At 47.3% G+C, this 71,608-nt stretch overlaps 1 protein-coding gene across 1 annotated transcript; it reads left to right on the forward strand.

The window, feature by feature from the left end:
• Positions 1 to 8,666: 8,666 nt before the first annotated feature.
• On the forward strand, positions 8,667 to 54,484 carry WSCD1 (WSC domain containing 1). The gene is made up of 9 exons (XM_003799029.3): positions 8,667 to 8,757; positions 18,912 to 19,619; positions 25,465 to 25,579; positions 27,216 to 27,400; positions 29,897 to 30,018; positions 42,275 to 42,434; positions 43,420 to 43,584; positions 51,639 to 51,839; positions 53,836 to 54,484. The coding sequence occupies exons 2-9, from the start codon at positions 19,193 to 19,195 to the stop codon at positions 54,186 to 54,188; spliced, it is 1,728 nt and encodes a 575-aa protein (XP_003799077.1). The 5' UTR covers positions 8,667 to 8,757; positions 18,912 to 19,192; the 3' UTR covers positions 54,189 to 54,484.
• Positions 54,485 to 71,608: the final 17,124 nt, after the last annotated feature.

The raw sequence follows: 71,608 nt of genomic DNA on the forward strand, positions 1-71,608 counted from the left end.
GCACTAGACTGTTTATTGCAGCTCAATTTACAATCGCCAAGATGTGGAAACAGCCTAAATGCCCACCAACCCAGGAATGGATTAACAAGCTGTGGTATATGTGCACCATGGAATACTATTCAGCCATTAAAAAAATGGAGACTTTACAGCCTTTGCATTAACCTGGACTGAAGTGGAACTAATTATTCTTAGTAAAGCATCACAAGAATGGAGAAGCATGAATCCTATGTATTCAATTTTGATATGAGGACAATTAATGACATGGTGGGGCTAGGGGAAGGGAGAGCAGAAAGAGATAGAAGGAGGGAGGGGTGGGGGAAAGGAAGAGCAGAGAGAGGGAAGGAGGGAGGGGGTGGGGTCTTGGTGTGTGACACACCTTTTGGGGGCAAGACACTATCTTAAGAGGGACTTTACCTAACAAATGCAATCAGTGTAAGCTAGTTTCTTGTACCCTCAATAAACTCCCAACAATTAAAAAAAAAAAAAAAGATACAAGTGAGAGAAGAGGAGTCTATGAGTCAGATAAAGAGACCTGAGAGATAGAGGAGATGGGGGAAACACAGGAGATTGGAGCCTTGGGGGCTGCAAGGTGAGGGAACTGTGCCAGCAGAGGGTAGGCCAGGTGGGGATGGAGAAGGAGCCCTGGACTTGACAGTCACGAGGGTGTTGCTGACAGCTGGGGCCAGGGGACTCTCTCAGGCAAATGGTGTGGGTCAGAGGCAGAGTGTGATAGAAAACACAAGGTTAGTGGAGGTGGCCTGAGCATGCCTGGATGCTGAGGAGATGGGAGAGGTGAGGTGGTGACCTAGACAAATGTGCTGGGGAAGGGTCCCTTTGGTAGGGACTCAAGGAGGAGCAGGGGAAAGGAAGGAGAGAGACAGACATGGCTGGGCAGATGAGATGAATGGTAGGTCCATCAGGGGAGGGAAAGGAATGGTTCAGGCTCTCAAGTAGAGGGAAGGATTCTTCTCGAGAGAGGCAAGGACACAGGAGGGATGAAGGCACCTCAAGACCTTTTCCATAAAACCAGAGACTTGGAAGTTCAGTCTTCTCACAGAGGCAGGTTAGAGGGTGGTAGGAAAGACAGGGAGCAGGGATTGGAATGGAGCATGGAGGCACCTGGTCTGTGATGCACTGATGTATGAACATATTCCAGGCAGAATTCAGTATAGAGCCAGGCCTATCAAATTGGATGAAGATAGTGGGCATCAGGAAGGGTGTGCTCAGGGCAGACTTTTGACATCCAACTGAGGAGCCCAGGACATTCTGGAAGGACCAGATTCTCAGTACTATTTGAAGGGCACAGATAGGTGAGCTGAAGGGTGGGGCTCTTCCTCCTGCCACCCCTTTGAGTTTGGTGATCTCCCTATATATTCTGCTCACTCCTGTGGTATAGGCCCCAAGGTGCACAAGAAGAATACCAGTTTTTTGCTCTGGACATGGGAAGGGTGGGTTTCATGGGGCTGGCAACAACAGGTCAAGCATTTATTCAAGAGCCTGGTGTGGATCTTTAACACCATCTCACACACAGCCTAAAGTGGCCCCCAGTGAGCCCATTCTAGTGGAATCCCCATCCTCTCTGAGGGTAGGTGGAGCCTGTGGCTTGGTTTTTACTAATGGAATAGGACAAATATGCTGGTAGGATTTTATGTTGTGTAAGATTCTGTCTTACATTGAAGATTCTGTCTTAGCCTATTGGAGTGAGAGATTCTCTTGCAACCTTGATGAATCAAACCATCATGCTATATGGAACTGTGAGTGACCTCTATGAACTTAAGAACTGAAGGCAGCCAACAGGTGGTAAGAAAACAGGGCTATTAGACATACCGATGTAAGGAAATGAATGCTGCAAAAATTCGGAAGAACTTGGAAGATGATTCGTTGCCAGTTGAGCTTTCAGATGAGAACACAGCCCTTAGACAACTTCATTGCAGCCTGATGAGAACCTGAACAGAACATCCAGAACTCCAATGTACAGAGACTATGAAGATACAGAGACTGTAAAGCAATAAGTGCATATTGTTTAAGCCAGTAAGTTTGTGGTAATTTCTTATGCAGCATTAGGAAATCAGTATGACTACCCATCCATGTCTCATCCACTCTACATTTACCTCCCCAACCACCTACCATCCACACATCTACCTACTCAGCTATCAACCTAAATAGGCATTAATAGAATCAACAAATATTTGTTGAGACTTTGCTATATGCCAGACCCTCTCCTGGGTGCTGGGGGCAATGGCAGTGAACAAGAAGACAAACAAGCTCCCTGCTCTCATTGAGCATAGAATCTACATATGCATGCCTTTCCACTCACCTGTCTCTGCCCATCTCCTCTAAGCCCATCTGCATACCCCAGCCCCATCACCCATTTCTCATTTATCCACTGGTTTTCACACCCATCCCCTCAGAAGGTAAAAGACTCAAAATACAGAAGCCTGATTTTCTAAGTGTTGCACTCTCTTCGTCGGCAGAAATTTGTTAGGAATTCACTGATTCTAGGATGGCTATTATGGGCTCCCACCTTGGAGGGAAAGGACCACATAAAAGCACTTAAATGAGCATATTTTTCTCCCTACACAAACAGACCTTATTTCTCTGGCATCTGTCCAGAGGTAAGGCTCCTCCTGGGTACAGCAGCTCCAGGTGCCACAGAAGACCTGGGCTACTTCTTTCTTTGTAGTCTTCTTCCATAGAGGGTTGACGTGTCAGCTCATGGTTCCAAGATGGCACAGAGAAGAGCGATACAGATGACTTTCAGGTGCCACAGATGACTTTTAGTTCTAAGTCCTTTTTCTAAACTTTCTAAACTTTCTAAAAAGGAGAGGGCAGGGAAAAGGATTGGAAAGGACTCACTCAAAATTCTCTCTCTTTAAAATATTTCTAAACAAAGGACTGGGGAAAGGATTCCATGAAGCATTTTTTTTTTTTTGTATCCAATGATATCAGTGTGCTGTTTTCTGTGAGGCTGAGGTAAGGGGGGCAGGTGGCTAGATGCTTAAGTGGATGAATGTGTCCACGTGAGGTGAAGCGGCAGGGCTGGAGGTGGAGGCCAGGGAGGAGCAGCTCTTCCTCTCTGGTGACCTTTACTGTGCTTCCATTCCTCTGGGATTGAGGAGGGGCACAGAATGAATGAGCAGACCCTGCAGACCAGGTGTGCCACTGGGAATTTGTCAACTGTGCATTGGGAACCCGACATCACATTTTCTTCAGAATTTCATTTCAGCCAGCAACCATCTGCCAGCCCCAATTCTGTTAGAGAGTTTCTTCCATGGCAGCCTCTCCGTCTTTCTGCCTTTCCCCTGGGCACTGACCAGCTCTCCCTGACTCCAGCTTGGTTAATAAGCCTCAAGCCCCAAGACAGCATCAGTGGTCATGTGACACCACCAGCTTCAAAAAGTCCTCTAGTTTGTGATGTCTGATTGTTTGGAATGAGCCCACTGGGTGCTCTACCTGCCTAGAACCAGTCAAGACTGTCAAGGATACAAAAAGCAAGGCAGGAATGAGAAATCGCAAATCCACAGAGGCTGGGAAGACATGATGAGCCAATGCAATGTGGTACTTGGGATCAGATCTGGGAACAGAAAGAGGACATTAATGAGAAAACTGACATCCAAATAAAGTCTGAAGTTTAGTTAATAGTAGTGTGCCAATATCAGTCCTTGCCTTCATTTTGATGAAAGGACCATAATAATCTGAGATGCTAACAATGGGGAAAAATAGTGAGGGATACATGAGAACTCTGCTGTTTCCAACATGTCTATAAATGTAAGATTATTCCACAATAAGAAGCTTGCTAAAGTGGACCCATCTCTTATCAATGCTGTTGTAAGTGTGAGGTGTTCCAGTAGCTTAATGTAGAAGACTACTTGCAAGTTTAAGGCCTTTGATGAGTGACTTACAGAGAAATTCATAAAAACAGGACAAAGATGGGATGTTTCCTCTGCTAAGTACATGTATCTGCCCAGTGGTTCACACCAGCTAGGCAGGAGGAGGAAATCAAGGGCCACTTTGGCCATCTCCTTGTGCCAGGACTTCCTTGCCACCCCAGCACCCTTAGACATCAGATCCCACAGGCTCTTGCATCTGGTCCCACAGATTTCTATACCCGGTGGGCCTTTACTCTATCCCAGTTGCTGCTTCTGTAAAGAGAGTTGGATGGGCTCAGGCAATTATAACCCAAATCCAACAACTTTTATAATAGCACCTGCCATGTCGGACCCCACACCAGAGCTGGCTAGAGCTGTGCCAAGAACTATGCACCAGAAATGAAACACTAACCCCACTTTGCTGATGAAAAACTACATCTTGGGGGAAATCATGTAATTTTCCCACTCCAAAAAGCAGAACTGGTCTCAAAGCACACTTGAATCCCCTGACTGCCTTAAAGAAAGGCCTTCCATAGCAACTAGAAAACTTGCCCATTTTACAGAGGGGCAAACTCAGAGAGGTGAGTTTTAGGTCTGGCCAGAAAAAGAACTCAGGCTTTCTTACTGTGCTCTCTCTGCCACCTCTGAAATTCTGAAACTTTCTGGGCACCTATGCCAATGCCTAGGAAGTCCAGCTTCTCCCAGACCAGACCAGTGCCTGGGGAGGCTTCTCTCTTCCCAGACAGGTACAGATTCCCTGCCTTCCACCTCCTAGCCCCCACGTCTGCAGGCACAGCTCAGCAGGGGGTACAATTACCATCTGTGTCACTGGCATCTTTACAGAGGCATATTTAAGTCGCTGCAGCACTCACAGGAGAAAGCAAGCAAATACACAGCACAGCAAAGTACTGAACCCAGCGTCAGGTCTGACTGCACAGAGTGGCCAGGAAATAGTTCATAGCACTATGCAAAAAATAAAATGCAAAGAAAAAGAGAGAGAAAAAAAACCCAAAAAAACCCTGCCTCTCTCCTTTTGGGATGTTGCCAAAGGTTTTCTCAGTCTCTGAGTGATGCTTCCTCAGATGATGCAATGCTCCAGAGGAGGGAAAGGCAACCTTCACTGGCTGCTCTGGGACGGTCGCTCCTGTGTCACTCTGTGGGCCAGGGTTTGGGGGGAGTGGCAGCCAAGCACTGCATGGGTAAAGGAAGAGAATGCTCAGATGGGTGTTGATGGGGTACCTGATTCCTCATCCCACCCCAGGCCCCTGATAGGGGGATGCAGTGAAATTAGCCATCCACACTGTCCTTCTGGGGCTCCCCAGTGGGCCAGAATCCCACAAACTAGATACAGCAAGAACAGTCTGTGAGCAGAGCAAGAGGGAGCAGTCTCTTAAATTCTTGGGAAGAAACATGGACAACCATTGGGAACCTGCTTGGGTTCATAAAAAATATGTCATGCTAGACACATTGCATTTTACAAAACCAATTATTTATTTAATAAATATTTAGTGAGCATGTCTATGTGCCCAGAATTAAGCTTGGCACTAAGGACATAGTTCCGAATGAGACAGAAAGTTCCCTGGCTATGTCAGGGCTTAAATTATTCTGAGGGCTGTGAGGTTTGGAGAGGAGAAGGCAGAAAAAAAAACTGGTAGATACACAAGGAGCAGATGGGCCAATGAGTTTTAAAACTGGGAACTGGACATCAAGGCAGACGTGTGTTGGCTGGGATGTCAGGGCAGACTCTCTGGGGAGGTGGCATTTGGGGGAAGAGAAAGCACCACAAGCCCGGTGGGTCAGACCAACATTGCACGTGTGGCATTTCCAGATTTTAGCAAAGCCCTGGGGAAAAGCCCTTCATGTAACGTTTACTAGAATGTGTTAAGCACTTACTATGTGGCAATCCCTCATTTATGCACTTGACAGGTGTTTCATTCAATGCTTACAATAATGGGTGCATTTTCTCTAATTTGCAGATGGAGATGTTGAGGCTCAGAGAGAGAGTGTGACTTTGCTCAAGGTAAGAGAGAGATACGGAGTTTGCACTCCTGTTCCTTCAAGTCCCGCCTGGGTTTGTCATCCCTTTCCTGACTATTTGGGCTGCTTTTGTCAATACAACCATGTGGGATTTGACCATTTGTAACTTGTGGAGACTTTTCCCAAAGGGTAAAGATGACCAGGGGATCACTCTGTGAAGGGAGGTCCTTATGGTCTTGGCTCAGGCTTAGTCCCTCGCCCTGCCTTGTCCCCTGGTGTCAATGATGTGAATGAGGGATCAGTGGCCGGTCTCCTTCCGGCCTTTCTCTAACCACTCCTGACACTGTACCAGCTGTACTAAGTTAGTGGTAATCTTGGCAACACACTGTGTATTTCATATTTCCTTGCCTTTACAAAGGATGCCTCCTCCATCCTTGTCTGGAATGGCTCCTGCCTGCACTTAGTGACTGAGATGATGTCTACTTCTCCCCCAGGAGCCAGTTTACCTGCCATCTTCTGCATGAAGACATCCCTGAATTCCTCCAAAGTGGTGCTGTGAGCCATTTGGTTTTCAATGCACCACGTATCTATATGGCACACACAGCTAGTTGCCTTCCCAACAGCCATCGTGCTGCTTGGTCTTTGCTATCAGAAGAACAATTTTGATTAAGCAGTAATGTACTCAGAGAAGACTAGCCTTTCCCCAGAGAATGAATCATAATTAGCCAAACTCATTCCCCTTAGCCAGGTATTGGCTTAGTGATATGTATGGAGTCCAGTTCTAGCCAAAGGGACCTGGAAGGAAGAGGATCTGGGAAAGTTTTTCTTCCCCAGTTAAAAGGGAAACTCACTGGGCATTGTCATTTGGGGGAATTCAGAAATAGCTGAATTGCTGCAATAGCCATCTTTCAGTCAGGAATGGGAAGATCAGGGAGTGGCAGAGAGGTCACCTCAGACCCTGACATCTTAGAGTTACTGAATTATCTAATCTTGGATCTGCCCATCCCCAGGCTAATTGCTGTCTGGGATCATAAGCCCTTTTGTTGACACCCCTTTTACTCTGGTGCGTCTTACTTGAGGCTGCAAGCATCCTGATTGATATAGCAAAGTTGTTCCTGTGTAGTAAGTTTTCACTCTGGGTCTGTTTTCTTGCCCAGTTCTTCACACTGGAAGCCCCTTGAGAGGACTGATTTTTTTTATCAAAGAGTCTGCAGTGTTCAACACAAAATCTAACACACAATGGGTGCCTTGCTCAGTGAATAAATGAAAGGATGGCAGGAAGGGAAGGAGGGAGGGAAAGAGGGAGGGAAAGGAAAGGATAAGCCAGCAGATGGCATGAAGTTAGGAGGTAATGTAAATACTTTGGATCCAATAATTGAGGTCTGCAAAGAGAGGAGCAGATGGAGTCAAGAGCCAAACACACAGAGATGGGATTAAAGTGAGATCAGACTGGTCTGATTCTTAGTCCCAGACCTGCTAGAGAGGCAGGGGGAAGTACATTACTCAGCAGTAACTGGGCATATGCCAGCACCATTGTGGGAACAATTGCTTTTGGGATATGCACAGGGATGTTGTACAAATAACTAGTGAATGGTCCTGGCCATGTGGAGAGAAGAGCTGTGGGGCAGGGAGCTGCACTGTTGGTGCATTAGGCCCCGTCTGGGGAGCTGCCTCATATCCTCTTATGTGTCATCACTGCTAGAGAGGAGGGCTTTACCCCATGCTGAAATACTCCTGACAATTTTGACATCCAAGATGTATTTCTCAAGTCCTTCTTAAATATTTCCTGGGGTCCTTCATGCACCTTCTTTCTCAACCTCTCTCCCTAGACTCAGCAGGTGTCTTCCCACACAGAGGCCATGTGGTGCTCCCCTGGGGGGGTGGGGGGTTGCAGAGCAGGTGCACCGTGGCATTGGATGGATGTAGATGGCACAGATACCCAGCAGTCTTTTCTTCTCTTTCCTTGGGGCACCTCTCCTTCCCTGGTGGCAGCCACCTCAACTCCTCAGCTTGAGTTCTCTGTCCCAAGGGGCTGCTGCTCTAGGTGGCCAGTGCTCCTGAGTGGCAACTGCAGGGCAGTGCCTGCCCCCTGGAGGAGCTGAGCTGGACTTCCCCTGGGATATGCTGACTGTGAGCCTTGGAGATTGTCCTCCTTTGGGTATTGTCTGTCAGACAGGCACATGAAGGCACCCACAGACTGGCCATGAGTTTCAACAATCCGTATAAGACGGCCAAGGCTGGCTTCATGAACATGAGAACAGGATTCTATGCTCAGAAGGGCCGTACACTTAGTCTAATGTCCTTCCCTCATCTCTTGAAATTCTTGATAAGTTTTGAACAAGGGGCCCACAATTTTATTTGGGACCCTTGGAATTATGTAGCCAGTCCTAGAGAAGGCTTTGAAAACCAAAAAGCATTATAAAACTACACAGTAGACTACTACTGTTGAAAATAATACAAATATTCACATTCTGGAAAGGATATGTACATGGAGGGGGCTTTTCTGGAAGGCTGGAAGGCTGGGGCAGCATGGAGTCTGCCTCTTACTCTCCCGGCCCCTCCAGGGCTCCAGTGTGCTAAACCGTCATTCTTGTGTCTGGACGCTATTCTAATTCTGCATGTGCTCTGACAGGCTGTGCAAACTTCAGCAAGTCCCTCCCCCGGGGACTCTGGGCCCCACTTAAGGGACCTACCTAAAGCCCAGACCAGCTTGATCCCCATGCAAATTCTTTTCCTGCCACTCTCACCTGTTGAAAGGCAGCTCCTCCGAGCCTGACCAACCAGCTCTGCCCCTAGTGGGAGTTGGAGGCATAAACTGCCTTTCAGGAAGACCGGGTTAGAGACACTGCCACCTGCTCCTGCCGCCTCTGCTGTCCTCGGCCTCCAGGAGCATCTTAGCAGCCAGCTCTCGGTGAGAACAGGGCCCCACTGACGCACCTGGCAGGCCAGGGCATATGCTGTGACTTGGGAGCTTCTGAGGAGCAGGGGTAGGGCTCCTCAGAGGGGGAAATCCGTAGGTTTGGAATCAGCCTTTATTTAAACAAGGGGGTTGTGTATAGAACTGTGACTGCTCAGCGAATGTCCACCTCAGTGTGTGTGTGTGTGAGAGAGAGAGAGAGAGAGAGAGTGTGTGGGTCAGTGCAAAGTATACTTCTCCATAGAATGTATCTGCTAGTGGACTCTGGTGTGGGGCATGCCTTCTATGCGCGACTATATCAAGGCGTGGGGCTGTCACTGTGAGCCGGTGTGGAGATGTGCCCAAAGCTGGTAGCACAGCCCTGAGTCTGCAAGCATGGGCGATGCTGTCAGTGCATTTGTCTGAGTAGGACTGTCTCAGATAGTGTGAATGTGCGTGTTCCAGCACGTGCTTGCTTCCAAGTGTGTTCCTGCCTCAAGGTGTGATCGTCAGTATCCAGATCTACGTGGGACAGTGATCCCGTGTGTGTCTGTGTATTTGTATCCGAGTGCTACAGAGTGGCTGTGTGTGTGTGTGCACCTGTCACAATAGCCCAGTTTGTTACTGGGTGAGTGGGGCAGAGCCCAGTGCGTATGTTAGTGTGTCTGTGAAATTCAGTGTGTATCTGTATCAGGCAATGTGTGTCTGTCACTCTGTGTCTGCATCGGAGTGAGCGTGGCAGCGGGCTCTTCGGTGTGGCAGTGCCCAGTGTGTCCGTGTCGGCGGGGGGGGGCGGTGCGCCATGGTGCGCGTAAGAGGTGTACGACAGACAGCGAGGCTCCCAGTGGCTGTGTGTGTGCATACCAGAATGGGTGGCAGAGTCTTTGCGTGACAGTGGCGCGTGGCCTGCCCGGCTCGCGTGTCTCCCGGGCCGGGGCAGGGTGTGGGCCCCCGCCCGCGAAGCCGCGACCCCTCCCCTGGGCGGCCGGCGGCGCGCGCAGGCGCCTTTAGGACCCGGCGGCGGCCGGCCGTTGTACCCGGGCCGAGCGAGTGAGCATGTGCAGAGCCGGTTGCCCGCTCGACCGCTCGCCGCCCGCTCCCCGCCGCCAGCCACCCCACGCCCGCCGCCCGCCGCCCGCCGCCAGCTCCGCACCCGCGCGTTCCGCCGCCGCGGCTCAGCACGCTCGTCCTCAGCCCGATAAGCCCGGCGGCGGCGCCCTGTTCCCGGGAGCGTCTGTCCGCTCGCCGCGGGTGGCCGGGGGAGTGCGGGCGCCTGGGGCGCCGGGGCTCGGGGCACTGCGGGGCTGCGGGCTCGGCGTCCCGGGGAGGCGCACGTGTGGCCGGTGGCGCGGGCAACCCAGCCAGCGGCGATCACGGGGTGAGTGGTGTCTCCCGGGTGTCCCAGCCGGGACCCCCGCGCGGACTGCGAGCAAGGTTTCCCCCCGCCGCGGGCGAACAAGTTTGTGTAGACGCTTCTGGGCGTGCGGCGGGGCTGCACCTGCTCAGGCTTCGGGCGGGCTAGCGGAGGGCGCCTAGTGAGGGGGGCTGCGGCCACTCCGCCGGGGACCGGGAGTGTGAGCGTGTGCGGGTGCGGTGAGCGCCTCGGCACTGGCGGGATGGGGCGGGGGTGCGCAAGGCAGTTGCGGAAGCCGCGTCCTCCTCCGGGAGTGCTGAGAGACCGTCCGTCTCTTGAGAGGATGCCGCGGTCGGGGCCCTGAGAGGGGGCGAGGGGCAGGATTTGGGGTGCGCACAGCCTCCCTCCGAGGCGGAGACGTTTACCCAGAAGCAGCTCCCTCTCGTTCCGCTACCAAGCTAGGCTTCCGGTCAGCGGAGGGTTTCCTCCAGGCTCTTGGTGAACTTGAACAGAGGCAGAGGCAGAAGCAAAAGCGAAAGGGATGTATTTTGTCCAGAAAATTACCCCGAGTAGAGTTTCGCATCTTGCCAGGTGTGGACGGACACTCAAGACTGGAATCTTCTAATTGCGTGTTTCTTTCATACTGAGAAGCGTCCCTGGCTGTGTCGTTTTCTTGAGCATCGGTGCAAGCCAGGTTTTAGCTCACCCTTGCAGGGGTGGCTTGGGAAGGAGCATCTCTGCCCCTCCTGCTGAGTAGTACGAAGGGGGATACAGAGGTTCCAGCCCCACAGCTCTGTGCTCAGATGCAGCTACTGCCCACCCTCACCCTTTCCCTGGCTGCTCCCAAGACGGACAGACTCCACTATACTTTCTAACATGAGATGCCATCATCCCTCTTGTTGCTTCAGGTTGTGGCGGCACCTGCGTTAACCTATTTTGGGATGCCCTGGTTAGGATCAGGAGTGGGGTCCTTTCTTTTCCTTTGAATTGCCTGGGTTGTCTCACAGCAAGGTGTAGGAAGTGAGCACTAGCAGGAGTGGAAAACTTAGAGGAGGCAGAAAGCTGCCTTGCCCTGCTCTGTCTGCAGGACCCCCTACTTGATGCTGCAGGTGCTGGGAGGGGTCCTAAGGGAGGTGTCCTCAGCTATGGGAGAAGGAGGTTTATTAGCATGTTCCCACAAACACTTAACTTGGCCCTCAGACTCTCCTCGGAGAAGATGCCTCTTGCAGGTGGGCTGCTGGAGCCCAGGTGTCCATGAGGAGAGGGAACTCTCCTGGGCACAGTGGCTGGAGGATTCTCGGTGGGCAGCTGGGCTGGTGAGCTGAGTGGGCAGCTCATCTTCCCCGCCAGAAGTCCTCTGGCCTTCACCTGCAGCTGCATCCTCCAGGCCTCAGCAGGAGGACCATTTCTGCAACCTTCTTTGGGAGTGAGCAGATCTCTCTCTTCAGTGGGTATAGGAGCCCTATATGGTGATGACCTGTGGCTTGTAGATATCTGGTTGGAAGTGAAGAGAAGCTGGATCAGGCAGAATGCTGGACTCCTGTCCCTCCGTCTGTCTCCCTGACCAGGCAGAAGTGAATATTCTGGGCCACCAGGTGGTCTGCTGCTAAGGCTTGAGCCTCTAGGCTGGTCAGTGCAGCTGGAGCACTGGGGAGTGAGTCGCAGAGATGGTTCCTGTGGAGGCAGCTCAGAGCCTCTGAATCCAGAATTTCCAGGCCCTGTTAGAATGGTATCTGAGCAGGGCCTCTCGAAAAAGGTACATTTCTCTATATAGATGCTTCTGGCTTGTACTCCCATCTGGCTCAGATCCCAGTCAGCCTTGGTGGGATGAGTTCCCTGACTCTCCCTCTAGACGCACAGTGAGGTCAAGACCAGGAGCTCTGGGGAAGCTCAGTGTTTAGACCTTCAAGGTCTTTATCCTTAAGATGCAAGTGATAATCATAATACCAGCAGAGGCAGGGCTGGGTCCTAACACCTGGGACCAAGCTGGGCTGGAGGCTCACCTTGCTCATTGAGGGAATGAGTGAGTCAACGTGGCCTACCATGCCTTCTCCCTGGGCCTTATGGCCTTGCCTTCACACTGCTTCCTTTAATCTCTCTTCACTGTGGCTTGGATAATAACTTCATTGACCTAGGTCTGAAAAATTAATGGCAGTGTGCCACTTTGGAGAACATGGTTAGGGAGGAACTCTACATACATGCTGCCTCCTTGTGAGGATATGAGAAGTGGATAGAAGAACGGGCTGGATTAATTTTGTAATACAGTGTACCTTCTGGTAGATGTTAAGTCCCCTGCTGTCCACTCTTACTTCCCTTCCTTTGCTACTGGAAGCCTATGGGGATTTGAGCTCCCTCCCAGAGGAGGCTCCCTTGGCATGGGAGAGCTGTGAGTGTTCTGAGGACAGGAATGCACAGGGCATCTCAGGTCCTCTTCTGTAGCTTGAGTGTCCTGTCCCACAAGCAAGTTTCAAGCTAGGGACAGTCAGGTCTGACTTTTGTTAGGTACTGTACTCACTTGTCTAGCTGTGTCCAAGTCACTCTGGGGTTTGAACACTTGTTTATCTGCCAGACTCTGAGATAGGACCAAGACAAGAAACAGGTGAACAGATGAACAAAATAGAGTTCTATAAAAGAGGCAGCCTAGAGATAAGCTGGAAAAAGTTGTGATTGGCTTTCAATCATACTCAGAGGGGCCTGCAAGCCATCTCTTGGCTCCAAAATGCTTCAGGCTATCAGTGCTCAACTCCAAGGCCACCTGTTCCACGAAGCCACCCTGATCCCTGGAACAGAGTTGCTCCCTGGCACTAGACAGAGAGGCTGAACTCCAGATTATCCAACTGAAAGGAGAAAATGCAGCCCTCCCCTTCCATGGTGGTGTCCTGTCTTTCTTTGCAACCCCACCCCCTAGAATGGTGCTTGAAAAGATCTCTGTCTCTGGCTTTGAACAAGTGAAGGCCATGTGATACAGAAGATGACACGCAATTTGAAATCAGAGTTCAGTCTAGCAATAGCTGTTTTTGTTCAAGTTAATTGGCCCTCTCTGTGTCTGAAATTCTGCATCTGTATAATGGGGGTGGTAATGCTTTTTGACCTCACAAGTTTATGGGAAGATCACTCATTCATTGGTTCATCTGATCATTCATTCAGTGCGGTTGATAATCTGTGAAAGTACCTTGAAACCTCTAATGTGGCAATTAAAAATTGCTTATGTGAACCTTAGCAGTGGCTTTACTGAAGAGTTTCCTCTTGAATTGAATGAAGTTTTGACCCTACCTTATTAATATGTTTTATACCTTTTAGAAATTTTTTTAACTTTTCCTCTTAAGTTATAAAGTTCCAAATATCAAGAGACCTTCTTTATCAAAGGCAGAGAACACACCCCAGTCCTATTCCTCAGCCCTTGGTCCCTGCCAAGGGCCCAGAAAGTTTGCATGCAGTAGGTCCCTTGTCCTCTCTCTCAGCCTCTAAGCCCCAGAGCTGTGGGACTTAGGAGTGAGGAGAGCATGACCCTGAGTCGTGGAGGGTGTCCAATAGCCATTTATTTCTTGAAGGTTGCCCTGTGCCCACTTAGAAGTGGGCAGAGATAGTGACTGTTGCAGGGAGACGTAGGCATGTCAGCAGGCAGCCCTGACTCAAGACAACGCACCACCCAGGCACAGTTCACTGCAGCATCCAGCCTCGCTGTCTAGCACAGGGGAGCCACTCTGTTCTAGGGATCAGGCTGGCTTCATGGAAGAAGTGGCCTTGGAGCTAAGCCTTGATGGTTTGAAGCATTTCTGAGCCATAAGATGAGGCACACGTGGCCCTAATTGGTGGAAAATTATGCATGAGAGTGTGTGTAGCATCTCACGCTGGCCAGGGGATGCTCTGATGGGACACAGGGCTCTGGAAGAAATAGTAAGAAGCAGGGTTTAGGGGACTTTGCCAAGAAGGGACATTGAATGCTGGACTAAGGAGCTAGGGTCTTGGTCATCTAAGCCCTGGGGAGACATTGCATGCTGTGGTGTTATCAGTTCTTTGTATTCATTTTAGAAAGAACACTTTCTCAGGCTGCTGGAAGAGGACGGTGTCTAGGGGAGTGGATCGGGTCTGGATGCCAGGTGCTGAGCCTCAGCAGGGTAAAGGCGAGGGTAGAGCTGTAGGGAAAGTCGGGAGGGCACTCCAGAAACTGTACCCAACTGGAGGCCCCTTCATGTGGTAAGCCAAGGTTCCGAGGCTGAAATCTTCTGGCTGCCAGTCACTGAAGCCAGGGTTATGCTCTGTGTCTCGGAGACACAGGTACCCATCTCCCTGTCTGGAGAATAACATGCCAGGCTCTAGTCTTTCGTCTTTAGGGCTCTTGCTCTGCTAAGAGCACACTGCTCTGAATCCTAACAGATTCACAGCCTTTGTTGTGGTGTTTACATTGGCTGACATCCGTATGGGGGTGCTCTGGAGTCATTCTGTCCTCACCTGCCACTGCCTGTCCTCTTTGGCTGGGAAGTGATAGGGAAGTACACTTTCATGACTGAGTCCAAGTGGCCTGTGGTCAGGCCTGGGGCAGCTCTGGGCTCTGTCCTCCAGCCCTAAGTCCCAGCCCCTACCCACTGCCACCCTTTGGCCTCTGGACCCCCCAGTCTGGCCAAGAGGTGACCATCTGACCAGCCCTACCCACCCCTCCTTTAGCTCAGCAGCTGCAGCTTTCTGGGGTCCAGATGGCAACAAAGTAACAGACAAAGGCTCAGATTGTCTGAGTCCCCACCCGCTCTGGGCTCCTGCCTCCACCCCGAACACTTTTGTTCTATTCTCCTCTCCTTTCCAAGGGAAAATTCAGAGTCTCTTCTCAGTCCCTGCCCTTCTCTAGTGTGACCCCAGGGCCTAGAAGGCCACTGGGCAAGTTAGCAGGTATGTACCTTTGTTCAGCCCTGGGCCCTCTCCCAAGAAAACTAAGCCTTGGGCAGGATAGAGCCCACCGGCCTCTGGCTGAGCTGAGGTACTTTGCAGGGTTCTGGGACGGAGGTGCCTGGGAGAAGCGTACCTTGGGGGAAGCCCTCCAGACTTTCAGTGAAGGGGAGGGAGGGGCAGAAGGAAGGCTGCCTCCCAGCCGCTCCAGGAGGCAAGTGTCTGGGAGGTTTGGCTCAAGATCTTCGGCTTGGCATGACTTCAGAAAGGTGACGGAGGCACACTAAACTCCTTTCAAGAATAAATCTTCCCTGTGCGAAGCCTGAGCTGGAGTGGGGAGAGGCAGGAAGCTTAGTGGACACATGGTGGGCTCTGGGAGCAGGTGACTCTGACTCTGGGCAGTGGGCTTGCCCCAGCTCCACTCTCAAATGGGGTAAGCATGGCATCCGCTCAGCGGGTTGTGGGGAGTAAATGAGTTGGTGCAGATAAAGTGCACAACCTAGTCTAACCTATTAACACCTCAAGTGCTTAATAAATGGTGGCACTGAAAAATAAGGTAGTCGCTCACAGCAGGCTTAGTGTGAGGATTAGCTTTGAGCAAGTGTGCGATCCTAGGCACACCCCGGGGAAGGGAGGGCTACAGGGGAGGGGGCGCTCCTTGAGACTGATTGCACCAGGGGCACAGCTGCTTCAGGCCTATCCTCCAGCTTTTCCTTGCTTGTGTCACATTCATAACCAATGCATGCCACAGTCTGCAGGTAAGAAGTTCTCATCTACCCCAAGGGGATGCCATGATGTCCATTTACCCCCATTTAACAGACAAGGAGCCTGAGGCCCTGCTCTGAGAAATGCTTTGCTCAAGGTAGCTTTGCTATAATAGAGGGCCTGCTGGCTTTAGGGTGCTGTGGGCATAGCTGTGAGCCATTGTGCAGGTGCCCCAAGTTTCCTAGCCCACCCCAGGCCTCTTGCAGTTTTAGTTACTCAACAAACATTTAGTGTCACTGCCCTGTTTAACTGTGTGTTGGGATCTAGGGGCATGGAGATGAATCAGGTGCATCCATGCCCTAGAAGGGCTCCCAGCCTTGAGGAGATGTGAGCGTGGCTAAAAGTAAGGGACGACTGGCAAGTGTGATGGTGGTAAAGTATCGTGGAAGTCTAGGGCAGGGGACAAGTTCCTGATGCTTTGGGGCACGTCCCATGCCCCCCAGCCCACCAGTAGCAAGTGTCCTGGGTTGGGAATCTGTGATTTTAAAAGTTGGGAGTGGCAGCCTGCTTCATTTGAGACCCAAGTGGTGGCGCTCAGGCTGCTGTGTCAGCACCTAGCACCTGCCTCTCCAGATCAAGGGAAACCTTTCTGCAAAAAGAGGGAGGACCTTGGGTAATCAGTGACATGGGTTGAATCCTAATTAGCCCTGATAACTCCCTTCCACACTCCTACTTGTATCACGTATCCATATCCAGATCTCTGTGTAACATGTACGTGGAATTCACACCACATCCTGCCTTCCAAATTCCGAACTGCTGAGCCATTGCCCACCTTTCTGCCCAATCTCATTAGAAACTTACTTCCTACAGCAAGAGGGCCACGCTCTCCACTCTTATTTTAGTTTTATAGGCTTTGTCACGAGTAAACCCCCAACCTTGTAACTAGAACCCCTCTTTGAACAGACCTGGAAACCCCTTTTCATAGAATTACCACACAAAAGGCTTTTATAGCCCAGGCACTCCTGTTGACTTCCGTTGAGTCTGAATCCCTCAACTCTGTTAAGCTGCATCCTTTGATTGCCTGGGACCTGTGCCTATGCAATTTTCTCCATCTCTTCCACAGTTCAAGCTTCATCCACAGTTCTGGGGAGGTACAATTTAAGATTTCACTTCCCTGACCCCCGGGAGCAGGTTTCTGATAATCAGGATTTGCCTATCAGTTTATCTGTACTCTTGGTTTTTTAATTTTAATTTAATTTAATTTGTATTGTTTTAAATTTCAGATTAATAAAAGGGTACAAAAAACAAGGGAGGATTCTGGGAGGATACATAGGATACATAGGGATTCAGTAAGTGAAAAGGAAGGAAAAGGCATAAAAGGTAGCATGTGCAAAGGCACTGAGGCAGATGCACTGTGGTAACTCTGCAGGACCATGGAGTGAATGTGTGTGTGTATGTTTGTGTGTGTGTGTGTGTGTGTGTGTGTGTGTATGAGAGAGAGAGAGAGGGAGGTAGGGAGGGAGAGAGATGGGGAAATTGAAGCCTAGTGAGAGATGAGGCAGGAGAGGCTGTATCTCAAAGGGGCCTTGTATGTCAAGGTAAGGAGTTTGGATTTTATCGCAATATCCATGGGGAGCTATTGAAAGGGGTTTTAAGAAGGGGAGCACCATGATCAGATATGTGTGTTAGGAGGATCTCCCTGGCTGCCTTGTGGAAAATGAAGTGGAGGGTCTGAAGCTGGAGGCAGAGAGATCAGTCAGGATTTCTTGTGATTTTTCTCTGTGGTTTTACAAATCTGAGAAGGCTGGGGCTGGGGTGGGCCTGTCCGACACAGAAGCTTAATAAATAAAACCTCTGGAGCCCTGTCTGAAATGGCTTTCCGGCTCAGAGTTTAATTCCACCTCCATTTGCTGATTACTGAGCCTACCACCCCCACCACAGCCTAAATGACCAGCTGACCTGTATTTCTAGATCTCTGTCCTCCCTAGAGAGCTCAGAACCTGGCAGCCCTCAACATTTAATCAGAGAGGGTCGTGCTGGTTTTTGTCTTGAGCTTCTGACCCCCACCCAGGGACCTGCCATGCCAGACCCCTGAGCCCAAACATTGTCTTTCTGCTCACACCAGCTGTCTGTCCCCAACACACAGAGCAGCCATTGAGTGTCTGCACAGGCCTGGCCAGGGTCCCAGGCCAAGTTAGTTATGGGCAGTGGCTTAGTCACGCTTCTAGGGGTCTTTTTCTTCTGGGACAAGCCTGCCCTTGTGCTTGAGTCTTCTCTCACACAGCAGCCCAGCTCATGGCAGCTGCAGAGCCCTCTGCCAACCCCCTAATCGTGCACTTCACAGGCGCCGCCATTGGGAACCCAGGCCCAGAGGGAAAGCTGAGCCCTGGGGCGTGGAAGGGCCTGGGGAAGGCTGCTTAGGGTGCCTTCCGCCTCCTCTGCAGCAGCCTCGGCTTGCAGCTACACAGCCCGGGCACTCTTCTGCCTTTGGCCTTGAGTTCAGGAGGCCTGGGAAGACTATGTTAACACCTCCCTTTCTCATGCCCCTCCTGTGTGAAAGCTGGAGACCACCCTCTGCAGAAGCTCCTTCTAGAATGTGGCTCCCTATCCCAGTGTATCCCTGGGAGTTAGCAGATTGCCGGCATGTATCGAGCACCTGCTGTGTACTCCTGCCTGGGCTAGGTGCACTTAGAAGGAGAGGTGTCTCACTACAGCTGGGCCAGGAGTAGCTGAGAGTACAGGTGCCAAATACAGACTGTTGAAAACCTTGGCTCTTCTTTTTACCAACTGTACGACTTGAAATTTATTTGGCTCCTGTAGCCACAGTTTCTTCCTCTGTAAGAAGGGGATATTATGGTCTTTGCTTCATTGGTTGGTGTGAAAGTTAAATGACAAAATATATAAAGTGTTTAACTGAGAGCCTGGCAGGTGGTAAGTACAGGGCTGCTTCTCTCTCCTCTTCTTGTTGCTGTTACTGTCATCATTGGGCACTGCTCCTCAAAGGCAGCTGTTATCCCCATTTTACAGATTAGGAAGCCGAGGCTCAATGAGGTTAAGCACTCTGCCCATGTGTTACAGCCAGCCCATGGCAGAGCTGGGATTTGTCCAGTCCTACCACAACATAGATGGCCCCTTTAGTAAATCAATCATGGGGTTGAGGGAAATCCTGGATAGGGGTGGTGGACGCCCCTCCCCATTAAATTTAAGTGCTCTTTCTCCACCTTTTCAGATTTCTGAGGCAAGAGATGAGGGTCAATAAAGCCCAGGGATGGAGAAGCCTATGACATCTGACCAGAAGCTGCCACTGCAGGGCGCAGTGGCTACTGGAGATGAGTGATGCTGCCACCTGAGCACTGCTGGAAACAGCAGGAGCAGTGACCACAGGAGAACATAGGCAGGTGCCAAGACTCAGAATGCAGGGATGATGGCTCTAGAGGCTCCGGCCTTCCTCCCACCCGGGCGCTAGGAGCCATTCCCGGGCTCCACCTGGGAGCCCTGCTGCCCAGGGGCATGGCCAAACCTTTCTTCCGACTCCAGAAGTTTCTCCGCAGAACGCAATTCCTGCTGTTCTTCCTCACGGCTGCCTACTTGATGACCGGCAGCCTACTGCTGCTGCAGCGGGCCCGAGTGGCCCTCCCCCAGGGCCCCCGGGCATCTGGCCCCCTGCAGACCTTGCCAGTGGCTGCTGTGGCGCTGGGTGTGGGCTTGCTGGACAGCAGAGCCCTGCACGACCCCCGCGTCAGCCCAGAGCTGCTGCTTGGCGTGGACATGCTACAGAAACCCATGGCCCAGACCAGGCCTGGCCCTCGCTGGCTCCGGAGCCGCAACTCAGAGCTGCGCCAGCTGCGGCGCCGCTGGTTTCACCACTTCATGACTGACTCCCCGGGCCCACCCATGGTCCTTGAGGTGCCCCCCAGGCCAGTTACCCGCAGCCGAGGTAGGTATTCAAGCTGCACATTTGGGAGCTGCTCCCATGTGCCCTGCTCAGGGTCATGAGTTTGGTGTCCCCATTCTCTCTGGCCCTGCAGGGCCATGGCCATCACAGATTGTCTCTTCCCTTCTCCTCTGCAGGAGATAGGAAGGGCCTGTGAGGTGAAGTGCATTGGAGTTTTGCTCACTCACCAGCTAGAATTCTACCTGGCTCAAGGCCAAGATGTGCAAGCAGGTCACTTAGCGTTCGGCTGTGGGTTTAGAAAGACCTCACCTTGAGTGCTGCTCAGCCACTGCCTTGCTGGGTGACCTTGCACATGCCACTTAGTTTCCCTAGGTTCCTCTCAAATGAATGGAGAGACACCCATAACCCCAGAGTTATTATGAGGGTTCAGTGTGATATGACAGAGCAATGGCTCTCAGGGTGGGGTCCCAGGCTAGCAGCACCAACATTACCTGGGAACTTATTACCGATGCAAGTTCTCAGGTTCTTGCAGACTTAACAAATCAGGGACTCTGGGATAGGGGCCTGCAGTGTGTGCATGTGGACCCTCTCCAGGTGATGTCAACACAAGCCGAAGCTGAGAGCCACCAGGATAGATAGTGTAGGTATTATCTGCCAACACTCTAACTGGCATCTATTGTTACTTAATAAACGTGATTAACTCTCATAGCATTCACCTGTAAGTCTGCTATTTACAGGTTATTATTTTATCCTGGTTTTACAGATGAAAAACTGAAGCACAGAGAAGCTAAATAAATTGCCAGGTTCACTCTCTTAGCTTGAGTTCCCTAGTAGCAAACCTTGAAACTAAATTCAAATGCACCTAGTATATTTGGGATGTGATTCCAGGGAACCCTGGTAGGGGAGTAGGAAGTGAGACTGAGAAGAAGGCAGCCCTAAAAGGGACATTACCGAGTAGGTTGCCTTTGGGCAACTGGAGCTTGGTGCAGCTGGGGACTCGGAGCCAGACTAGAACGCATGACTCAGAGTGCAGGCTTTAGGTGGCAAGCCTGGGGGATGGGGATCCACCATAGTCACACTGTTGGATTCCAATATGGGGACATCAGACTCTGGGTTGGTGTCTCTATGTGGAGAGCCCTCAGGAAGTGCCAAAGTTGTTGTTGGATGGTGACTGAGCTCAATCAGCTTCTCAGGATCCCTGTTACTACCCTGTTTGGACCTGTACCCTGCTGTTCTGGCTGTAATAAATGTGGTTGGAGCATAGAATCGCAAGGGACAGAATCTAGAAGGAGATAGGTGTCAGAACCTGGGTTAGGGAGGGCCACAAGTGCCAGGCCTAGGAGTTTGGCTTTATTTGAGCATGATGAGAAGATTCCAGGGAAGAGAAAGGAGCCCAAGTTGCCCTTCCCTTAGGAGGATGATGGGTAGGCCAGTCAAAAGAAGACAGGAGAGCAGTGGGCTCTTGTCTCTCTTGAGGAAGACTCTTTAGAAACCACCTCGGTCATAGCCTTGCTATAGGATTCCTCAGGAAAGCTTGCCTATAAAAGGGGGAAAAATGGGAAAGTGATGCTGCAGCTTATTTTACACAGGGACTATTTCTGTCAACTCCCTCTGACACACCAAAAAACTGGGTCTCTATGCAGATTTCAGCTGTGCCACTTACTTAGACTAAAGTGTGAATGACTGATAAACATCAATATGGATTTTTTGAGGGGAAGCCCTATAAAGGCACAAGTTTTGAAAACAGATCTGGGTTCCTCTCTTAGTATTGCCAGATATTCCCATGACCTCGGCAGATTTACCTTCCTTAATTCCTCTCTTCATTTCTATCACTGCATACTGACTGAGGACCCACTGCATGAGTCTTACGTGCTTGTCACTGTGCCCTTGAGCTCAGTCTGGTGGCAGAATCAGACATGCTTCCTAGTCACTCCAGCAGAGCATGTCTGAGATCTGCTAGAGGGATGTGCAAAGGGCATTTGCACTTCTTAGACAGAAGTGACCTTTATAACTGACCACCAGAAGGGAGGGCTCAGGATGACGCAGCTACAGCCCTGGGTGTGGAGTATGTATGTGTAAGAGAGATGGACTCTGCCTTCCTATAAGTTACCCCCAGGGACTTAAAGAACTAATGGAAGGAGCTCTAGTAAAAACTGGAGAGGTTATGGTTAGATGTAAGCAGGATGGATATTCAACTGTATAAACCAGTATGGTCTTATCAGTTGTTAAAATAGTGAAACACTTCCATGTGTGTTGATAAATGGTCACTGCTATGGGTCCTTTGTGTGCCCTTTATACTTTGTGCCTACCCAGTGAACTCCCCAAACCTTCCGTTATCCAGCAAGGAAAGAGTTAACATGATTCCAGTGCTGAATGGTGGCAGTTCTGAATGGTCAGTGCCCCCCATAGGTTGCTAAACATCTTGACTATGCCCCAGCATTTAAGGAAGAATTTGCTGCCCCTACACAATAGGAAAGCCAAGTATGGGGGAAGCCATGTCATGTGGTGACTGGAGGTCATCAGAGAACAGAGGAAGGCAAGTGCTGGCATGGAGACGCCTTACCCTCCTGGGGCTCTGTGGGTCCTGCATGGCCAGGCAGGCCATGCTAGTGGAGAGTAGCCCTCAACTTGGCCCTTGGGCCAGCGGTTGGGGCCGCAGACAAAGCAGGCATCTCTTTGTGGCCCGGGCAGCCCGCCATTCTCCTGAAAGGGGATCCTGTAAGGCGTGGAGGCTGCAGGAGGCTCCATCAATCACTGAGCATTTCATTATACCTTGGACAACATCCATAATGGAATAAAATGTCAGTAAGTTTACTAGGGGAAAAATAGTAACTTCTCCATAGCCAGTTTGTTTTTTATTGATAGTAATTTCCAAAGACATTCCAATATCTTCAAAGCCATCGTTAATAGCCTCACGGCATGTCCATTTTGATGTGCAAATGAACAGATGCAGAGTCACAGACAATAATGCAATGCCTCCATTTCAGCCGAAAGTAATAAATCCGCCTCAGAATGTGTCCCAGTGTATCCCTCGGAAGTTCTTTCTTTCCTGCACATTCTTGCCTCTGCCGTGGAGCTAGAAAAGCCATTTATTATGTTTCCAGATAAAAGAGCTTAACTCCTCCTCCCAAATGAAGGGGCCCTGTGTCTCAGACTCTGGGATGGGGCCAGCCAGGCATGGGCTTTTTCTCCACACTGGTCAGCTCCATCAAGCAGCCAGCTGGTAATAGGGTAGCCACTCTGCTCTTCAGAGGAAGTGAAGCCTGACTGCTTGAAACCATCCTTTTTCTCTCTTTTATTAATGTGTTAATTATTCAGCTAATATTTACTGATCCATCCATCACACATCCCAGGTTAGAATGTAGGATCAGAATAATAATAGCTGTTACTTATTCTAACATCTGTTATAGGCCAAGCATTGTTTTGTGTAGATATACATCTGTTATCTCATTGAATTTAATCTTCAAACAGCCTTATGATGTAAGTCGTGCTATCATCATTTTCATGATGAAGAATTTGAGTTTCAGGGAAGTAAAGTAAATTTAAACTGGTCATTATTAAGAATAAAAGCAATCATTACTGAGTATACTTACTACACACCAGGCCTTGTGTTTGGACATTTTACATGTGTTACCTTATGGAATTCTCATGAATACCCCCATGGAATTGGTACTATATCCCCATTTTACAGAGGTGAAAACAAAGGCTCAGGGAAAGGAAGCTGCACATCCCAAGTGGCATAGCTGGACAGTGGTGGAGATGGATTTGAACCTAAGTCAGCCTGCTTCCAAAGACTGTTTCCATCCATGGAAGCATGGGTACCTGCTTTCTCAGCCTTGTAAGGTTTTAAGCCCATAGACCTTTAGAAAATTGTAGTTAATTCTCATCTATGGTGATAAGTGTTTAACAGACGTGGAGATTGTGCTTTGGATGTTTAATTAGAAGCTATGAGGTTGGACAATTAAGTTCCTGAACTCATTCTAGAAAAAGTGCTACATGCCTCATTGGTGAATATCACTACAGTTGGCTAACGGGAGTACTTGGAAGGTGACCACAGTGATATTCAGCCATGAGGTGTGTAGCACTTTTTTTTAGGATGAATTGTATGATGACAGCTCTAGGGCCCTGAGATTGGTGCATTCCATAAGACTGTCCCCTCTTGGCATTTGGGCTTTCTCCTCCTACCTTTGCACCCTCAAGCATAACAGTATGGTTTTTAGGAGCTGTAGCCCACTATCACAGGTGCTGACACTGATGTGCCCAGCCCTAGGAAGTCACCTGGGGAAGTCACTTCTGCCGTGAGCACCCTGCAGTCATGTTGCAGAGACAAGACACACAGATACACAAGAGTTTGAACGACAGTTGTTGACAAGGGTTTGGCTAACAGACAAGTTTTTCAGAGGCACAACATAGGAAAAAATTCAGAGAAAGGGGAGGCCCTGACCACACTGGTCAGGGCTAGAGATTAAAGCCTCCAAGGACAGATGGGAAACAGAGGATAGCCTTAGTAGGACTCAGGGACAGGTCTAATTATGGGGCAGAAAAATGACCTTGAGCGCAGTGAGGCAGGAAGGGTGGCTGTATATCTTTAACAGTTGAGGAAATGAAGGCACAGACAGTTGAAGGGATTTAGAGGTCAGAGGTGGAATTCAGTACCATGTTCACAGACAGAAAAGTCACTGCCAGACTCAGAAGTGAATGGTCAGCAGACCCACTCGTCCAGAGTGCCCTGAAGGTGGCCTGAGCGGCTGCACTTGGCAGAAATAAAAACGAAGCTCCTCTGCCCTCAGGGAGCTGCCTCCTTTTGGAAGCCAGCAGTCTATCTGCTTGGGCACGATGCTTCCCAGAGACAGGCTAACTTCTGTAGAGGCTGCTGCATGCTCCGTAGGTGACATCAAGGAGCTCAGCGCAGAAATTCCTGGGGGAGAAGTGTCTTTATCACAGGTGCCCAATCCAGATCTCGGCACAGCTATTGTGGGTGCATATTCACAGCTTGGGGCCTGTGCAACGGTGTGTTTGCAAACTCCCAACATGCCGCTCCTTCAAAACACTGGTGCATGTGACATTTACATGCCTAATGCCGAGTCTGCACTGTGCTTATGTTCTCTGAGCTTCTCTGTGCATCTCTGAAAGACACCTCCCTCCCTTGGGACAAGGCAGGGCTGGTCCAGACCTCCACTGGTGCGTGTTGGGTTGGCTTTGCACTGCCTTTGCTTCATAGAGTCATGTCCCCCACTGTCCCCTTCTGGGAATGTCCCCAAGATGACCAGCCTAGAGGAGCCTGCACAGTCACTTGGTCCAGTTGATTTCTGCACAGAACACCTGTCACAGACTCTGTGAACATACTCCAGCAATGAGGGATTAATCCCTTCTAGGCCATCAGATATTTTTATTGAAATAGTTCTGATTTGAAAGACCTTTCTCAAATTGGATAAAAATTAGACATTCCCAAATGAATGTCTTCCCTCTAGGCCACGAGGAGGTAACAACCTGTCTCTGAGGACATGAACCTGGGAGGGCAGCAGTGGCAGGGAGGGCTGGAGACCAAGGGAGACAATTCAGCCATCTAGATTTGTGCTTTGGGGTGGCAAAAGAAAGAGGTGGTCAGGCCGACCCCAAGCTCCTGGCTGGGCTTTCAGGTAGCCAGTGGGTCATTAGCTAAGAAAAGGGTCAGAAAATGAATGAGAGAGAGGTGCCTAGATGCCCACTCGGCTGAGCACTGACGGGAATGTTGGATTGCAGCCCTCATGCCCTGAGCTTCTCTGAGAGAGGGCCTTGGCCAGGAACGGAGAGAGTCCCTTGCCTTTGCCTAAGACTGGGCCCATGACTGGGCCCCCTCCCTCTGTCTCCTGCGCCTCTGATCTCAGCCTTGCTTCCCTCACCGCAGGCACATATGTTGGATGTTTCAGTGATGACGGCCAGGAGAGGACTCTGAAAGGGGCTGTGTTTTACGACTTGAGAAAGATGACCGTCTCCCACTGTCAGGAAGCATGTGCCGAGCGGTAGGTGCTGCAGCCCTGGCCTGCTGACCCCACCAACGATGGTCAGGAAACAGTCCCAGAGGGAGGTGGCACCTGGCTGCCAGGTGACTGTCACAGCACAATTAGACCTCAGTGATCAGATCCCACTTCTCCAGAAAAAAGAACATTTGTTTGCAGGTAGTGTGGCTGCTGGGCTGGTGTCAGCTGTGGCTTCTAGTCCAGCTATACCAGGGACTTGCTGTGTGACTCTGGTGGGTTATTTTCCTTTCCTGTTTAAAAAAAATAAAGATTTTATTTCTCTGAGGTCCTTTCTAGCTCTGCTAAAAGAACTATTTCTAGCTTGTGTCTGTTAACAGGATTTGCTTTTTCTGATACTGCCAGCTCACCCAGTCGGTACTGGACACTTGTCACATGCCAGGGAATGGTCCCTAATGTCCAGGTAGTCACCCTTCACTGTTGTGGGTATTTGTTCATGAGCACACATGTGCGTGTGAGAGAGGTGAATAAAACAGAATCACAGATCGGCCTCTCCATTCATTCCTAACACTCTAGGTTCTTTCATCTTTGGTAGGTCATCACACTCTGCAGGTAGCAGTTCACTGTCCCCATTTTAACAATAGAGAAGCTGAGGCCAGAGCTAGAAATGGCAAGGCCCTTACTAGATAAAGCTGAAACTCAGGCAACGTGATTTCATGTTAGTGTCCTAGCTGTTAGGGGAACTGAGACTCAAGAGACAGTAAGTGATACTCAGAGCCCCACTTTCTAGTGGCCAAATGGGGGACTAGAGGCTTGTGTCAATGTGGCCTTTTTACAACTCAATCCACTGATGAGAAGGGAGTGTAAAGATGTAGAGTTATTATAGGTTCAATTTCCAGTCTTTTCTTAACCTATGGTATTAACCACTGGGTAAAAGCAGGTAAAGAAGTGGCTGTGGATTTAGGGAACAAGACACTGCCCATGGCAGCCTCTGTAGCCCATGGAGGGGTGGGGCTGGAGCTCACGCTGGCTCTCAGGGGCAAACAGATATATTTTTGGAACTGCTGTGAGCTGTTACAAAACTGTTGGGAACTTGAAATCTTCTATAATGGGAGTATTTACACCACAGAAATTGGCAATTGCTGTAACTTAGGGCTCTCCCCATCCCATACTGAGAGTCCATTTCCCAGCACAGCATTGATTTAGAGCCAAGCTAACCTGTAACTGTGGATGGCACCCAGGGGCAAAGCTCAGGGCTGACAAGAGAGACCAATGGAGCTGGTGAGTTTATCACAAAGGAAACACCATTACCTTGATTCAACCAGATGACATTTAAGTCTGCCTGGAGGCTGATGCCTCAGGCCAGCCTTATGCTGATGGCTGTGGCCCCTAGGTTACACTCTAAGCCCAGCTTAAAGTCCAGCCCTCACCCTGACCCCCAGACCCAGCTGCCCTTGCGTGACCCAGATGACATTTAAGTCTGCCTGGAGGCTGATGCCTCAGGCCAGCCTTATGCTGATGGCTCTGGCCCCTAGGTTACACTCTAAGCCCAGCTTAAAGTCCAACCCTCACGCTGACCCCCAGACCCAGCTGCCCTTGCCTGACCCAGATTTTGCATTTAGGACCCTAGCACTTCCTCTGGGCCAAGATCAGGACTCACCCAGGCCCTGTCTTCCTGCAGGTCCTATATCTATGCTGGCTTGGAGGCTGGTGCGGAGTGCTACTGCGGGAACCGGCTCCCTGCCGTGAGTGTCAGGCCGAAGGAGTGTAATCATCAATGCAAGGGGGAGAAGGGCTCCGTGTGTGGGGCCGTCAACCGGCTCTCTGTGTACCGCGTGGATGAGATGCAGCTGGGCCCCAAGAAGCGTGAGTGTGCCAGCCTTGCCCTCAGCTCTGCCCTTCCTCTGCTCTCCAGTTGCCCCTTAACCAAGCCCCGGGTCTGAACTGTGGAGGGCAGAACCTGTGCTCCGCCTTCCCTACCACCTTTACTGGGCAGCTCCTGGTGTGGTGGGGCTAGAGCCCATCAGAGGCACCATGGCTTGGGTTCATGACTGAGGGACATCTTCCCTTGCCCCGTGTAGGAAAGAGGAACTGATGAGGAAGCCTGGGTATCCCTGGGACGTCCAGCCCCCTTCCCTTCTCCGGTTCCAGTCTGTTTTGTAAACCGCACAGGTAGACCTCGATTTCTAACAATGGAGTGGACCAGATAATCTGCAAGTTCCCTAGCTATAAAACACCTAGGATCATTTTAAACACATAGCTGAATAAGCAGGAAAGTAAGGCAGTCCCTGGGTCCAGAAACAAAGAGGCAAGGACTAACCCCAGTGGAGAGAGTTAGAGGTGATGGTTCCACATCTCAACAGAGGGAAATTGCCACTGGGTGGCCATGAGGTTTAGGTTTCAATGACCAAACAGGATAAGGAAGGAGGCCACGGGCCTCTCAGGGCAGTAAACTGAATAAAACTTCTGTATAAAGTGGGATTCAAATCAGTGAAAGTTAGATTAAAAGAACAACTCATCAGTTCAGGGAGGTAGAAACAAAGCTTGTCTGTTTTGACCTGAGCTTTAGATTAAAAAAAAAAAAAAATTCTTCCCAAGAATTTATAACCACAGGCCTTCATCTGTATGAATTTTGGGATTCCAGTTTGTATTATCTGGCTGAGAACTCCAACATAAATTTGACCGTGGCCCATCGGGAAGTACCTGATGAAGGCAGATGCCAGATCCCTCTTGAGAGCTGTGCCATCAGCCTAGGTGTGAAGGGCTCTCATAGGTGAATTCTCACTGAGCACTGAACTTGCAGTTCAGAATGATGGAACTCAGGAGGAAATAATCAACCATGAGGGAGAGTAAGCTGATGCATCAGACAGCAGAATTGGACCCTTCAGAATTCCAACTAAGTTTCATCAGATAGAGATGATAACTGCAGGGGTCCAGCTATGAGTTTGAAACTCAGGTTTGTCCTCCCTGCAAGATGATGAGCCCAGATCTACTAGTTACAGAAGGCTCCTTCATAAAATAATAAGGTTGCATACTTTTCACACACGTTAGGAGGGAGCAGGCTGGGAAGAAGTCAGAGCAGGGGAAGAGACCTCCCCTGCCACTGGCAAGGTTGGGACAGCAGTGATGGAGGCACAGAAACCATGCCTATCCAGATGTTTGTTCTTGGGGGACCCAATCATGCCATGAGATAAGAAAGAGTTTAGTGAGCCCAGCACCAGCCATCACCTCGGCCTGGATGCCAAAGGGCAAGGCAGGCGTGTGATGGTAAAGAGATGCAGCCCACCAGGGATGGAATGTGGGTGCACACTGCTCCTTTCTACAACTCCAGGAGCTGGGCTGCAGGTAGGCAAGGAAAGGGAGGGTCTCTGAATCCATGACGGCAGAGCCAGTCACCGCCAGGACCTAGACTTCAACTCAACACCCAACACCCTAAGCCCCAGCTGTTTCCTTGCCTCAAGCTTCTCTCTTGTGTCTGACCTAATAGTTCATGCCCTGGTGTGTAGACCACTGGTGCTGTGGTCATTGCAGATCTGGGCTTCCAGATCTGGGCTTTGGTCCTGCTTGGCAGATTATGGCAGAGGCTTCCTGCTGTCCCCAGGTAAGATGGTAGGTGGAGAGAGCTGGGGGAGATCCGAGTCCTGGGAGACCTGGTATTGAAAGAAGTATGATCCTGTCTACAGAAACTCAGGCAAATCTGGAAGAAACAGGAGCAGTTGCTGCTGGAACATTCCAGGGGTTTGTTTAGCACCAAGGCAGCCAGCTGGGGAGCTAGACTTCTCCACCGGAAGGTCTGAAGAACAGCTCAGCAGGAGGCTTCCTTTGTAACACAGGCTTGAGGAGTGTTCCTAGAATTTGAGTGGGAGTTCAGCATCAGAGAGAGGCCAACCTTGCAAAGAAGCAAGGCAGTGGCCTGACTCCGATGGCACAGTAAGAGAGAAGATTGCCACATCTACTTTTCCTTTAATACATGTTCTGGGAGAATATAATATTTTCCAGAATATCAGCCTCTCAAGTCACCTGCTGGGGAATCTGGCACATAGTATAATAAATGCATAATTCATATTCGTCGAAAGAAGGGAGGACGCCACACCTAGACAGCTGGCAGGAGAAGCAAGACCTGAGCTTGGCAGTTTCAGCCAAGTGGTCCCTTGCTGGAGACCTGGAGTGATCAATGTCCTGTTGTCTGGCTTCTCTTAAGAGCTTGGGTTGATTGCTTCCTCCCCAGGGCAGTTTTCCTCCCTGCTTTGAAATCTGCCCTTCCTGGGATCCAAAGCCAGGATCCAAAGTATTTTCCCCTGTGACAGGTACCAACACCTGGGGATATCACTTCTCACCAGAAGCCCATTTCCTTCCCCACAGGGCGGACTGCCACCTACAGAGGCTGCTTCCGACTGCCAGAGAACATCACACACGCCTTCCCCGACTCCCTGACACAGATTAATGCAACCGTGGAGACATGCTCAGGATTTTGTTCCCAGAAAGTAAGACCTATGATGATTTCACAACCCTTCTTTTAACAATCCAGTGTGCATGGTGGTCCCCAGAGAGGGGTGAGCGCCTGTGCTGGGCTGGGGGTGTCCGCTCTGGCAGCCCGGGTGGGAACTGAGGATGGAGGTATGGGAGGGAGGCAGACCACATGCCAGACCTTACAGAGGGTGCCAGAAAGAGCCTGATGCCTGTGTCAGTGGTTCAAGGCTGGGTGGGGAGTTGTCAGCAAAGGCTATAAAGCTGAAAGGAGCGTGTAAAATGTTGGCACAAGTATCAGATATTAAATTGACTTGGTTTGGAAGCAAGAAGATGCTGGCTGGGGACTTGGGGATAGCTGATGGATTTTCTGTTACTTACGCTGACAGTGTCAAGCTGTGAATCTGACTACAGGGCTGCAGTTGCACCTGCACCTTTGGTACCACCTGGGCTGAGGAGTGGAGTGTGACTCCATGCAGGGCTGGGCTGGGCACTAAAGGCCACTGACCCTGCCTTGCCCACTGACTCTGGGGTAAAGTTGGTCAAGGCCAGATGGGACTTGCAAAAGGCTGGGGCTGGGAGTGTGTGAAGTGAGGCTGGGGAGACCAGGACACTGAGTCCAAGAGGTCTCCAGCAGGAGGTGAGCAGTCTGCAGAGGGATGGGTGCTGTGTCTCTAGGAAGGGCCCTCAGTTGCTATAGGCCGGGGGCTGGGGCTCTTCCCTACGTGCTGGGCTGCAGTAGCCCGGACATGGCTGTGGTACTCAACAGCATAATAGAACAAGACTATAAGGAGAGAGCAGGGCCTGGGAAGGTGGTGGTGATGGTGGTGGTGGCAGTGACGTTTATCAACAGGAGCTAATATTTGTTTACCATTTATTCCGTGTCTGGTACTGTTCCAAGCCATTTACATGTGTTGATTCATTTAATCCTCATTAACAATCCATCATGAGAGGTGCCATGATGTCTGCATTTTTCGAGTGAGGAAACTGAGGCAGAGATCTTGAGCTGTCTGCTCCAGGTCACACAGCCACACACAAAGTGGTGGAACTGGGATGTGAACTCAGCTGGCTTCGTAGCCTGCCAGGGGTGTGCAAGGCACAGGGCTGGGTGGGCTTCAGTGACAGCAGATGTGATCAGACCTGAGGAGCCAGCACATGCTCTGTGGTCCCCCACGTCGCCTTCTCCTGCTTCCTGTGCTCCTCGGCTCTCTGGGATGCTTCCCTTCAGGGGAGTAGAGAACAAAGCGTTTCGTACGTGCTTTCTTCTTGCCCAAGTGCATCCTTTGAAGTGGCTCTTCTGCGTCACCAGCATTTCCGAAGACACTGCCAAGGATGTCAGGGTTCCCACAACAGAATGCAGGGAGCCAAAAAGACAGTGTATTGATTTGTAGACATCTGGCCTGGGGACTTCTTCCTCTCTTCCCCTCGTTGGGAGCAGAGCTCTGAGTAGAGGCATCAGGGATGCTCGATCAACCACCAGGCCCCACTTGCATGCATGGGGAACCAGCTGCCTCCCAGGGCTTTCCTCACACCTGCTGCTCAGAGCAATTCCCTGCCCAGACCCCCTCATCAGAATCAGAGGAACTGCGCTGGTCCAGACCAGGCTGAAGGCAGGCCACCCTTGGTCAGCAAACTTGGAGGAGTCCTGCTGTGCTGGGGGGGGGGTTGGGGGTGGAAGGCTTCCCCAGGGTTGTCTGATTTAATCCTCCCAGCGGCTCCCAGAGGGGAGATACCCAGATCTCTGTTCTCTCCAAGAGGAGAGCTAGAGCAGATTTGCAGAGCTGAGAACCTTCACATGCAGGCAGAGTGACCACCTTCACAGACTGGTCCTGACACCTGTGCTTTATTCCCTGCTGCCCTGTCATGTGTCGGGGTGTGGGGAAGGGACAGAAGAGATGAGAAGAGAGAAGAGGAAAGGAAAGGCATGTGCCCCTAGAGATTCATAGTAGCTTTGAGTGGACAATGTATTTACATGGAGCACAGTAAAAAGATATGAGGCAGCACACAGGGGAAGTCTTCCTCTCACTCCCAGTCTTTTCTGCCCATTTTCCTTTCGTGGAGACAGCTAATAGTCCTAGCTTCTTGTGTCCCTTTCCAGACAGACTCTGAATATTAAAGCGATCGCATCCTTGTCCGATCTGATATGAGCCCCCCAGACAGTAATGAGCCACACACTCGGCTGTGCTGCGCTCTTCGCCAGACCGTCTCTCTCAGTTTGTCCCACATCTATATGAAAAGTGCTTTCTCATCCTGTTTTCCCATTACACAGATGTCCTATAATTTATTTAACCAGTTTCCTACTGTTAAGCATTTAGGTTGTTTTCAGGCTTTTGCTTTTACAAACAAGGTTGCAATGACTTAACTACTCTTATAGGCATGTAACGTGAATCCGTAAGAAGAAAATCCCTCAGAGAGATACAGGATGAAGGAATGTCTGTCATTTTGGTGAACTTTGTCAGGTTGCTTTTGGCAAAGGTTATACTAATGTTACAGCCGCATCAATGAGGTGGGAGGAGAAACAGGCCACCCGGTAATCTTTTTGTATTCAGGGCGGGGGTTGGGGGAAGTGATTCGAAGAAGAACTAGGTCCCGTATTTTGGGTGCCTCCTCTTGGGCAGCACATTAGGGCCCAGAGAGTTGTGCCTCGAGGTCACAGATTAGAATAAAACTCTTCAACTTCTCTTTTCAGCCTTTCTTCATATTTACTGGTGCAAATCCAGGTGGCTGCAATTTCACATCGGTGCATGTGCTAGATGCTAACTGTAGGCTCCTGGTGTCTGTGCCGTTTTGCCCCTTAGCACTTTGGCCATTTCCCCTCCTGATGTGATGAGGACAGGTCACCTGCTCAGCCCTGGTTAATCCAGCTGTGCACTGTTGAGGTCAGAGAACAGGGGGAGGGCACCCGGGGTTCTCAGAGCTTACAGCTGGAATCTGTGCTGACACTTGTTTCTTGTCCTGGCTGCTCTGTATTGTCGGATGGGGCAGGGAGGGGGGGTTTCCTCCAGTCCCATTGTTGAGAGTTGTAGAATTCTGCAGCTGTGAGACACAGTCACATTTCCAGCATGAAAGTTGAAAGCAGGTCTTGGCAGAACATATGTAGTGGGATTTGTAAAACTCATATGCCAACACTTACAGTGGATAGAGCATGTGTGGGGAGCCTCTGACACATGGCAGAGTGAGGTCAGTGCCCAAGGAGGGTAAAGAAAGCTTGGAGGGAGGCTGAGGAAGGCAGAGGGTTGCAACCTTGGGGAAAGGTTGGAGCTGGAGGCTTCGGGGCGGTGTTGCCAGGCAGCTGCAGGGAGTGTACCACAAGGGGGACAGTGGCTGAGCAGGAAGGGGGTGGCGGAAAAGCAGCCCAGGTGGCCCAGAGTGGCGGGTGACTTGGGGTGTTGTGAAAGGTCAGGTGGGGACAAATTGCAGAGGGCCTTGGATGCCTGCCTCTTTTCCATGGTAGACAGGGGTGGTATTTCTGGCGCTCTGTATCTGCAGGGGGTAGGATCTGAAACTGGGAGAGTGTGAGAGCCAATAAAGGAGGGGGAGATGAGGGGATATAGGGACATGAAGAGGTGGGAACCACCAGGAGAAGAGTGAGGCATGAGTGGGGCAGGGGTGGAGGAGAAGATCTGACTGGCCAGGCTCCCTCCTGGGATGTGGCATGCCTCAGAACCACCCTTGGAGATGCCTTGGCAAGGCTGCCTGGGAAGTCGGCCTGTGACCTGGTTCTGGAGTTAGGGATTCCAGGTGGGGCAGGAAGGATGCCCTGATGTCATACATCCAGCTAAGGCCACCATCTGCCCAACAGTGAGTCTTTTATTCCCAGACCAGCCGTCTGTTTCCCGTTGGCGTGCCCTTGGATGTTGGTATAAGTTGGACTTGAGCCTTCTGTGCTGTCAGCCCCTCAGCTGTGCAGGTGCCTAGTGGGGGCTTTGCTGGAAACCTGACTTCTCCTTAGAGCAGAGTGTCTCAGCCTGGGAACTGTTGACATTTCAAGTTAGATAATACTTTGTTTTAGGATCCATTTGTACACTGCAGACTGTTTAGCCACATCCCTGGCTTCTACCTGCTAATTGCCAGTAGTACCTCTGCCCCACCGTCCTTTGCTGTAACAACTCAGACTGTCTCCAGACATTGCAAAGTTGAGGTGCAATGCGAAAAACATTGCCCCTGGAGGGCAAAATTGTCCCTGCTTGAGGACCATGGCCCTAGAGAGCCTGTGTCAACACAATGGGCAGCAGTGCCCAGGCAGAGCCACATTTCACGTGGGTCCGAATCCAGGTGAGCTGTGGTCAACTATTTGGTGAGGATGGAGAAGCAAATTCTGCACTTAGGTGTGGAGGATGTGAAATCCTCTGGAAGTTTATCTGACCCAGGCCTGCAGAGGCCAGGGATGTACTTGCAGGGGACGGTTTCCTCCCTTCTCTCCTGAACATTGAGAGTGGTGAGAGGTGAATTCGGGGATGTCTGGCTGTACTTTTCCTACTCTAAAGTGCCAGACACGTCCTCTCTGGAAAGGCGGGTATTGCCACTGCAGGACCCTCCCAGTGGCAGCTTTATCTCATTCTAATTTGCCTGAAAAACAAGCTCAAATGTCCTCTGATGTGGGAATGGTTAAATTATGCCACAGCCATACAGTGGACTATAATACAGCTATTGAAAATGTTTTCAAAGACTTACGATGGAAAATGCTCACAGTCGAATGTTAAATGGGGCAGAGCTGAGCCTGAGGGTGACGGGCGAGGGGCTTAATTAGGGCTGGCTGGGCAGAGGGGCGAGAGCAGCAGATGTGAGAGGTGGGGCTTGGAAACAGGAAAAGAGAGGAGGTTTCCTGCAGCATCCCCACTTTTGAGCACCATCTGAGGCTTATTTGTGGCCCCAGATAAAAATCTCTCCCTGTTTTTTGCTAGTTAATGAAAATGGATTTGGGGAGCTCCAAGAGTGTAGTTTGAATAGAAGAAGAACATTTTGGGCAATATCAGCATCTTAATGATCTGATTGTCTGCCAGCAAGAGGGACTTGACCAGTGTAATGTGTTTTTAAAGCCCAGTAAAATGATCTTGTCTAATTTCCTGCGATCGTGTTGGAGATGGAAGGAGACGCGTGCTCACCCTCAGCAGTCCTCAAAATCCTACCGCCTCCTTCACTTAGCCATAAGGTGAGGATGAGAATCAGGTGGCAGCTTCTGTATTTGCACTACTACCAATTCAGATCTAGGGAAATTAATTTTAAAGTTGGACATTTGTGCTTAAATAGAAAGACCGTTTTGTGGGAGTGTTCCAAAATGGGGCTGATGAATGAAATCCAGCATCATCTGCAAATAGGTTAGTAATGTATGACGCAGCCATTATGCCTTGTGATCTGCGTGCTGTTCCCCAGCAGCTGCTCGTGGCTGTCCTGATGAAGGAATTAAGGGGAGAGGAGAAGAGAGGTGGCGCCCTTTCTTTTTCCCCCCTCTTTTAGTCTCTTTTGAGTATTCTTTCTGCAGAATATTATTCACTTGGATGTTTTCCCACTGACATTTCTTCTAAAGCTGTTGTTTACCTTTTTCTTTTCCTACTTTTTAAAAATGTTTCCGCTAACCTGGCTGTCTGTGGAATGGAAAGGCATGCGTTACTGCACAGCCTCTTTGTTCCCTGCTGGACAGCGGCTCCTGCTAAATCCACTGGGATGCGATAGATGCAGTCTATCCTCGGTGGACTCACGGCCTCCCTGGGGTACCCAATTTCATGTCTTCACCAAGCATTGGGTCTATAAGAGTCTGGGTTTTGTGAGCCTTGATAATAATAATTTTCCCTTTGTCAAAATGCTGTAGTCGCTCCAATGAGTGACTGATATGATGTTGCTTTGAATTTTTTATAAAACGTCCCTAGTAAACCTGTGGATATCATATTTTTAGAAACTGTGTGTGTTTCTACAAACACTTACTTGTTTATGGAGAGTTACAAAAGAAATGCATATCTATTTTAGAGAATGTGGAAAATTTAGAAGGGCAAAAATTTTTTAAAAAGCTCACCTGTAACTTTAGCACATCAGAGAAAACAACTACTAACATTTCCCATCCTTTTGGTCTTTTATCCTACCTAGGTGTATCCATACTTCATTTGTTTATTTGTTTTATGAAGATTGAATCTTTCCTTCTGAGACATGTTCCCTTTTCTCATTTAATATGTTGTGAACATTTTCCTTTGCCGAGCCATGTCTTTCATGGCTCATTGGCACTCCATCCTCTCCTGATGGACATTTAGGGCATTTCCTTTTGTTTGCTTTTTTCTCTTTTGCTATTATAAACAAAGATAAACCTTTGAGCATGTTCATAATTATTTTATTGAGCTATATGAGAGACAAGGAATTGCTGGGGCCAAGGGTATGTACGTTTTGTGTGTATACTTTTAAGACGTTTGATTCATTTCAGGAAGTGTATCTCCTAGCTGTATCCTTCTTAAGCTGGTGGAAAGAAGGCTTTAGAATCATAGCATCGTAGGTTCATATCCCCTCTCTGCCACTTCCTTGTTTGGGGGTCCTGGTCAGATCACATAAGCTGAGCCTCAGTTTTCTCATCTGTTGAATGGGATTGGCAGGGGTAAAATGCCTCACCTTGTACTGAGAATTCATTGTCCTTGTAGATATGAACAGATTGTGTTCTGGGGCATCTCTTGGGTATTCTAGATGGTGGTCATGGCCCTCATTGTTATTGAGCTTCCCCATAGTTCCTTTGCTGTGCAGGATGTGTTTGGGGAAGTACCCAAAATGAGGAACTGGTCCCTGATCAAGATGGTGAAAATCCAAGCACCTTGGGATCCTGATGGTTTAGTAGTTGTGAGTCACACCACATGGCACAAACGCTTATGTTTTATGGGTGTTTGGCATTGACAGGGAAGTGGTTCTGCTGGGTTGCTTGGTGGGTGGGTTAGATATGTCAGCTGTCAGAGACTCAAGTCTTCTGAGAGCCATGGTGCCCATGGTCCTCTGGAGACACTCTGACATTGGCCCCAAGCATTCATGCTCAGCCTGTTCTCATGTCCACAGGATGATATTCTGGAGTCTGTTTAGAGAGTGTGCTGAGTTACCAGCACCTCACAGATGGGGGCTAGTGAGTTGGCTCTTTATATGGGGAAGAGTAGATGCTGTGGGTTTGGGGTAGGGTCTGCCCCCACACATTTGGCTTCACCTGGACTCACCCAAGTTTGCTGAGTGTCTGTCTACTTTCTCTCTGAAAGGTACCTCAAGAGTATTTCAATGCCAAGAACCCCCATAGGGGTTGAAAATAGGGGTCGAATCATCTAAATTTAAACTCACATCTACAAAGCTCTTAATCATTAAACAGTGCCCCTTTTCCAGATGATAAACCCAGGCTCAGAGATGCCCAGTAGCTTGCCTATGGTCCACAAATGGGATTCAAAGCTGGTTCCTTATGACTAGCCTGGGGCTGCCTACCCCTCCCAGGACCTCTCTAAGTCACACAGCTTCCATGTTCAGTTACAGCATCACTGGACACATTTTCAGTCAACTTGACATTTGCCTGAAAGCAGAAGTCTGCCCCTTCGTCCTCTAAGTTAGTCCACTTTGCATTGCTATGAAGGAAATACCCGAGGCCGGGCAGTTATAAAGAAAGGTTTGTTTGGCTCACAGTTCCACAGGCTGTATAAGAAGCCTGTCACTAGCACCTGCTCTGGTGACTTCTTCAGGGAACTTCCAATCGAGGCAGAAGGCAGTGAGGGAGCAGGTGTGTCACACAGCAAGAGGGAAGGGTGGCCAAGCTTTTTGAAACAACTAGTTCCCCCCTGAACTAATAAAGCCAGAATTCTCTCATTACTGGGGGGAGGGCACCCGGCCATCCCTGAGGGATCTGCCCCTGACCCAAACGCCTCCCACCACACACATCTCCAACACTAGAGTTCAAATTTCAGCATGAGGTTTGGAGAAGCCAGCATCCAAATTCTCCATCCCTGAGGGCATCTTCTTTCCTTTTTGTATCTTTCATGTCCAAATCTGCCCCTGGAATGAATGGAACCACCCTGAAGGCAAAAGACTGGCAGAGCTGACCCCCACACCAGAGGGAGATCCATTGCAAGTGTGTGTCTGCCTCCAATGAGCTGAGCTACAGTGCCGTGTGGCAGAGCACTGGCCTCAGAGTCCAGAAGGCTGGCTTTTGCTTCTGCTCACTTAATGGGTGGATATCTTGGGCTGTTCAGTGTCTGCCCCCGAGCCTCAGTTTCCCTTTCTGTGCCTCTGAAATCTCTGATTCTATATAATCTTGAAGACCCTAAGACAGGTACTTAAGGAGGAATGAAAATGGAGGAGATGAGGCTCAGACGGGCCAGTTTGTGACCGGGGCTCTGCTTGGGACCATGTTCCTTGCATGTCCACCCCTTGGCCACAAATCAGCCCTTTGCACATGGATCCCTGCCACCTGAAGAGCCCTGCCCTAGCCAACACTGCAGGCCCAGCCCTGCACCAGCCTCAGGCACAGGCTGAGCCCAGGCTGGGGCTATAGATGCAGCATCAGGAGAGGATGTGGAGCCCCTCTGCCCTCAGATACAGGCTGAGCCAGCTGCCTCTTCAGCCCCTCTTCTGTTTGAAACACTCCCAGATCTCTGTTCTCACTTTCTTCTTCTGCCTTGCTTTCTCCAATCCATTTCTCCTCTTCTTTTTCTGTAGATTCTCTTTCTTACTGAAGCTTAGGGCAGGGGTGGGGGAAGGAGGAAAGTTGGCAGAAAGAAAAGATTCATCAATATTTAATTTTTATGGAAATCATGTCCTAGAAATCCCTAAGGGGCTGAAAATTGTTCTATGTTTTCAGAATCCAGTGATGTTGCTGAAGCGGTTATGTTGTAAATAAAACCACATTACTGTCTGCAGCTCTCCCGTCGCTCTGCAAACACCTGGAAACTTGACAGTTTAATCCACTCAAGGAAGCAAAGAGGTTCAGGTCACTGGTGGGGGAAGCCCGTTCTGCAGCCTTGGGATATAAGATTGTGAGGCATCAGCGTCAGCAGTGCCGCTGCTGCTGGGGAGGGAGAGAAGGCCAGCATGCCCTGGGTGGATATACCATGCTGGTGGAATTTTCTCCCTCTGAATAGGAATCCTAGGACAGCAGGGCACCCCTGAGGTCACTGATGTCAAGGAAGATTTGCTTAGATGGAGTAGGCTTTTTTTCTCTTCCCTCATACCCGTCGTGAAGTAGAATAAATGACCTGGAAAGATCAGACCCACATTAGTTTTGAGCAGCTTTTGGTAGGGTTAGGATTTGAAAAGGATGTTCTTTTGTCCATTCATTCATTTTTTTTTACATCACATGTTTATAACTTATCCACCATGTCCAAGACACTGTCCTAGGTACTGAGGATACAGCGAAGCCCAGAAAACATACAGTAGTCCCCACTTGCATTCTCAGGGATGGGGCAGATGATAAGCCAAATAAATAAGTAAAATATACACTCTGTTACATGGTAATCAGCCTGTGGAAAAAATGAAGCAGAAATTATAGATGTTTGCCCATGAGAAATGTGAAAACATGTATTGACTAAATGACTTGTACAAGAATGTCCAGAGCAGCCCTATCCACAACAGCTGAACAGCCCAGATGTCCGTCCTCAAGGGAATGACTCAGTGAACTGGCCCGTCTGCCTACAGAATGCTACATAGCCGTGAAAAAGAACAGTCTACAGACACATAAAACAACCTGGACAGATTGAACAGCTATTTTCTGAATGGAAGAAACCAGGCACACAGAAATGTGTCCTGGGCAATTCTATTTAAGTGATTTCTAGAATAGACAAAACCACTCTGGGAGATGGAACTCAGGGAGCAGTTGCTTTGTGGGAGGCAGGGATGGCCGTGAACGGCAAGGGGTCATGGGCGTGCTGCTTGTCTGGAGATGTACTCTTCCACACTGATTGAATAGCGCACTTGGAATCAGAGCCTTTCATCCAGGTGAGTTATTAAAATTAAAAAGCACAGCAAGGTGCAGCTTGAAAACAGGGTACACAGGGAAGGCCCTGCTGAGGTGACATGTGGAAAATAGGGGAGAGAGCCACGAGGGAATCTGGGAGCAGGACATTCCAGCAAGAGAGAATAGCATGTTCGAAGCCCCTGAAATGAGAAACCAACTAGAATGGCCAAGAAACCCCAAGAAAGGAAAGCAGTGTGTTAGCTCAAGTCCCCATAACAGAGTACCCCAGATGGGGTGCTTAAACAGCTGACATGTATTTTCTCACAGTTCCGGAGGCTGGAAGTCCAAGATCAAGATGTTAGCAGGTGGATTTTCTTCTGAGGCTGCTCTCATTGGCCTACACATGACAGCCTTCTTTCCATCTCCTCACGTGGTTGTCCTTTGGTCTGTATTTTCTGTGTCCTAACTCTTCTTCTTATAAGGACCTCCATCATATTGAACACTCACCCTCCTTATTTTAACTAAATTATCTCTGTAAAGACCCACCTTCCAAATAAAGCCACATGCTGAAGTGGTTGGTTTTGGACTTCAGCATATGGATTTGCAGGGACAAGTTCAGCCCATAGCAGCAAGCGTGGAGAGGTGTATTTCAGACAGACACACACAGACTGCCGTGTGCTCTTGTGCTGAGCCATGGATGCCTGGCTGCTCTCTTCTGTGTTGAGGTAGGCTGAGGGCTTTGTGGGAGAGGATGGAAGGAGTGCAGAGGCCAGAGGTGGCAGTTCTTTGGGTTGCTTTTCATGAACTCATGTCAGCAGGAAAACTTGCTTCCAAAAAAGCCATTGTGTTCAGCTTGAGGGCCAGGCCATAGATCTCACTTTCTGTACAAAGAGGCATGATGGAGTCTAGTTGGAGATGCTGATGAGGCTTCTAAGCCTACTGTCCAGTCACTCACAGGGGCTTCCTCAGCTTGAGGAAGGATAAGGGGTAGTAAGAGTCTCACCTGCGTGCTGCTAGCTCTGCTTACAACAGCAACCTGACACCGCCCTCTGGTTCTTAAGACACCACCCTCCAGCCCCCACCGACCCCCGGGCCTGCATCACCCCTTGGCTTGACACTGTCTATTGTCTTTTATGAGTGCCGAGATCCTCAGCTTGACCTAGCCATGCTCAGAAAATGCTATTGATTTTCTTCTACTTATTTATTTATGAGATTTTTGCTGTGGGCAAAAAATAAAAAGGTTTGTACAGCACTTCCCCTAGCCTTGAGAAGCTTTCTCCACCCACTGCCTCCCTCCCTGGTACGCACACTCGCAGACTGCTCTCTCATCCCCACACTCTGGGAGTCCTGCATCTCCTGGTTGTGGATGCAGGGAGGGTTGAAATGAAGTGAGCTAAGAGTCCTACCTCATACCCAGGACAGAGTAGGTTCTCAGAAAATAATGTGGGAGTGGTGGCTGGAGGCGTTTTGGAGGAAGCCATGGCTGATGCCCTTAAGGGTTAAGGATGATGAGGACAGCCCATCCCTCTGGGGAGGTACCTACTGTATGCCAAGCCCAAAAAGGCAGATTTTATTACCTTTTTGAACAGTGAAAAAGTCAGTGAAGTTAAACATCTTGCTCAAGGGAGGGTGCCCAGGAATTGAGTTGGAATTACCATTCAGGTCTTCAGGATGCCAGCACCCCACATCTCTCCACTGCATGGTACAACCTGCCCCAAGAAGAATCAGAACTCATTTAAGAGACTATTGGGAGCTGACTTGGCCCACAGAACAAGGCACCTGCCCTCTCCTAACCCTGGCAGAGCCTCTCCATTTTCTGGAAGCCTCCATTGGGCTGAGCACCAGGAGTCGGAACAAGGTCTGCTCTCACCCACCCCTGCCATCGTTGGAAAGATGACTATACCAGAATTTGTCCCCACCTTGCAGTGGAACATCAGGCACAGAGTTGGCTTTGGTGTCTTTTTGGAGAGGCGGCTGGCCCAAAAGAGCTGGAGGGAATTCCAGTCCTCTCTCAGGGGTCAAGCTCTGTTGGTTAACAGTGTGACACATTGAGCCCCAGAGCTGCCCTGTGTCAGCCAATCAGTTCCACTCTGTCCCATGCAGATGTCCACTCATGTGTATACCCCTTCCCAGAGTGACCTTTCCCTCCCTGGAATTCATAAAAAATGCCACTGTATCTTAAAAGTCCAGACAGAAGTCTTGTCCTTTGAGCTTTGTTTCCTCTGGGTTTGGGCATAGAGCCTGGTGGCAGAAGGATGACAGTGGTCCCTATGGATCCCAGTCAGCTGGCAATACATCCTTCATGTTCATCCCATGCCTGCAGGGGGTGTAGCCCTCACAGTCACTCCATGTGTTTTCCTTCCTCTTTTTCTCTTCCCTGGCAGGAGTTCCCCTTGGCCGTCCTCAGGGGCTGGAAATGCTACTGTGCTTACCCTACTCCCCAGTTCAGCCTACGGGATGCCATGGACAGCTCCCTATGTGGCCAGGACCCTGAGGTCCAGAGGGTGGCAGATTACTGCGAGGTCTACCAGACGCCTGTGCAAGGTGAGCTCTGTATCCACTACAGGTTGTGGCACTTGATCTGGGGCCTGGGGAGAGCTTCCAGGGTTTGGAGATGCCAGTCATGGCTCAGTGTACAGATCAGGATTAGGAAGGTATCTGCATAAAGGCTCTAGCATCTTAGTGGGTGGTGGAGATAATGGGAGAGATGAGGCCTCCACCCTCCCTGGAGGCTAAATCCTAGACTGACTTTGAAGAATATCAGACCCTTTATCTGAGTCTTTCTGGGGATGACAGTGGTAAGAGGAACAGGGGAAGAGCAGAAAGAGAAAGGGACTAGAGGGGAAGCAATAGCAAGATGGTGGAGTTGGGCGGCATGGGGAGAAAGGGATCCTAGGGGCCACAGGGACCTGAGCATCCTCCTTGGTGTGAGTATCATGTCTGACCTTAGGAACTGATGAGAGGAAGAGTGAGAAAAGAGAGATGGTACCACCTTTATCAAGTGCCCACCATGACCCAGAACATACTTGGAGGTTTGGGGGCTTTTCCCTGGTGTTTTGTTTTCGTTGGGGTTTTTTTGTGCTCTTTACAGCAGCTGTGAGGATGAGATATAGAGTTGCTTGCCTGAAATTAGTCTAGCCCTGGTTTGTTGTTGGCTATCCCTGGGTATGTGGAATTGCCCAGCATAGCTCGACCTCTATATACCTCTCCTAGCAGAATCTTGACTTATCTGTGCTATGCTGAAAGCAACAGTTTGGCTGTAGCCATGGGGATAGAATGAGGGTCAAGGGCCCATAGGGTGACAGATTCTCTCCCATTCCTACTCTAGAGAGTGGCAGGGGGGCTTGGTTTTGCCAACCACAGACCTGTACAGCCAATGTACAGGTGAAAAATCTCTCCCCTCTTTGGGCCTCAGTTTCCCCATCTATTAAATGGGAGTATTGGATTGTCCCTATTAGAGGAGTTCAGTGGTGAACACCTGTGAGTCACAGTGGAGGTGAATAACACTGTGATCCTTCTGGACTTTCAGACACTCGGTGCACAGACAGAAGGTTTCTGCCTAACAAATCCAAAGTGTTTGTGGCTCTGTCCAGCTTCCCAGGTGCTGGAAACACGTGGGCACGGCACCTTATTGAGCACGCCACTGGCTTCTATACAGGGAGCTACTACTTTGATGGGACCCTCTATAACAAAGGTAAGTCAAAGCTATAGGGGATTAACTTGAATGTACATAAGAATCATTTGCAGATACAGCTACTAGTATACCACACTTACCCCTCAGGAACCCAAGACTGGCCTGCCTGATGGGCCCCATCCACATCAAAGGTATACCATTGCCTTCACAAACACTTCCAGTCTAGGTCACTGAGGCACTTACAGGTACCAGTGGTATTGATTACAGCCAAGAAATTACATGGAGACTACACTACTGCACCTAGCCAGAACCCAAGCCAAACCAACACTCTAGGATGCATCTGTAGGAAAAAAATCTTTCCCTATGAAGGCTATTTCATCAAATTGGGAGAGGCAGCTGTTCCACCAGATGTGCAGGTCTCAATATAGGTACATAAGATACATGAAAGAGCAAGGAAACATGACACCTCCAAAGCAAAACAGTAATTCTCCAGGAACAGACCCCAAAGCAAAGGAAATCTATGAAATGTCTGAAAAGGAATTTAAAATAATAGTGTTAAGGAAACTTAGCAAGATATGAGAGAATACAGATAGACAAGTCAGTGAAATCAGGAAAACAATTCATGATCCAAATGAGAAATTCAATGGAGATAGAAATCGAAAATAACCAAATTTGAGAGCTGAAGAATTCAGTGAATGAAATAAAAAAACAACTGAAATCTTAAATAACAAACTAGATCAAGAAGAAGAAGGAATTTATGAACTTGAAGATAGGTCTTTTTAAATGGTGAGACAAAATAAATAAATAAATAAAAAGGATGACAAAAAGCCTATAGGACTTAATGGGACACCATTAAGTGAACAAATATTTGCACTGTTGGCTTTGGAGAAGGTAAATAAACAGGACGGAGGCATAGAAAAACTATTGAACGAAATAATATCTGAGAACTTCGTAAGTCTTAGGAGAGATTAGGACATTCAGATCTAGGAAGCTCAGAAAGTTCCATACAGTTTTAACCCAAAAAGTTCGTCTCCAAAACATAATATAGTAAAACTGTCAAAGTAAAAAGTCAAAGGCATAGTTCTAAAAATAGCAAGAGAAAAGCATTAAGTCACATTTAATTAGTCACATTAGACTAACAGTGGGTTTCTCATCAGAAACTTTAAAGGCCAGCAGAGAATGGGATGATTTATTCAAAGGGATGAAGTAAGAAAAACTGGCAGACAAGAATACTATACCCAGCACAGCTGTCCTTCAGAAATGAAGGAGAAATAGTCTTTCCTACACAAGTAAAAACTGGGGGAATTAATCACTATCAGACTATCCTTACAAGAAAGGCTTACAGGAGTCCTATGTTTGGAATCAAAAGGATAACAACCACCATCATGACAGTACACATAGTTCACTAGTAGAGCAGATACATAAATGAAAAAGAAAAATAATCAAATTTTGTCACTACAGAAAACCACCAAATCACAAATATAAGCAATAAGATAAGAAGAAAGGGAAAAAGAATATATAAAACAATTAACATATTAATATAGAAAACAATTAACAAAGTAACACAGATATAAGACTGTCAGTAACAATCTTGAATGTAAATGGGTTAAATTACCCAATTAAAAAATATAGACTGGCTGAATGGGTAAAAAAAATAGGACCAAAGTATATACTGTCTTTAAGAGACTTAACCTGACCTGGAAAAACACACAAACTGAATGAATGTGAAAAGATAGAAAAATATATTCTATGCAAATGGAAACCAAAAGTAAACAGGAGTAGCTATTCTTATATAAAAGAAAATAGACTTTAAGTCAAAAGTTGCAGAAAGAGAAAGGGATCAGTACAGTAAGAAGATATAACAATTTTAAAAATAAATGCAGCCAACACTTGAGTACTCAGATACATAAAGCAAATATTATTAGATCTAAAGAGAGAGGTAGACGCCAATATAATAATGGTTGGGATCTTCAAAACCCCACTCTCAGCATTAAAAATATCATTTAGGGAGAAAATCAAAAAAGAAACTTTAAATGAAATCACACTGTTGACCAAATCGACCTAAGAGACATTTACAGAACATTTTGTCCAACAGTTGCAAAATACATGGCATGGGACATTCTGTAGGATGGAGCACAATTCAAATCTCAGATGTCTTTTATGACCATCGTAGAATAAAACTAGAAATCAATAACAAGAGGAACATTGGAAATTTTACAAATACGTTGAAATTAAATAGCCAGCCAAATTGGCACACACTTGTAGTCCCAGCTACTTGAGAGGCTCAGATGGGAGAATCACTTGAGCCCAAGAGTTCAAATCCTACCTGGGTAACATAGTGAGACTCTGTCTTTTAAAAAATTAAATTTAAAATATTTAAAAAAAATTAAACAACCTCCTCCTGAATGCCTAATGGTTAAGGAAGGAATTTTAAAAATTTTTTGAAACAAATGAAAATAGAAACACAACATGCCAAAATCAGTGGGGCACAGCAAAAGAAGTATTAAGAGTAAGGTTTATAGCAACAAATACCTACATCAAAAAGGAGAGAGATTTCAAATAAACAACCTAACAGTGCACCTCAAGAAACCTAAGGACCAGGAATAAACCAAACCCAAAATTAGTAGAAGGAAAAAAATAATAAAAATCAGAGTATAAGTGAATAGAGACTAAAAAACAGAGGACCAAGAAAAAACCAAAACCCAAAATTAGTAGAAGGAAAAAAAATGATAAAAATCAGAGTATAAATGAATAGAGACTAAAGCACAAAACCAAAGATGAACAAAACAGAAGTTTGATTTATTGAGGAGATAAAATTGGCAAACCATCAGTTAGACTAGGAAAAAAAGAAAGAAGACACAAAAAATGAAAATGGAGAGATTAAAATTGATACTATAAAAATACAAAGGATCATTAGAGACTATTATGGACATCGATACACAACAAATCAGATAACCTAGAAAAAATAGATAAATTCCTGGACATATACTTACTGAGATTGAAACAGAAAGAAATAAACTTGAAACAAAAATAACAATTTAATGAGATTAAATCAGTACTAGAAAATCTCAACAAAGAAAAACTGAGAGCTGGATGACTTCACTGATGAATTCTACCAACTTCTAAAGAACTAATGCCAGTTTTTCTCAAACTATTCCTAAAATCAGAAGGGGAGGAAATCCTTACAAACTCATTTTACAAAACCAGCATTACCCCGATACCAAAACAAGACACAAGGACACAACAAAAAAGAAAACTACAGGCTAGTATCCCTGATGAACATAAATGCACAAATCTTCAACAGAATGGAAGCAAACCAAACCCACATAAAAAGATTATACACCAATATCAAGTGGAATTCATCTTAAGGGTACAAGGATGGCTCAACGTATGCAGATCAATAAGTGTGATACCTTACCTCACATTAACAGAATGAAGGGCAAAAACCATGTGATCATTTTGATGGATACAAAAAAATCATTTGCCAAAATTCAACATCCCTTCATTATAAAAACCCTCAATAAATTAGGTACAGGAGGCATGTACCTCAACACAATGAAGGCCAAACATGACAAACCCACAGTTAACATCATACTCAATGGAGAAAGGTTGAAAACTTTTCCTTGAAAAACTGAAACAAGACAAGGGTTTCACTACTTCTATTTAACATAATGCTGGAATTCCTACCCAGAGCAGCTAGACAAGAGAAATAAATAAAGGACATCTAAATTGGAAAAGAGAAACTCAAATTATCCCTGTTTGAAGATGATATGATCTATACAGGATGGCCATAAAGTTTATGTGTAATTTATGAGTTTTATGACTACCCTGTATATAGAAATACCTAAATATTTTACCAAGAAACTCTCAGAACTGATCAATGAATTCAGTAAAGTTGCAAGATACAGAACCAACATATAAAACTCAGTAGCATTTCTATACACCCATAGAGAGCTAGTTGAAAAAGAAATTACAAAAGCAATCTCATTTATAATAGCTACCAAAAGTCCCCAAATCCACCTAAAAACAAATTGTAATCAAGGAGGTGAAAATCTCTATAAGGAAAACTATAAAATGCTGATGAAGGAAATCAAAGACTTTTGGGACATAAATCAATTCCAAATGTATTGAAGGACTTAAATGTAAGACCCAAATCTATGAAACTGGTAGAAGAAAACATAAAGGAAATTCCTCAAGGTATTGGTCAAGTCAAGAATTTTTGATAAGACCATAAAGGCACAGGCAACAAAATAGACAAATGAGATTATGTCAAACTAAAAATCTTCTTCCCAGCAAAGCAAACAGTCAAAAGAGCGAAGAGACAGACTGCAGAATGGGAAAGAATATTTTCAAGCTATTTATCTGACAAGGGATTTATACCCAGAATATATAAGGAGCTCAACAGCAAAAAACAAATAATCTGATTTTAAAAATTGGAAAATAATATGAATCGACATTTCTCAAAAGACATCAAATGGCCAACAGGTATATGAAAAAAATGCTCATTGTCACTAATCATCAGGAAAATACTAATCAAAACCACAGTCAGATCATCTCAGCCTGATTACAATGGCTACTATCAAAAAGAAAAAATAAATGCTGGCAAGGATGCGGAGAAAAGGGAACTCTTATACACTGTTAGTGGGAATGTAAATTAGTACTGCTGTTATGGAAGATGGTATGGAGATTCTTTAAAAAAAAAAAAAGAAGAAGAAGAATTAGAACTACCATATGATCTTGCAATCCCAGTACCGGGTTTATATTCAAAGAAAAAGAAATCAGTGTCGTACAGGGATCTGCATTCCTGTGCTTACTGCAGCACTGTTCACAATAATCAAGATATAGAATCAACCTAAATCTCCATCAACAGATGAGTGGATAAAGAAAATATGATACATACACTAAGGAATGCTATTCAGCCATTATAAAAAAGAATTAAATCCCAGCATTCATAGCTATGTAGATGAGTTTGGAGGGTGTAAGTGAAATAAACCAGGCACAAAAAGATAAATAACAAGTATTCTCATGTTGAAGAAAACATCAGTCTTATAAAAGCTGAGAGTAGAATGGTGGTCAGTAGAACGTGGGAACGTCAGTAATAGGGAGATTTGGCTAACAGATACGAAATTACAGCTAGATAGGGGGAATAAATTCTAATGTTTTACAGCACCGTTGGATAACAGTAATTTGTTGTGTATTTTCAAATAGCTATAAGAGTGTTTTGGATGTTTCCAACACAAAGAATGATAAATGATTGAGAAGATGGATATGCTAATGCCCTGGTGTGATCACTACACATTGTAGACATGCATCAGAATTTCACACTGTCCCCTGTGAATATATGTCATTATTATATGTCAACTGGAAATCATAAAAAATTATTTATAAGCTAAAAAAAATTATAAAACATGGATTCTGGGCCCCTACTCCTAAAGCAGTGGTTCTCAACCTTCCTAATGCCACAACGAACATAATTTTATGGTTGGGGATCACCACAACATGAGGAGCTGTATTAAAGGGTTGCAGCATTAAGAAGGTTGAGAACCACAGTAAGAGGTGGATTCAGGCAGCCTCAGGTGGGGCCTGGGAATTTTCCTTTCCAACAACCACCCAATAATGCTGATGTAGGCAGCCCTAGAGCCACACCCTGAGTATAGTGCCTGTTCTGTATTCAAAAGAAAAGACTAACAGCTTGGATTTCCCTCTATAATCATTTCTTAAATTTCCCTTAACTTTTATAGCTCTAAATAATTAAGGAGTGAACCCGATTTAATCTGTTCATTCCTTTTTGGGTTTTTTTTTTTTTTAAACAGGGTAGCTTATCAAAATAGAATTTTAAAAAATAGGTCTAAAAATCTTCGTGAGTTTTATGATTTCTAATCTTTTCCTTGTAAAAATAAGAGGAAAGGAAATTAAAGGTCCCAAGACTGGGTGCTGTTTAAGAATGAAGCACCTCAGACAACTCAAGTAGCATCTAAATTTGGCAAAATGTATTTATTTGTTGTCAAGTGTTATAACAGTTTCTCTGGGGGTTCTAGCATTTGGTTTAGGAAAGATGATACTATGAATAACATCCTAGAGAAACAGAAACTTCCTGAGCTTGGCAGTGGGTTCAGGAATCACTCACAACCCTTTGGTTGGGAAAGTCAGGGCTGTCCATATGAGCCAGCCCCATCTTCTCGGGAAGCCTTGAGTATTAATGGGAACCTTCAGACAAGGGAAGAGTTGGCCAGGTAAGCATGTGATCCTGCCCACTTGGCCTAGCCCTCTGGGAATCATCCTCTGTGCCTGGACTGCAGTTCCCCACTTGTTTATCAAGACAGCCTTTCCCTTATTTAAGCAGCTGGCTGTTTGGTCTACGTATGGATAGGTGGCCCAGTGATTAGAGTAGCCAGCCATAAAGATTGGGATGACACTGCCTCAAATATGCTTTGGAAATACCCAGCCCATCTTTGAACCTTACACAACTGTTAGCAGTAGCCACTGGTCTGAAAGTACCAATGAGATGATGACTTGTGTAAAATTCACAAGACATCTACAATGCCAAAATGCCAAACCCATTGTGGTAGGTGACTGTGGTCTGAGCAACTACAACACAGGGTAGAAATAGGCTGAGGTCTCAGGGTTGTTAAAAATTAGATCTCAAGTTTATTGAGTCCACAGTTTGACTCTTCCTTTCATGGCATGTTCCAGCTGTTTGATGGAGTGAATCAAACCAAATTGGCCCATGTAAAGATGAATTTGAAACTTGCTGAGTTTCAGTGGATAAACCCAGACTTTAGTATTCAAGGAGGACTTGCTATCCCAGGCATCAAGAATCTTTCACTGCTTACTGTAGATACAAATGCTTTCCAGCCCTTCACAAGAGGCAGGTGGTGGGACTCATTTTGTTTCTAAGAGCCCAAGATGAGCTCGTGAGCTTTTATGAAGCATGTTCCAGAACCAGATGGCTGGAATGTAGCCAGCAGACTAGGTTCAGGAGATGACTTTCCAGTACGTCCTCTGTGACATCCCACTATTTGGTACCCTCTTCTCCTTGTTCTCATAAGCCGCTATGTGCTATACTTGGGCGATTCCCTCTACTAGAATATAAGTTAGAACTTGGGGTCTGAGTCTTATCCCTTTAACCCCAACATAAAGCCCCAAAGTGAGCACACAGTAACCTTTGTTGATAACTGTGTGACTCTGGATGGATGAGTGGAGTCTGCCCTTCTCAGCCAGTAATCATTCAGGTTCTGAGTACCCAGTATTGTACCCAAGGGTCAAGGAAAGGAGATAGGCCAGAGAGACTGGTTAATGTGAGAAAGTTTTTATTTATGGAAACTGGGCCCTGAGGGTGGGTTTCAGAGCTGGGCTGAAACACAGTGGTTGAGACTTCTACCAGACGTGCTCTGCAGTCATCTAAGGTGAAGAATGAAGTCAGACAATTAAGTTTGTGAATTCACCCTAGAAAAAGTGCTACATACCTCATTGCTGAATACCAATAGATGGCCAAGGGAAGTACTTCAAAGGTGACCATGGTGATATGCAGCAGTGAGGTACATAGCACTTTTTCTAGGATGAGTTTGCAAACTTAACTGTCTGACCTTATATATGTGTAAGGCTGGGCCCCCGTTGTGGGACTGTGGCCATATGAAGAGAGCCCTGCTGCTGTTTCCATGGGGCAGTGTGATCTTGGGCAAATCATACACTGACCCTGTGCCTCAGTCTCTCCATTTGCCTATGTTGCAGCTATAGTTAAATCACAAGGTTATTTGTGATGCTTGTGTAAAATATCTTCATGAAAATGCCAAAAATGTGTTTCTGCATCTCCAAACATATAAAGTCCCCTGGGGGTCTGCAGGAGGTGCCTTATCTCGTTTCCCAGCAGATGTCAATGTTTCCCTGCTCTGAGATGCCTCCTGCTCTCACTTCCCATTGGACAGGTGTCACTCCAATGGCAGCCACTCCTATCACCATCCATGGGTCCTCCTGGTGCTCTCTGCTATGCCACCCATGGCCTCCTTAATGCCAGCTTTCCAGGGTTGAAGATCAGCATTCACACCTGCCTGCCACTATAGAAGTGTCCCCATGGACACCTTCCTCCATGGTGGCCCTCTCCTTTCTTCCGGCAGGGTTTAAGGGAGAGAAGGACCACTGGCGGAGCCGGCGCACCATCTGTGTGAAAACCCATGAGAGTGGTAGAAGGGAGATTGAGATGTTCGATTCTGCCATCCTGCTGATCCGGAACCCATACAGGTCCCTGGTAGCTGAATTCAACAGAAAGTGTGCTGGGCACCTGGGCTATGCCACTGACCGTAACTGGAAGAGCAAAGGTAAATGGGGGTGGAGGTCAGTGCAGGCAGGATACCTGTTGGGATGTAGGATCAGTATGCACAGTATGCCACTCAGAGCTCATCTTCTTGGGGACTTGCTGCTGCCGTACCTGGGCTTAAGCTCACTTCCTTCCCAACTCCTCTGCACCAACTCAGGTCCATGCATCATGCTGTTTTATGGATACCAGCTTGACTGCCAGGAACCTTGTCAGTCCCCATGAATGGGATAATTCAGTGGTCTACATCCCTTTTCTAACCCTACTCTTACCCAGGAGCTCAGAAGGAGCTGGGGGAAGGCCACTGGTTTTTGGATGTGTGTGGACCTGGTTTGCGCCCTTCTCTCCCTTTAGAACCAGGATTCTCCTTTATCAAATGAGATAGTAACCTGTATCTCATGGGCCTTCCAAGGACCATTCAATGACATGTGTGCCCTGCCTGGCCTCAGAGCTCAGTGTGTCAGTTTCCTCCTAAGCTGCCTCTCACTAACTGTAGGGCAATCATATGAGCCCAGAAACCATGACTGTGGGTCTGTCCAAGTAGCCTTGGTGTCAGGAGACAGAACTAGGACTCAAACCCAATGTCTCTGTCAGCTAGCACTACTGTAACAAAATACCGGATGGAGAGCAGTAAACAATTATTTCTTACAGTTCTGGAGATTCAAAGTTCAAGATCAGAGTGCTAGAGGATCTGGATTCCTGTGAAAGCCCACTTTTCAGCTTACAGATAGCTGTGTTGTCACATGGTGTGTGATGTAGACAGTCTAAAAGCTCAAGTGTTTCTTCTTGCTAGGGCACTAATCCCATCACAAGGGCCCCACCCTTCTGACCTCTAACTCTACATCCCAAAGACCTCATCTTAAATACCATCATATTGAGGGTAGGGCTTTAACATGAATTTTGTGTAAATACAACATTGATTCCATAACACCCAAATTTTCCTGATTTGAGGTCAGATTGGTTTGTTCCCCACTGAAACTTTCTTCATGGAGTCAGTCCACTGACCCACACCAAAGTCCTACTGTGTGCCAGATACAGGGCAAGGCACCAGGGGTCTAGGCTGTAGAGGTCAGGTTCTCTGCTCTGGAGGCATGCAGTGTAGCCTTTGGGTAATGAATAATAGAGACTCAAATCTGGGTGGTAAGTAGTGTGAAATTAAATCAGTCAGAAGTAAAGCTGTGTCTCTGGATCCACAGAGTCTAGCAGGTGTCCTCTGCTGGTGTCCAGTACTTCCCTTTCCCTGTCACCCTCCTTACAGACCAGCACCCCAAGTCAGGCAAGCTGAGCTCTGAGCTATCTGCTGCCTCTTACAAGCTGGGTGACCCCATATGATGCACAATTTGTCTGCAAGGACTCAGTTTTCTCGTATTTAAAACAAGGATAGTCCTGTCTCGCAGGATCGTGATGATGAGAAAAAGCAACCCTTCTGTGTAGCATTTGAATCATATGAATAACCTAATTATGGAAATTATTTTTGTAGGGATGACTTTTGATATCTGTACTCCAGCCCCCCTCCAAAAAATTAATTTCCTAATTTTCTTGAAAAGAAATCTCAGGGAGTAGATCACCTGCAGAAGTCTGAGGCCATCCCTGCTGGTGGCTTCATTGTACATCCTGCTGCCCAGCACTTTCAAAGGTCTGCACAGATGATCCAGCTCACCAGACACCGTGAGCGCCCATCAAGCACCACATTGACTTAGCTTTGTAGGAGCACCCAGCGGAATAGAGTCAAGGCTACCCACCCAAGGCTACCCACCCAGGGAATAGAGCCCACCAGCGTCTTTATCTCACCAGGAGGCTCAGCAACCCATAAGGCACACACTGTGTGGCCACTAAAAGGGTCTTCCCAGGTGGGAGGTGGGGGGATTCCGGGCAGGTTGGCCCCAGGCGGTGGGCAGGGGAACATCCCAGCTGTCGTCCCCTCTCCTGCGCAGGCCCAGAGGGGGCTGGCAGCATAACAGCCCCCCCACTTATACTGCATGCCTCTCTTCCCGCCCCAGAGTGGCCAGACTTTGTCAACACCTACGCGTCATGGTGGTCATCACACGTGCTGGACTGGCTTAAGTATGGGAAGCGGCTGCTGGTGGTGCACTATGAGGAGCTGCGGCACAGCCTGGTGCCCACACTGAGGGACATGGTGGCCTTCCTCAACGTGTCGGTCAGCGAGGAGCGGCTGCTCTGCGTGGAGAACAACAAGGAGGGCAGCTTCCGGCGGCGTGGCCGACGCCCCCACGACCCTGAACTCTTCACCCCCGAGATGAAGGATTTGATCAACGGCTACATCCGGACAGTGGACCAGGCCCTGCGTGACCACAACTGGACTGGGCTGCCCAGGGAGTATGTGCCCAGATGATAGGCCCTGGCCAGCGCCGCCCACCCTGCTGAGAGACGCAGAGTCACTCCAGGGCTGCAGGCCCACATCGCTGCCCAGGCCTGTGGCTTTGCTGTGACGCTCAGTCGGCAGGGAGGCCACTGGGGTGCTGCCTCACACCCAGGGAGACCAGGATACAGATGGGCATCATGGGGCAGACACAATGGACACACACTCCTCGCCAGACACCCACACCTTCTCAGACACACTTAGATACCACTCCATGTTCACAGTGCCTGTACTGATGCAGCAAAGCCACCATGCAGGGTGTGCCAGGCGCTCTCAGGTTCAGACACAGTTGGAGACACTCAGATGCCGGGCTCTGTGCTTCCAGAAGCCACTGTCTCTCCCACACAGACACACGCACCCTGAGCTCTCAGGGGCTCTTCATTCCTGTGTCCATCCTGGCACAGACTCTTGTCGAGGTCCTTGACTCTGGGGTACTAGGCTGGGCAGGCATTTGTACTCTGAGCAGAAAGAGCCGTCAAGAGTGGAAGTGGGGGCAGAAATCACTGCTGCTGGGCTGAGTGGCCCTGATCATGTGTCTGACTTCCCATAAATGTGTGTGGTGTGGCTTCCAGGCACTGGGGACTGCAGCCCTGCCTCTCTCTTCTTTGTAGGGGTGCTGGTGGCACCATGGGAAGAATGGTTCCCCTGCCTCCACACACTCTAACCTTAGGAACAGCCACGGGGAGTCTGTGCAGCACCTGCCACCCCGTGCCTCACCCTGTATCAGTGCTCCTCAGGTGGGGCCTCCTTGCCCAGCTTCTCCCTCCAACTGTACCCAGGGGACCTGAGGATTTACGCCACGCCTCAGAAGCAAAGTATGAGAATGGCAGGTGGGGGGCCTTCAGGGAGCCCAGGGCCCAGAGGAGGCCATACACCAGCAGGGAGGGGGGTTAGGGAGCAGTGTGGGAGACTCAGTCTAAAGGGTGTATCTTGGGGATCACATCGACAGGCCCCTGCTGTCTGTGGGTCCCATGCATGGGGTCATGAGAGCTATGTGGTGTTCAGCTAGGGATGAAGAGAGGTGCTAAAGCTGCTGACCTTTTGGGGTCACCCCCCATACACATCCTGGGCTCAGAAATGAGGCTGTGGAGACGTAAAGGCTCAGGTGTGGAGGTTGGAGGTAACAATCTGGGAGCAAAGCTTAGGGCAGCCAAGACACAGGGAGGACTGTGGGATGATCGAGGGCACACCAGCCATTGCCTGAACTCAGGCAATCTATCTGCAGTTTCTCCAGACCTAGGGTAACCCTGACCAGACCCCTTGGACCCACCTTGGGATGGCCATCAGGAAGATTTCTCTTGCCCTAAACCAACCTATGTCAAGATGATAAAACTGGACAGGGGTTTGAGGAAGAGCTGGAAATGTCATAATGACCTGGCTTGGTCCCTGGCCTGGTGATGGGGAGCTGAGAGCCACCCTGTGAGCACAGCAGGGGTGGAGGGCCCTGGAGAGCTGCCCTCCCTCAGAGTGAAGCCTCCCCCAGCCTTTACTTTGGCTGGTAAGTGGGTTTGGGCATGTGTGTTCCCAGTGGCTTCCAGGTCCTTCCTGGGAGTTCTTAAAGTCCATACTGAGGTGAGGCTGCTCCTGACCCACCCACAGCTTCACTCATTTCAGCACAAAGCTAGAAACACCAAGGTCTTTGTAAACATCTATTCATTTATTGGTGCAGAATGGATGTGGGGTCCAGTGTGTGGAGCTTTTTTCCAAGTTGTGGGAGCAGTTGGGAGCCCCTAGGAGTTTCCACACTGCCTTGGAAGGAGCTAGACCTGCCTCCCAGAGCAAACCCAGAGTCCCAAAAGAGACAGACAGCAGGCACCAGGTCAATGGAGAAAAGAGAAGCTGGCCTTGTCCTGAGATTGGCTCCCCTGCTCTGGCCCTCATTCTCCCGAGCCATTCAGGCAGTCTTCAAGGAAGAAGACTCAGAAAGCACAGAGGCTGGAAAGGGTGAAACTATGGAAAGAGGTCTGATTTGTACTGGAGCAAGGCATGACCCCCTGGGCCTGCCCTACCACCTCCCAGAGGTGTCTGGGGAGAGCACAGAAGCAGACTGTTCGTCCTGGTAGTCAGGTTGGTACTTCACCACTGCCAAGTCCCCTGAGCCCTCATCTCCTTACAGGTGGGGTGCCGCCTGCTTGGCCACTTGGCCTTACAGGTTTCTGTGTACTTTAGGTAGGAGAGCAGGCTAGTGGAAAAATGAGTCAGGGTCCATCAGGTTCACATGGAGTCTCTCCATGTAGCAAGGCCCTTGGCATTTGGCAGGTGATCCCAGATGTTAGGCGAGCAAGGAGGTGCGAAGGTCCTGCCAGCTGCTGCTGGTCCTCGGTGCCTCTCATCCCAGGTCTGCCCAAGCAGGAGATCTCATCAGAAACAGGAAGGGGGATTTGTCTGTCCTTTGGGGAAAGTCCATTTGTCATTCAGCAGTTAGTTCTCATCCCTCTCCCACTCGAAGCTTCTCAGTAAAAAGGGTACTGTCCCAACCAGCTTTAGGGAACTTGAATCTGTAATGTAGGGCAGAAGTGTGGCAAATGCATCAGGAATTGATTAGAACAGAGCAACAGAACCCTGATTCTGTACGGATTCCAACTTCAACGGCAAGACTAGAGCGACACAAACCTGTGTTAAAACGTGTAATTTTCATGGATTTCATCTCCCGTTGTGGATCAATTTGGCAAAGCCAAAATACATAATTTTAAAACACTAAAACACATCCCGAAAATCCCAGGGACATTTAAATGAGAGAATAATAGACAGGCTTCCAAACCCTAAGAAGAAAGCTGCTTAATTATGTGAATATCTTATAATGAAGTCTCTTATAGCTAAAATTAGATCATGACTGCATGAATATGTGATAATGTTTGCACATCAGAATGCATGCCCCCCCCTTAAAAGTAGCAAGAGCTACTTGTTTCTTAGGGGGCCCTGAGAAGGGTGAAAGAGAGACTGAGTTGATCTTGTGGCTACAGGAATTCTGGGGGCACAGGTTTGTTTTTCTGGACTCATTTGGAAACTCACTGGAGGTATTTAAAATGTGATGACTCTTAAGGGGTTTGTTTAGATGTAGGGAGAAGTTGATTGGTCTGACCTTATACTGAATCACCACCCATTGTTGGGTGGGTTGGCCTGAAAGAGGTAGGAGTAACATGAAGTGGGAATAGTATAGTCTCTTCCAGGGCAGGGCCAGTTGCGGCCCTAGCTCTACTCTGCTGTATTCTGGGGTAAGGCCTTTCTCATCTCCAGTCTCAGTCTCCCATCTATAAAATCAGGTATGTGGTGGATGCTTTTGGCTGTATCTCCAATATACATTCCTCCATTTTCCTTCCCCCCCGCAGCCCCTCACTTCTGTTTGGGGAATTCTTATGATCTGCCAGAACTGCCTCTGTGCTCATCTCCAGGGCTAGAATACACATCCCGGACTAAGCCAAACACACGTAGGATCATGGTCATTAAGGCAACACAGCACGAGGGAATTTCAAGACTTTCTGGGGATGTTGGGCAGAAACTCTTCATTCCCCTGACGTAAAAGGAGGAGGTAATGCTGGGCCTTGGTGCTGGCCACTTTGGGGTCACAACCAGGCATCACTCAGTGTGACTCCAACACTACTGAAGGGAGAGTCAAAGGCAGGAAGAAACCAGTCCTTGGTGACATTGTTCAATTTATAGGATCAAGCTTTGCCTGAGATTGGCCCCTACCTCTGGGGATTTTTTGTTACACAAACAAATAAATTCTCTTGATTGTTTAAGTTGGGTTGAGTTGAGTTTCTTTTACTCACTTGGCACAAAAGTTCTGGATTGAAAGGCCCTGAGGCTCTGACATTCTCTGTCTTTATAGCTGATGTAGATAAAACCTGAAACTCAGGCCAGCATAAACTGGTAGGATTAGTGGGAAGCTGTGCTCAGTCAGCCAAGAGCAGTCGCATTTTTGAGTCAGTATGTGATGATGTCACTCAGATATCCTTAGAAAATAATTACTTTGGAGTTCCCAACCCAATCCTTAAGTTGTCTTGTTTAATCATCAATCAACTCTTTGGTTGATTTAATTTCTATTTGGTTATGATCTCTGCTTGGCAAATGAGAGGATTGAGAGTCCAACTGGTAATGGTGGTAAAAGTGGTAACTCTTTTATATATGCCATAACTCCTTTCACGAAGTATATGATATATTGGGGGATTCTTTGATAAAATACTTGGATTGGGAATGACACCCCCTTCAAGAAACATGTTTTGAGTAACAGCAGATACTAAACTCCTTTCTAAGGAGAGTGGGTGTGGCTAACCTTTTTGCCAAGTAGAACATGCAAATTTGAGGCAGAGCAGAATTACTGCTATTGGAGGAGAAATGGGTGATGCCACAGAGAATTCCTCTCCTCTGTCCTCTCTTAAACCCTACTGTGTGCTATATTGAAAAGACAGAGTTATACATGACATACATCATTGGACTCCTTTTGGATTGTCTGACTTTTACACAGTATTCCAGGATTGAGCTCTGTGCAAAATGTAGAAAAAGGCCAGGAACTCAGGAAATCAATGTGTTGTATATTTATCCACAGTGCTCCCTTTTGTGACTGAATATAAATTTGGGGTCACTCATGAGAAACATTGCAGAAATTCAGGTCTCTGCCATGGGAAATATGAGCAGATCCATACTAAATTAATTGCAAGCATAATTGCATAAATAAAACAAGGAATCTTGATGTCAAACATAAAAAGAATTCCAGTTGCTGTTGGGAGCATCAACTTGAGCTGAATTAATTAACTTTCCAAGGCATCTTCAGGATTTAAGGTATGTTTACTTTTTCAGGTTCAGGTATCAGCAGTGAAAGATCCAGGGCTTGACGGTATAGCCAAAGATGATCAATAATAGTAAACAGAATTCTTAATGGTCACAGAGACCCACAGACATCATCCCTCATGTGCCTCTGTGATGTGGACATTATGATCCATGTGGAGAGAAGAGAAAGTTTAGTTTCTGATTTTGAGTTGGCCAAAGTCTAACCCTTTTATCATACCGAAAAGAAAAATGAGACTGGGACTGGGGCAGGGTCTCATATGAGGTTATGCTGTGACAATGAGGGTGGCGCTGGGCCGGGAATGCAGGCTTTGTTCACTAAACCACCCGCTTGGCCCTGAACTACCTCTGAAATGAGACAAGTATTCACATACAGTTCCTGTGAAAGCAAATTCATAAATTTCACTGGTAATTCTTTGCCAAAATACTTTCTGGTGAACACCTGAGTTCACTGTTAAGGGACATTTATGAAGCATTCCTTGTACTTAAAAACCTTCATAGAGGAAACACCCCTTTATGAAGAAGCGGGGGTCAGAGAGATGGACTGCAACTGGCCATAACACAGGAGCCCATAATTTTTATATTAAGTCACAACCCCTCACCCAAGTCAGCAAAAAAAGCCCCGTTACTCCCAGATGTTAAGAAAAGAGCATTTTCAGTGGGCTTGAGCCCAGCAGTGTGTACATGTTTGTGAGAACAAGTGCATGCAGGTGTGAGCTCCAGTGGCTGACAGACAACTGCCCCTTTGAACCACACACCAGCCATACTGAGCACCCCAAGTGCCAAGAGGCTGGTCACTTGGGCTTTAGCATCAGCTTACTTGGGTGACTCTGCCTCCCACAGTCCTAGCTACCATATCCAGATGACCAAATGACCTACCACCGCTTTGGAAAGTGAGGCACACATTAAGTATGTGTCTGGGGAAGCTTGGGAGAGCAGAGTAGTGGTGCTAACACAGATACTTACAGCCTCAGCCATCCAGGGGTACCACGGGACTTGCCAAAGGTTGAAATCATCCCTCACCAGAATCACCTGTATTAGTTTTCTATTGCTGTGAAACAAATGATCACAAATGGAACAGCTTAAAACAACACACATTTATCATTTCACAGTGTCTAAAGGTTAGGATTCTGGGCACGGCTTCACTGAGTTCTCTGCTTCAGGATCTTGGTAGGCTGCAGTCATCTGGAGATCCGACCAGGCCGGAGTCCACCTGTAGGCTCACTCTGATTGTGGGCAGAATCGAATTGCATGTGATTGTAGGGCTGAGGCCCTCAGTTCCCACAGGGTGCCCCACTCTTCCTCAAAACATGTGAGGAACTGCCTCCACACAGGCAGTTCACAACATTGCTATTTGTTTCTTCAAGTTCAGCCAGAGGGTGAGACAGAGTCCTCCACTCATAGTCACGGGAATGACATCCCTAACCTTTGCCATGTTCTGCTTGTTAGAGGCAAGTCGCAAGACTTAGCCACATGCAGAGGATGACATGAAGAGAGGAACACCGGGAAGTAGGGATTATTGGAGTTCACCTTTGAGTCTGTCCACCCAACACCGGTGAAGGATGAGAGCATTCCTCACAGTCTCTAGTTCACCTCTGCCCTTTGGATTGTGTTGAATGCAGTGGAGATTTCAAAGCATCAGCCAAGAGGATCACATGACACACCAGTCATAATACTGAGTTCAGGGCTCATGTTCCCTATCCACTGCACTGGCATTAACAGAGTCATCTGTTTGTGAAGCTGAAGGAACATCCCCAGTCCACATTGGCCAGATCTATATTATGTTTTTAAAATATATTCTGCTCTGCACATGCACAGTGGTGCACCTTTCCATGTCTGGGTTTCTTTCTTTCATCTTAGGACATTATTAACTACTATTTCTTTCACTATTGCCGTCTCTTTCCTTCTTCCAGCTCTCATTCTGGCCCTGGTGTTGGAACACCAAGAATCCACTTTCCACCCTTGCCACTTTCCCCATACTTTGTGTCTCTCAATCCCACCGTGCTGGGTTTTGGGAGAATTCCTCCCTTTGAAAGACAAAAATTATAATTTTCTCTTCACTGTGTCTATTCTGCTCTTCAATCTTGTCAATTTCTAAAGTTATTTTTTTTTTATCCTGGAGACCACTAGTAGATTTTTTATAACAATCTGAACTTGTTTCACAGATAAGACACCCTCTCATCTCTGTCTGAGGTTATTAAATCTGCTTATAAAAATGTTCTATATCACTTGCTCTATGAACTCTATTTTCTTGGGTATAAATGTTTTCATTTGTTGATTTCACTTTCTCTTTCATGGTTTGGGTTTTTATCAAAATTTGATGTTTGTGTATTCATGAAAGGAGAGGAGAATTATGTAGCTGTCAACCATCCTGGCTGTCCTAGGTGTGGCAACTTAACTAATGAACCCGTTAATTACCCCAGGCTACCTTGCTCCCAAATTCCATCAACTCTCAGTAGGAAGCACCAGTATTTCCGAGGCAGAATTCTTAGCTGTGTCCTTGTTCTGATGTCCTTCTAAGTTTTCCATCTACTCCCTTCCCTTTCAGAGTTTGCCTGGTGCTTGGTCTTTGATACCCCTCCCATTGTCAAGCATTTGATCCAAGAAACAAAGAAAATGCTTTCTAAACCTGCCATCAGGAAAACCAGATTCTTGATGTTCACTGTTTCTCAAGTGACCTTAGAGCATCATAAAAAAATGTTGACTTCAAGTGAAAACACCTATGTTCTAATCTAGAAATATAATGTACTTCATATGTGCTCTTGAGTGAGTATCTTCCCCCTCTGAGTCTCAGTTTCTTCACTGAAAAATTTAGAAGTTTGAAATAAGAATTGTCTCAATTCTTAGACATCCTCATCCAGCTTAAGTGAGCATTCTAAACTTCTACTTATCTCACCCACTTCATTTTATGAAAAGGCCCGATTTTTGTTACCTACTTAAAACATTGCCTCACCAATGCTGTCCTAATAAACTCTCACTTCATAAAGATTTGCTTCCTAACCTTTGTCAGGTCTCCCCACCAAAATGGATAATACCCTGGGAAAAATAAAATACCCTGAAAAGAATTTCTTTCTTTCTTTCATTCTTTGTTTTTGTTTTTGATTCAACAGATAATTCTCCACCTTTTTTTTTTTGGCTGGGGTTGGGTTTGAACCAACCACCTCTGGCATATGGGGCCGGCACCCTACCCTTTTGAGCCACAGGCACTGCCCTCTCTATTATTTTTCATTACACTATAAAGCTATATTTATATATTTCCTTCAATATATTTTTAAGCCAGTGAAGGCAGAGACAGTATTGCACTTTATACTTATCTTTGCAACTTCAGCCACCAGCATAGGACCTGGTTTGCAAGAGGCACAGGAATTGTTAGTGGAATAGAAGGAGGGATAGATGAAAGTTCTAAATCACCTGGCTTTTAAAGTTTTCTAAGAAAATAGTATCTTCCTGAAAAGTAATACCTTACCTTTCCTATTTACACATTGAGGGAACATTGCTAAAGATACTTGGTTGAATTTTTCTACCAGTTGTTTGAGAAATTTGGGACCCAAGTTGACCTATCATTGTCCCATGCTGAGGGACAATTGGCAGGCCACCAAAAGGAAATATGGCAGCCAACAAATACTGCTGGAGTCAGATTGAGCCACCACATCAATTATTGGTCAACCATTTGTTACCAAATCTTGGAGTACAGGAAACAAATATCTGTCAAAATCCCTGTTCATGGATGCTCAGAAGATAGTCTAATGGTGCAGTCCATGCCTCTGCTTCAGTTCAGAGTCTCATCTGTGGATGGGCACTGTTCTGGGTTGCCTTGAGTCAGGTGAGGGATAACAGCTTTTCTACCTCCTCCAGTCCTGCAGCTCATTACCTAAAGCTAATTGCTAAACCTATAGCAAAACTTCTTTTAATATAAATCTCCTTTCTATTGTAGGTCCCCAAGGTATAACACAAAGACCCCTCCCTTCCAGGTTAGGTGTGGTTAGGGCCTTCCTTTCCATGGGCTGAGGCAAGAGTGACAAAACAGAGATGCACAGGAGGAGGGTCTATCTACTAGCCAACTCAGGACCTTCCCTAGTAGCATGATAGCTCACTATATTTATTATCTACTGCCACGTAACAAATTACTCCAAGACTTAGCCATGATTTAAAGCCATGGCTTAAAAAAAAAAACACTTATTAACTCAGTGTTTCTGTAGGTCAAGAATCAAGGCACAGCTTAGCTGAGTCCTCTAGCTGAGTGAATTACATGAGACTAAAAGCAGGAAGTTGGCCTGGGCTGCAGTCTTATCTGAAGGCTCAACTGGGGGGACACTCACTTCCAAGCTCACTCACGTAGCATAATGGCAGGACTCAGCTCCTTGAAGGCTATTGGACTGAGAACCTCAGTCTCTTGCTGACTGTTGGTTGGAAGCCACCCTCAGTTCTTTGCCACTTGGGCCTCTCCATAGCACATCTCACAACACAGTGACTTGCTTCATCAGTGTGAGCAAGCGAAAAGAGCTAGAGAGAATGTGAGCAAGACAGAAGTCACAGCTTTTGTAACATAATCTTGGAATTGACATCACATTAACTTTACTGTAAGATATTTATTAGAAGGGAATCTCTAGGTCCATCCCACATCCAAAGGAGGGGGCTAAACAAGAGTGTGGTGGCAGGGAACACTGGGAGCCATTCCTGTAGCCGCTTATCACACTCCCATTGAGGGCCTCCTTGCTGCTGCCTGTTCTTAGCCTCACATCTACACACAACCACCTCATTGCCTTCGGCATCCTCAGCAAATCTTCTCCAAGCTGTCTGGGCTCCTGCCTACATCTGCTTTTCTTCTCAGCATCATTTACTGCAGTCTCCTTCCTTAAAATCATGGCCATCACTTTTTTATATCAAGCATAACTCTTTTAGTCCTCATATTCAGTCTGGTAGGGAACCAGCAGGAAAAACTCTGGCCAGACGTGCTAGTGGGAAAGCCCACTCCATGGGCCCACCTGTGAAACCTGCTCTTAGCATACTCCATTATTCTGTTAGGCCCTGTTCCACAGCCATATTAACCTCCATCAAATAATTAAGGGCTTGGTTTTCCATGAGAGACCTTAAATGTCACCTTTCTGCCACCCAATACGTCTTTGAATGATACAGAGTCTAATGAGATGTTCAAATATAGAAAACTGAACGACTCCTTGCTTTCGTCATGACATTTATTCAGCCCGAATGCTCTGACTACACCACTACATTACTTATAATTTCTACCTGACCTTGGGTAGTGGAGTGTAATCTTTAAGGAAACTATCCATTTAATCTCCCTTGCCTTATTAGCATTTAATTACTATGACAAATTTCTAGATGTACAAAGGATGTTAGGATTATAATTCAATTTTCCCCTCAAATGGCCCAGTAACCAAGGGCACTTGTGAGGCCATCTCTGGCACCTTCGCGTCTGATCAAGGAAGTGGCCTGGACTCTGCTAAGCACTGAGCAGGGCTCAACCTAGCCTTAGCTCCCCAGGTTAATAGCAGGGCTGTATCTTTCTCTCCCTCCTTGCCTCTCTCTGTCTCTTCTTCCTCTCTCTCTCTCTCTCTCTCTCAGTGGGTTGAGCCTTGTTACTGTGCTCAGGGTCAGACCAAGGTGGCATGGGGCCATGGGGCCAGGAGGAGGATGCTTTATGTATAAGACACCAGAAAATCCTCAGGTCTGAGAGCTGCACTGGCCAGTGGAAACCATAAGCAAACTGTTTTATGCAGATTTTTAATTGCAGAGGAGCAGCAAATGGAAACAAGCCAGAGACACCCTCATCTATTCTCACTCCTTTAGAAAGCCACATTCTGCTCTATGAGTTACTTTGCCATTTTCCCCCAGCAATACCCTATTTTGATGCCTCTTGCTTGTCCTAATCCCACAAATCATTGAGCATGGCTTTCTTAAGGTCCTCGCTTTTTGGATATGGAGAATGAAGCAGCTCTGAAGAGCAGAAAGATCACTAGACCTGGGATCCGGAGGCCTCAGGCTCTAAACCTGACCCTACCTCTGACTGGCCACGCATCTTTGGAAGACTCTGTCACCTCCTCTGAGAACTATCACTCAAATGTGGCCATGGAACTATCATCTTAGTTTGACCTCATGACTTTGTCTCCTGCTAGAACTCATGGGACCACTGGGGGCCCCTGACCTGAGCTGGGCAGTCGAATTCTCCTATTTGATCACTTGAGTATGGGTCTGAGAGACCCCAGCCCGTCTACTGGGCATGTGAAATGAGGGCATGAGAATGTGAGCAGGCACACAGTCTCTGCAGGGACAGCAATGAATGGTATCATTGCGCTGCACCAGGAAGAACCTGGAAGGAAACAACCCAGTCAGAGGCTGAGATACTATCTGTTAACGTTAACATGGCAACCAAAATATGAAATAAAACTTGTGTACCTAATCAAATCAATCCTTTCATTTGTCCATGTTGTTTTCTAGTCCCTTTTTCTACTAATTTGTTTTTTACCTGTACGAACTAATGCAATATAGAGACTCTGATTTTCTTAGTTAACATTAAATCCTGGATACTTTCCTATTTTTCTGCAATCTTTTTTAACATCTTATTCCCTCTCCCCCCCAATTTCTCTGCTTTTCCTGCTTTTCTGTTTATCCCCCCCGATATAGTACTGACAGCCTGGGATTATCCATCCATACCATTCTTTATTCTCATATAAATACATAAAAGCATGTGTATGTACACATGTCTATACCTATGTCCACATCTCTGTATCTGTAGATATAGAACTTGGGAGTCATCATTGGTTTGTGCAAAAATATAATACAGATTTTTTTCTGTTTTTCTTTTAATTTTCCACTAATTGATGCTATATATTCATTTCTTTAGAACAGTGGTTCTCAACCTTCCTAATGCCGCAACCCTTTAATACAGTTCCTGTGGGTCGCGACCCACAGGTTGGAAACCGCTGCTTTAGAAGGTGACCTAATATTCTCTAGTAGGGATCTACAAAACAAGGGGGAAAATATTCAAATTTTTGTCTATTTATTTTGATCTCATCTCTTTAAAGTTTCTATTTTCTGTTTGTTTATCCTATATTTAAGATATTCATACATGCGAATCATTACAGGGGCAATCAAAAATGCTTAAAGACCACTTGTCTCCAGAATCAGGGCACAATTTATTCACACATTTCCGTTTTGATGGCTCCAGACTGTTTTTAGACGCTGCAGAAAGCATCATTACAAACTATCTCCCTGCAACAAGCATTACTCTACATGGACATTTATATGCCCATGGGTTTAGTTCTATAGGGACAGAATCTCAAAAGTGATATTGCTGATTCAAAGGGTATATGTAGTTTTAATTTTAACCAATATTGGCGGCCTGCTCTCCACAATGCCTATAGCAATTCATATTCGCCTCCCCCAACAAAGTATGAAGCGCTTCTTTTCCTGCATCTTTACAGATTTGAGGAGTTATTATTCTTTTCGACTTTGCCAGTCCGGTGGGAGGGTTGAGAATGGCATCCAATTTGAGAGTGTCTTTAAGAGTCATTTCATGTATAAGTAAGGCCATGGACAAGATGACCTCTAAGATCTTTCTGGCTCCAGTATTCATGATTCTCTGATTATCTGTTTTCAGAGATCACCTGTCAGCAGGTGTGTGTTTAGTCCCCATTCACTCACTATTTGTGAATCCCAGCGACATCTTTGAAAAAGTTGCCAGCAACCGACAAATCAAGGGCTGGAAAGAAAGAAACTTGAATGTAATCCAGAAGATCATCTTGCCAATACTGTTTAGCTTGTAAAAACCCTCTAAGCCAAATCCCTGCGATTTCATCCAGAACAAATAATAAAAAGCAGTGTGTAATATTTCTAGGATGAGCATATTCATAGTAAATATTTTAAGATCAATGGCTGCACAAAATGCATTTTCCTTGGAGGTTCACTTTTCAAATGGCTTTGTATTAAAAGCACCATTTCAATAAATATTCATGGGGAAATTCATTGATGTGTTTTACCACTTACAGCTAAAATTTCAGAGGTCTTAGAAAAAAAGATGTACGATGCATACCTTACCTTCTTAGGAAAAGTGGTAAAAACTACACGATATGCTTTGGTTTTCTCTGACTATAAACCCTCCCAGGCAAGCATCTGCGGTTTCATTCCTGCTCCTCTCTGGGGCGGATCAGTGTACAACTGGCAAGAAGAACTAAGGAAGACAGGGGAGATGAGGAGTTAGGACAGCCTCTGGGCTGGGCCTTTTCAAAGTCCCTGGGGCTCTCCTGACAGCTACCATTTGGTGGGCATTTACAGCATGCCCAGAATCCTGCCAAAAACTTCCCATATATTCTCTTACCAAGTCTTCTCCATGGCCCTGTGAAATAACTGCCATCATTATTCCCATTTTACAGATGACGAAATGAGACCTCAGAAAAGATAAGCAATTTGTTCCCAAATTCACACAGCTAGGTAAGTGCTAGAGAGAGGATTCAGATTTCAGGTGCATTTGGTTCCAACCCGCTTTGTTAACTATGCCTCCGTTTCCCATCTAAAATGACCCTAGATCTCCAGGAACCTACAGCAGGTGTAGAAATTAGAAGGAAGCCTGGTATGGTGCTTGGTATGGTACGGTAAATGCTTTCTTCATCTCCCCTGCATCATGGTCCCTGGTAAACACAAATTGGCTGTCTGCTCTAGACATGAGGCATCCTACAGCCCCTGTGACATCATTTTTCTTGGCCCCTTTGCCTATGACAGGAAGCAAACCCACACAGGCACAGAATTAAAAATCTGGCCACTTATTTCTGCCAATATTTCAATGGGTAAATCTAATTATTTTTTTATAATGGTAAGTTTTACCCTCACTAATGATCAGATCCAATTGCTCTCTCACTTAAGATGTTGGAGGGCAGCACCTGTGGCTCAAAGGAGTAGGGCGCCAGCCCCATATGCCAGAGGTGGCAGGTTCAAACCCAGCCCTGGCCCAAAAAAAAAAAAAGATGTTGGAGCCACTCCCCATAGCCAGGAAAGTAAAACCCAAAGGCCCCACTTGGCTTGGCATTCAAGGCTGTCTGCAATCCTCCCACTATCACTTTCTTGGATCTAATCTTCCATTGATGTTTCAGTCACTCTGTGTGACAGCTCTTACATCTGCTGAGAAGGTCTTTATTTCCCCTCTCTCACTGTTCAAGTCTTGAATACCCTTCACGGTCTGACTTGAATAAACCTGCCTCCTCTAGGGAGTCTTCCCTGTTCTCCCAGGCTGAATGGTCTCTCCCCTGGGATCCCCATAATTCCATGTGCACCATTCTGCTTCTTACCATCATTCTGTTTTTCATTTTATGCCTTTGCAATTGGACTGTGGCCTCCTATAGGGCAGGGGCCATGTTATTCACCTCTGTTCCCACATTATCCCACTCAAAGCAATAGAAACAATGACAGTATAATAGCTACATTTATGGAGAATTTAAAAGGTAATTTTGTTTAATCCTCAGAACAATCTCAGGAGGCATAGACTATACTTGCTCCTATTTAACAGGTAAGAAAATGGGGTTCAGAAGAATCACATGGAAATGGCAGAGCTGGGATTTGAACTCATAGTGCCTGGTTTCCAAGCTAACCACTCTGCTAACCCACTGGCTTCACTAAGTACTCATTAAATGTTTGTTGAATTAATAAGCAAATACATTAATGAACAAATGAATGAATAATAAGGGGAAAAGTGACACAAATATAGGAAAAACATTACATGCTCCATTGACTAAATCAGGGCACTACCCAGGAGCCGTGCACTGATAGCAATGGTCATCTACTGGTTACTCCCCTCCTGTTGGGAAAAATCCCAAAGACACATCTGTTACCACGGCCACACCAGGGGGTCTCATTCCAAATCTATTCCCAAGGCACGTGGAGAAGACCGTCCCATCCCTTTGGGTCCAGGACAATGTTCTGACTATCCCCAGGAGGGCAGGAACTTAGAGCTGTGCCCAGGCCAACAGGGCTGGCTGACTTGGCTCATCACATTCCCCAACATGACCCTCCTGGGATAAACACTGGATGTGAGACCGCTACTCAGTGTCAGAGAGCAGCATAGGCTGGAAATGTTCTGAGAACAGACGAAAGCCAAGTGAGATGTAGGAAACAAACAAGGGCAAGAGCAGGTGGCTAGCAGGTTAGTGCAGGAACCAGAGCCGCTGGCAGAACCGAGGTCATTGGTGCACAAATGCAGGAGACACAACTGTGTCTCTGTCCCATAAAAGCCTTGGGTGCTTAGATCAGGGAGAGGTCACACCAACTAGGGCTCAGCCAGGGGCAAACACACAGACAGAGGGTGGCCCTCCTGCTCAGATGTGAGGGGCAAGGCCTGTTCTCCCTTCTCCCCACTTGTCCCACATGGAAAGAATTCTGGAGACATGGAAACAGACAGCCACACAGTGACAATACACACACACACACATACACATGTACATGTGCACTCGTATATAAGCACATATTCTTACACAGAAAATCATGCACATTCATAAATATGCAAAGACAGGCACACATTTTCAGACATGCATATGCACACTTGGTCTCATACACACACATATATGTACATGTGTGAACACACACTTTCTCATATACACACAAATATGCACACATTCAAACATACACCATGTATAAATTACGCCCATGCACACATACATATAGATGTACGCACACATGCATACTTTGGGTCTCACACATTAACATATACACCAGACTCAGAGTGTGTCAGCCAGCTTCCCAATACTTCAAAGCACAAGCAAATTGATCTTTTTTTCTGGAAAGAAACCAGCATGTCCCGAGGCCTTGTGAGCTGCTCTTCCCTCGGAGGGCGGGGCGGTCATTAGCTCCTTAATCTCTATTTTCACCTTTGATGGTTTTCTGGCCTTGTACATAGTAGGAAAGTGGACCTCGAGGCCAGGGGTCAGTCAGGACCCAGAGAACAGAGTTACGCAGCCAAAAGGAGCAAGAAGGAAAAGAAAACACATTCCATGCGGAGAATTTAATTTCCTGTGAGGCAGATTGAAATAATTTCCTAAAGTGGTTTTGGAAACACATGAAAGAGTTTTCCTTTCTGAATTTAAGAGACGGTCCTGGAGGCTGTAACTACCTCCTCGGGTGCCCAAGAGTCTGCTTTTCTTTCTAGAAGAGCTGAGAAGCCATGGTATTGGGGTCTCTGCCAGAACCTCAAGGGTTAGGATGTGAGAAACCCCAGCCAGCCCCACTTCACATAGGATGTGAGAAACCCCAGCCAAGCCCCATCTTCATTTATTCATTCATTCACCCAGCCAGCATTTGGTCATTCACTCCAGTAGTTAAAATTATTGTCACTTGCTATGTTCCTTTGGCCTGGTCTTGGGGTACAGGTGCCTTGAAAAGACGTCTAGCATCTTCTTGATTATCAATGGAAAGGATGGGATACTGGTTACAAGGACTCATTCTTTTCCAATTCAAATGCAAATCAGAGAATAAACTCTCTCAGGTGTAAAAGTCCCTTGGCTTGAAAACAATGCACTAGTCCGTGCAGGGCCTGCCTGGCCCATGCCAGGTTCCCAGGAAAGAGTTGCTGATTCGGGATAACTGCTACCACCTGTTTAAATGCCCTTGATGAACTCCGCACTTTTTGTCTTTGAAAGTCTTTCATTTAGGTTTCATAATGGAAGTGAGGCTGAACGATTATGTAAGAGAGCTTTTTTTTGCGACAAGTTTATGAGTATATTTTGAAGGAAGCAAACATATGCCTATTAAGCACGGGTAGAATTATCAGTGAATGTTTTTAAATGACCAATAAAAATGAAATTATCATTGCTCATTGTTTTTTATGGATCATAATGTGTTTTTCTCTTACGGAAATAAACACCCCTCTTAGTTGCTGGCCGCTAATTACGTAGTTAGCACACAGTAATCCATGCAAGTGGGTTCTCGCCTGTCGTAATTCATCTTCATAAATGTAATTGGCCCAATGAAAGAGACCACAAAATAATTCTGCAAAGAGGGCATGGATTCAATAAAAACTGATTTTACTTATCTCTTTTCAAAAACTACAAACTTAGGAGTTTTTAAAAACATACAAGAATTTCCCCCCACCATGTTGCCACCTTCACCCCAATTTGTTATTGTTTATTGATTTCTTGAGGACCTGTTCTACTCAAATCATTGCCTAACTATCAGAGTAAGTAAAACCCTGAAACAAATTCCATGCTACAAAGAAACTGGCAAAAGTATATAAGTAGCACGCAAGAAATAATGATGATACAAGGTAGACAGTAATAAATGCTCCGGAAGATAGAGCTAAAAGAGCTCAGAGGCAAAGCGGTTGCTCCTTTCTGGGGAATCAGGGAAGGCTTCAAGGAAGAAGTGGCCTTTGAGTTGAACTTTGAATGATGAAGGGATGGGGTGCAGGGAGGTGAAAGGCCATTTTGAGGAGCTAAGGCACAGAGGTAAGTTATCTCAGGCTAACATGGGAGTGAATTTAGTAGAATGCAGGCAGGGGAAGGGTGGTGAGACATGGCATGGAAAGATAGGTTGAAGGTTGTTGTGAAGTGGGGAAAGCATATTTTAAATTTTTCAGCTCAAGGCTGTGCTCTCCTCCCCTCGGCATGTGC

Source organism: Otolemur garnettii, unplaced genomic scaffold, assembly GCF_000181295.1.
Source record: "Otolemur garnettii isolate 467f Iridium unplaced genomic scaffold, OtoGar3 scaffold00145, whole genome shotgun sequence".
Lineage (NCBI taxonomy): Eukaryota > Metazoa > Chordata > Mammalia > Primates > Galagidae > Otolemur > Otolemur garnettii.

Excerpts from the sequence above, each read along its gene's own strand:
- WSCD1 (XM_003799029.3), top strand. The coding sequence starts at position 19,193 with ATGGCCAAACCTTTCTTCCGACTCCAGAAGTTTCTCCGCAGAACGCAA. Across the intron at positions 25,580-27,215 it reads CAGGAAGCATGTGCCGAGCG|GTCCTATATCTATGCTGGCT; the intron begins GTAGGTGCTGCA and ends GTCTTCCTGCAG. Across the intron at positions 30,019-42,274 it reads CAGGATTTTGTTCCCAGAAA|GAGTTCCCCTTGGCCGTCCT; the intron begins GTAAGACCTATG and ends CTTCCCTGGCAG.